The 72,089-nt window shown below is 36.5% G+C and overlaps 4 protein-coding genes across 4 annotated transcripts in view; 1 reads left to right on the top strand and 3 right to left on the bottom strand.

Moving 5' to 3' along the window:
• The window catches only part of LOC113227346 (structural maintenance of chromosomes protein 4), a 38,145-nt gene extending 37,948 nt beyond the window's left edge, over window positions 1–197 (bottom strand). Inside the window, exon 1 of the mRNA XM_026460238.1 lies at window positions 1–197. This exon is cut by the window's left edge and continues 253 nt beyond it. Within this exon, the coding sequence (XP_026316023.1) occupies window positions 1–44 (44 nt within the window). The 5' untranslated portion in view covers window positions 45–197.
• Window positions 198–926: 729 nt separating this feature from the next.
• LOC113227475 (pre-mRNA-splicing factor 38) lies at window positions 927–2,837 on the top strand. Its single transcript, XM_026460412.1, has 2 exons — window positions 927–1,591; window positions 2,639–2,837. The coding sequence occupies exons 1-2, from the start codon at window positions 927–929 to the stop codon at window positions 2,835–2,837; spliced, it is 864 nt and encodes a 287-aa protein (XP_026316197.1).
• Window positions 2,838–7,091: 4,254 nt separating this feature from the next.
• LOC113227404 (protein SAND) lies at window positions 7,092–19,274 on the bottom strand. Its single transcript, XM_026460310.1, has 8 exons — window positions 18,927–19,274; window positions 17,245–17,402; window positions 15,348–15,548; window positions 14,573–14,733; window positions 13,058–13,316; window positions 11,248–11,556; window positions 9,088–9,253; window positions 7,092–8,045 (listed from the first exon to the last, which is right to left on the bottom strand). Exons 1-8 carry the CDS (start codon window positions 19,194–19,196, stop codon window positions 7,905–7,907), a joined length of 1,665 nt encoding a protein of 554 aa, XP_026316095.1. The 5' UTR covers window positions 19,197–19,274; the 3' UTR covers window positions 7,092–7,904.
• An 18,295-nt stretch (window positions 19,275–37,569) lies between these two features.
• Window positions 37,570–61,233, bottom strand: LOC113227455 (chitinase-3-like protein 1). The gene is made up of 8 exons (XM_026460384.1): window positions 61,114–61,233; window positions 47,096–47,278; window positions 45,341–45,441; window positions 43,259–43,524; window positions 42,968–43,128; window positions 42,126–42,280; window positions 39,758–40,115; window positions 37,570–37,876 (listed from the first exon to the last, which is right to left on the bottom strand). Exons 1-8 carry the CDS (start codon window positions 61,169–61,171, stop codon window positions 37,674–37,676), a joined length of 1,485 nt encoding a protein of 494 aa, XP_026316169.1. The 5' UTR covers window positions 61,172–61,233; the 3' UTR covers window positions 37,570–37,673.
• Between the last annotated feature and the right edge of the window lie 10,856 nt (window positions 61,234–72,089).

The raw sequence follows: 72,089 nt of genomic DNA, 5'->3' as shown, positions 1-72,089 counted from the left end.
ATTTCTTCGTCTTGTTCATTCCTTTTTTTTCTAGTTTTCTGCATTTTGTAGTAAACTTACACGTGAACGGATGATATGATAATCGAAGTTGGAATGGATTTTCAAGCAATTACAATATTATTGACTTGTAAATATCATTATTTTTTGAACAATGACCGTTTACAATACAAGCGCGCGTTTGTTGTTGACATTCAGTTTGGCATTTAATTGAAGTTACGATTCAAAGTCACCATTCACGTTAGTTTGCGGTTATCAAGCCAATTTTTATGTTAATGTTATGTGGATTTTTTTTTTGTAATGGATAAAAGAAAATATGAGATCATTATGAGATAAAATAATATAGATAATCTAAAAAAATAAGTTACCTATTACATTGCACTTTTGGGTAATTTTTCGAGAATTTTTTCCGGAAAAATTCTCAAAATTTTGAAAAATTGAATAATATCAGTGTTGGGGCGTGGAAAAATTTCCATTTTGAAAAAAGCACATATTTTTCAAGTAAACAAATATGTCTCCTATAATTTTCTATGTTCGACATTGACATCTGACAAAAGAACGATGGAGCCATTAAAAAGGCTTGTTTTGCTGTTGTAAAAACACTTTAAATCTGGGTTTTCTGTATGTGGTTTCTTAAAATAGAAACCACATACAGAAAACCCAGATTTAATTTATTTTACAGTTCACGCTAAATAAAACTTCAAAAGATATTTGTACACGTAGATGATAATATGAGCCTCCGAAATTATATTTTTAAACCGGAAAAATTTCCAATACATTGCTTGCTTCTCTTTCTTTTTAAAGTAGTTTTTTTACCGCTCGTATTATGTATGTACCGCTCCGCTCGTTTTATACATTTTCTTTAGCATAGACAAAATTAAAAAAAAAAGAATTTCTTTATCATAAAAAAAAGTAAAGTCAAACAAAAAATGGCGAACCGAACAGTGAAGGACGCGAAATCTATTCGCGGCACAAATCCGCAATATCTTATAGAAAAGATCATCAGATCACGTATTTACGACTCTAAATATTGGAAGGAAGAATGTTTCGCTTTAACCGCAGAGTTACTAGTCGACAAAGCTATGGAGTTACGTTATGTCGGAGGCGTACATGGTGGCTTCATATACCCTACACCCTTCCTGTGTTTAGTGTTAAAAATGCTACAAATACAACCTGAAAAAGACATTGTGGTCGAGTTTATAAAGAACGAAGAGTTCAAATATGTTCGGGCACTGGGTGCGTTCTACATGAGACTCACAGGGACGTCGGTAGATTGTTACAAATATTTGGAGCCTCTATATAATGATAATCGAAAATTGCGGCGGCAAAATAGACAGGGACAGTTCGAAATTGTGCACATGGATGAATTTATAGACGAACTGTTGAGGGAAGAGCGTTTATGCGACGTCATTCTGCCAAGAATACAGAAAAGGCATATTCTGGAGGAGAATAATGAACTGGAGCCAAAAGTTTCTGCACTAGACGATGATTTAGATGATGAAATGCCCTCTGATGATGAGAATCCCGATGTGGAAGCCAAAGAAAACAGAAAGGACAAAGATAATAAGAGGGATAAAGAACGAAGAAAGGATAGGTAAGTTTTAAATTAAGTTCTTAGAGCTATTTATGTATTCGGATATAATTATATGGTACAGTTTATAATCTAATATGAGTGGAAATTCAACACGCTTAATGGGCACCATTGCTACTAGCAAGTTTACATCTCAAAATGTAGAAGTGCAATTAATATGCTATAACATTTATGAAATTTTGACCAACTTCTGCTATCCCAATTTTTTTCTTCCAGTACAGTGCCTTTGCCCAATAGTGGGATACATCAGGCTGAATGTAAATGTAATACTGTGAAATGATCCTTACATGAAACCGAGATAAAAAAAATCCACTTTGTTCATTTTTATGGACAACTCACTCTTGACCAATAAATTTACTTTGCCAAAATTGTAGTTACAAATATTACTTACTAGTTCTTAAGACAAGTTTCCTGTATCTCCTACATATTTCCTCATACTGTCCCAGTTAAAAAAAACACTGTATATTTAATACAAGGTTTATGAGCTGCAACAGATCAAGAAGTGCAGTGCTAGTTAGTTTTTCCTATCTTAATTTTGGAATTGTTTTGATTTTGTACTATTCCTTTATATATTTTTCAACATGTTCATATTTACTGGAGTTGAAGCCTCAGTAGTTTAAATCACAGGGTATCCCAGTTCAGGCTCCAGTCACCACAAATTTTATTTGTACAAATCATTAGGTCCATTTTGCTGCATTACAATATTGTGGAGGAAATAAAGAATGTTTATTATTATTCTTCTTCTTTCTAGCCATTCTCAACAATATTGGTGTAGGCCTCCTTTAGTTTCTGCCACTTTTCTCTGTTCTGTGCCATCCCTTTCCAATTCCATCCCGCCACTTTCTTTATATCATCCTTCTAACACATCTGTAGTCTCCCTCTGCGGCAAATTATTTTGAATATCTATTTGAGACTTGCCTCTCCCAAGGGCTTCAACAACAAATGTATGGTTTGACTCAACTGTAGGTGCTTTATGGTTTAGGTGATAGTTAACACATGGTGCCAAACCATATGTTAACTATCAAATTAATATAAATGACAATTTTGCAGATCCAGAGAACGCGAACGTCGCGACAAAGATCGCAAACGCGAGCGTTCCAGAAGCAGAGATAGAGAGCGTAGAAGAGAAAGGGAAAAAGAACGAGAAAGGGAGAAAGACAGAGAGCGCCGAGACCGCGAGAGAGAACGAGAAAGGGAACGGAGGGAAAGAGAGAGACATGAAGCTGATAGGAGGAGAGGACGATATTAGAATAATAACTATAATAAGTTCAATATAAAATGGATTTCCTATTGTGGTTTTATTATTATTTATTATAGGAATTGCAGGTCCATAATATGATTCTGTGGCCATTATGTAATCTGGTTTAATCAAGTCAATATCAAACTTTAATGCTATATGAATGCATTAGGTGCTACAGTAAGCATTGACTAAGCTTCTGATATACTTCTTTCACTTCCTCACCCTATGCAATTAATTTAGTCTTTTTTGCATGAATAGTTGAAGATTTAAGGGGTTTGCTAAAAAATTCCACTTTTTCTGCCAGCAACTTCAAACAAAAACGAGGTCTTGTCATTTTAATTAAAATTTTTATAGACTTGTCCAACAAAATCATAATGGAAGTGCATATAAACTTTTTGTCTATCTTTCTATAGTCACGAAAATTAAATTTCTTTCCATTTATATTTTTGGATCATGATGACCTGCACGTAATTTCATGATAAAAGTAAAAAGGCTTTAGCATACAAAAAGATGAATAGATGGACAAAAAAACGCGTCAAATCAATTAAGGGTTTACTAGTTTACAGAAAATAATCCCAGTACAAAGTACTAAAAAAACCGACCTCAAAAATACGTGGCATTACACATTATTACCAAGTTTTATTGAAATCGGTTACCGGAAAGTGCGCAAACCTGGATTCATCCCCTAGTTCGCCACTATAAGGAACTTGACACAGGAGACAATAAAAATCGGTTCTCACTACTCAAAGTATATTGAGAGAGAAAAACGCCTTGAATTAAAGAATAGCAAAATCAACCATTAAAATAATTGCTCCTCATAATAGAATTTAGGCGCTATTTATAAAAATGAATCTTCATGCGTGAACAGCCACCCTTAGAGGTGGATGATTTACTTCAAAATTAAATGGAACCACTATGGAGGTACCCTCTTTCCAACAAAAAAGAATCATGAAAATCGGTTCACAAATACCGGAGTTCATTATCGCATAACATGCATAAAAAAAAATACAGTCGAATTGAGAACCTCCTCCTTTTTTTGAAGTCGGTTAATAAAGAACAAAAACTGTAGACATTTTATTTACTCATACATCAAAAAATTTTATTTAAAATAAAATATATTCATTTATTGCTATTAAACACGATATTATTTTTATTTTATAAATGTTTATTTACAAATGGAACATTCATGTTGTATGTACACTAATGTTATTTTAATTTATTTACAACAATAAAATAACAGGAAATATTTTACTAAAAATATATTTTTTATAGATTAATATTTGTAGCTTAATAGTTCAAATGTTTTATTGACGTAATATCAAACAATAATTTACTTAACGAATTGATTTCTATACTAACTGGACTGGTGCCTCTTCTGTAATCATACATTCGCCCGTTTCCATAATACCCAAATGACAAAATCAAGAAGCTCGAAAAATAGTACCGGAAATGATAATAATGATAACGTATTATGTATATAACAATATAGATTTTAAAACTCGTCGTTATTCATTCACAAATCCGTTATTATTGGTTATAATTTGTTTTACCACGTTATGAATCAAAAGTCATACCGTAGTAAAAAGCTATTCAATTATTTACAAATCTATTTAATTAATATTCGAATTTCAATAACATAAAATAGGTTATAGTAGATGCGTGGATGATCATAATACATTTTGTTGGGACATCATCATAGTCTATGTTGACTCAATGCAGATAAGGGACATCATTAATCAAGATTTTTTTATTGGAAATGAAACTATTATTTCGAATCTAAAGATTCTAAAGTCGCGTAACTTGTTTTTCAAACAAACAAACGTTTCGGGCTTTTAACTGGTCCCTTGGTCACGGCTGATGAACTGAAAAAAGATTTTTTTTTTTTTAATTTATTTCATGACTATTCAAGTGCTTCAGTCGAAATATTAGCAGTGCCGGCTTTAGGTATCTGTGGCTGTGGTGCAAGGTGTGAGGCGCACACGGGCGCAAGCTATTAGGCTCAATTTATATAGCGGCGACACGGAGTGGAATCCGATTTTTGTAACGATATTGCATGAGTGTACATAGCGTAATGAACTTTATGGTCAATTCTGTAACGTATAAATTGGATACGAGCCAAAAATCACGTCGCGCGTATTCGGCGGAATTCTAGCGCATGCTCGAGAATGCTCGCGCATTCGTGAGAATTCCGCAGCTGCCGTCGCTGACGGCTGGCGAAGTCGCGGGAACTGGCGCGAAGGTATGATCAGTGTGACGTAAAACGTCGACGAAATACTACAGCCTCAAGACGCGGTCGCTGGACTGCTCCAGTATTCCGGCAACTTCTCGAGCAGTGAGGCGAAATTGACGCTTCCATTCCATTCCGTTTCGCCGCAATGTAAATTGAGCCGTAGGGGGCACCGAGCGCCGCTCACGACGCATCCAAAAAGCCCGTGTCGCAAGCGAAGTAAACGAGCTATTGCTTCACAATATCTTTTATAATTGCACCATTTGCACCCGAATTTCCGGTCACTGGGGAAAATATAACAATATGCATTTCATTTTGATCGCGTGTCTACTAGACGCCAGGGTATTAATTGCTACTCGAGCGCTACATGGATTAGCGCCGGCGCTGAATAATAGAAAGTAACACAAAAAAGTCATAGCATAGTAGCAACATTTCCAATGTGTGGCAATCGCGATAACCTAAGAACTAGATATTTTTCATATTCATAATACATACTTAGCTCTCTTTATGATGATTTCTTTTAGTAGCTTTTCAAAATTGACACATATACAAGTACTGAAGAAAGCTTTGTATTCTTTGTCCTTAACGTTAAGATGACAACAAATTTAATAAAATGTACATTGAAGTTGTATAAAACGTGAAGAGAAGTGCTGCATAAAAAAAAAACTTTTAAGTAAAAAATGCATACAATTTGTACAAAACAACTACTGCTTTGTGTAATACAACAATAAGATGTCAAATGTGTCAAATCAATAAAATTTTCTAATTTCATTTAACCACACTACACAATTACATTATTATTAAATCGTATTTGGTATTTTGTTCAAAATATTGTTTTTCTATTAGTTCATTAATTTATTAAAAATATGATTTACTTATATATATACATTTTTTTATCTGACCGAGTGATCCAAATTACAGATGGTGGTTGTACTCGGATGGCTAACAATTTTAACAAAAAAATAATTTCAATCCACCATTTGGACCATTCGGCTATACAATTTTGGTAACATTTTACGAAAACGCTGACAATTTAAATATCTACTTTTTCCCAAATATTAGTAGAACTACATATTATATACAATGTGTTGATTTGCATTCTCGCCATATTTACAGACGTCATTCAATATCCGAAACTTAACCCAAATCAGTACATAAATAAATCGAAAAAAAATTCGTAAATTCAATTTTTTTATTTAATTGCGGTAAACACATTTGATCCAAAGGTCCGTTGACTTGCACGGCACTTGCAAAAATTTTTAACAATGACCTTAAATGCGCAAAAAGAAACGCATTTTACATCTATTTGGTGGTGGGGTGCAGGTAGCGACGGCGGGGGAGTGTCGTATCGAGCGCGCGATTGGTAGATCAGTCGACCTTGCTTCCCGTACTCCGTCTACGTCACGCTGACATCCCACATACATTCCATTCTAGTCTATCACGAAATGCCACGTAGTTTGGTATGTAAACAAGAGTCAGTAGTGCAAAAAAGAACCGCTACCATGTTCACAAGAACTAGCATGGTAATCCATCAAGTACAAACGCGTGTCATGATGTGAAACGTTTAGTTTACACGGATTATACGAGTGTCGAAGTTTCTGCTTTCAAAGTTGTGGAGTCTAATGTTGAAATGAATCTCTGCATAGCTGGTGGTGGCTCCGCCAGCCACCTGCTATGGAGCTAGGTACTTCTAGCAATACTTTCATTCATGTAACCTAAAGTTGGTAAGTACCAAATCTAAGTTACAAAACTTTTTTTTTCAGTCAATTTTTCTAATTAATGTAAATAAATAGTAAATTATAACAATACTAGTACATAATAATAAAAAAATAGGTAAATAAGCGATCGAGAAAGATTACGTATCGCTCGGTGAAACGGGTGGCGGTGTCACTGCCCTTGTGTGGTGCATGCGACTTGAGACAATATTGAACAGAGTATTTTTTTTATATTTTTAGATGATTTAGCATTATTTCTATTAATAATTTCCTAAATATGGCGAGAATGCAAATCAACACACTGTATAATTAACTCCTTTTGCCGAGATGTTCGAAAGCTATTGCTATCTCCACTATAATTCGATATTATTATTTAACATGTCAGTCTTTACACGTTGAAATTTCAATTTAATAAACTTTATATATGTTTTTGTATAAAAATAATCTCTATTTTATGAGTTCATTGTGTGTATAACTTTTCAAAGACGCACACCGCGCATAGGCTGCAGCACGCGCACATTTTCGCCCAATCAGACGTTACTCACGTGATTTAGTTCTCCTAAAATATTAACCAATGGCGCGGACTACAAATCACGGGACCTCTGCTATTGGTTGAGATCGCAAACTCATCCCACACCGTTCCACAACTAGCTATTGGAAGGAGGAGCACGTGGCGGAATAGCTATTACAAAGTTTAAAGCGTGAAAGAGACAAAACAAGTGTCAGCATAAAATACTGTTAATAATTGGTGTTTCGAACGCCATATTAAGGAACTTTTAAGAACTAACTACTACCAATGTAAAATAAAAGAAGTACGGAAACTCCGTATGAAGTAAAAAACGCACACATTAGCATAATAATGAAAGGCGCGTTGGGATGACCAGTGTTATGCAACGCAAGTGTATGGGAAGATTATGCAAATATGTGCGCCCGTACACGGCGCGCTGCTACGTTTGTATAGTTACCATACTTGTTTTATTATACGATACTCTACCGGCAACACGACGTGTTGAAGAACCTGTTATGCTTTATTAACCGAACAGTTATTTAATAAAACAATCTTTACAAACACTCCACTTCTTCCACTGAGTGTCTCACAGTGTTCCTCATAATGCCAAAAGCCGAAAACCTCTGCTAGAACGTAGGAGCGTTCATGATGAATATTCTCTGTTCTTCCTTCTTAATCCACCGAAGAAGGCGGTCGACTGCTTTTATCGCTTGATCTTTCTCCATCAGAGGATCAAATGTTACGTATAGTTCGAAACCGTTTGTTACCTGTAAATTTTTATAATGTCGTCAGTGACATAGCGGACATTGGTTAACCACCAATGCTTTTTGGGTTTTCTGTTCGAGAATCCAGGTACGATGCCAATAGAATCTATATAAGCTACGAACTTTTGTAAATTGAAAATTCCTACTCTAATACTAGCTACTTAGTAGTACCACTGAGCAATAACTCAAGAGGAATGCTAATCGCAATACAAGACAGTGTAGTCGGGTATTTAGTACCTATTAATACACCAGATGTCGCGACGAGTACCATGTTGCTATCTTTGTAACTAATTTGTTTAATTAATAGATTCAGGCGGTACTTCGGCGAAAATCCATGTAAATAAAAATGGAAGTAAATTAATTTGCTACTCCGCGAACCCAGTGAAGGTTAAATCGTGCAAAATAGCTGCGCTTGTGTTGAATATTTTATCATGCAGTTAATTATTCCACCCTCCCTCCGCATAAATGTTGACTGCCCGACGCTGCCGCGGGAATATTTTCGGTGGTAGTTTGTGACTGTACTTACGCTTGTGTTATTTATTTTCTTAATTTTATTTATATTTTAACAACATTTTAACGAAGTAAAAACGGATTCGTATATTTCATATTAAAGAGGATTTAATTGATATCCACGGTCATTTACATAATATAAACGACATCCAAACTATTGATCAGCGCCATCTAGAAATCGGAATTTTGACTTTTTTTAGAGTTACGATCTGTTGGTACTATGGAAATTAGCTGTCTTCTTGAGTTATTGGTCCGTGGTAGTACACATAAGTCTTTAATACATAATTCTAAATGACAAATCCTATATTTCCAAACCTGTTCTGTGTTTCAAGTACAGAAATGGTTTTTGAAACATGAATGAATTGGTTGAAATTTCATTCTGGACTTCAGATTAGCTTTCAAGCTAGAGTTAGATAGTTGGTGTAGTGGCATCTCCCATTGATTCGGCTTGCATAACCGAAGTTGAAAGGTCTGTGAGAAGAAGGTTTTGTCCCAGGCTGGGGCATAAATATATGAACTAAACACAAAGACTCACCCAAGCCAAAACCGTATCATGAGCGTTTGATCTAAAAATTAGTTTAGCTGGTGTCGACGTACAATGAATTTGATTGCAAAATTTTCTGTAGTGCTTAATGTAGTCTGTGTCCGACATTTTCTCTATTCTCTCTTCCCTTATGTCGCCGCCTTCTTTATGTCTTATTCTGTAAATAAAAATGTATCATAACTATTAATATAATTTCACGGATTTTTCAACGTGTACCTTCATTGTGAAGTCGGGTTCGTAGCAAAAAAAATAAAAAAATACCGCATTATCTTTTTTGCTTCCTACCAAAAAAGGTATGCGGTAAAAAATCGATACAGTTATGGTAATAGTTATTATTCTTACGTTCAATGTGCAAGGGCTTTCTAAAGGGTAGTATAAACTGAGCTCTTGAACCAGTACCAGAGCAAAGGAAATCATTTCAGGAACCTCAGAACACCCAAATTAGAACCAATTCAAAGTTCATTATCCAACTCATAAAGAACTTCCTCACTAAGCGACCACAGGATAAACCGAAGGGCTACTGAAAATAGTATCAAACGCTGACGGGCGGCCGCCATTACGAAAAACATCTTTGCCTAGAAGAGACGTGGTTTTGTTTTATTTGGATTTACAATGAAAAGATTTTATAACAGAATTTATAATAGTCACTGGAGTCTCATTTCTATGTCTACTAATGAAAACCTCACAAAACAACGAATGAAATTTCTTATCAATCGCAAACTCTTAGTAAAAATAGATCAACATTATTATTATTAACGTCTGTCTTCTTGTAGTGAAAATAAAGGAAAGTAGAGATTAATTATATATTATAATATGAAAATATCGTAGAAAACTTTACTTCAAACGCACATTTTGAATTCGCTATGATACTCACATCATAGCGAATTCAAAATGTGCGAAAAAACCAGAGAAATGTTAACACACCCAGAACAGCTAACCGAGTAAGCAACAGTCCGTTGACATTGATATAGTCTTTTTTTGGCTCAGAAATGCGACCACAGTTTCAAGCAATCTTCTAATATCTATCAGTAGAAACAGTAATTTAAACGGCAACATTGTCGAAAGCTAGTAAGAATAAGCTGCAGAGTCAATAAAGAATATGAATGAAGAGTTCGTTTCCTAAATTGTTCATACTGAAAAATCAATCCAGATCACGTTAATAGCGCCTAGTATGTTAACTGATGGGCAGTGGTCGGAATGGACTGTTCCAAATGACACAAGGTTTGACACAAATGTTTACTTTGGTGAAAGGTTATCTACTGTATTTTTTTACATGGCGCCACTAGAATTATTTTAAAATCCAATTTCAGGTTGCTAGGTGGGTAGTTTTATCCTACGATGCAGTAAAAGATTATCAGTAAAAAATCTCACAATGTGAGAGCTTTATCAAAAATATATGTTTAAGTTAAATAAATAACACATTTTTTTATGATATCATTGTCAGTGGCACGCCTACCCATAACAGTTGTAGTTCCCCCAAGAGCTTTAAACCGCAAAGCTCTAAAAGGGCACTGCCACTGTATCCGTCACTCTGAGGCATAAAGTGTGCCTATAGTTTCAGCAGAACTCTTCAAATCCGTAGTAATGGTCTCATTACTGCTTGTCGGCAGAAATAGGTATGGTGGCAGTACCATTCACAAGGAGTTCTACTGCTGATAAATGTGCTAAATATAATTTGCTATTTCAGGAAATTCGGAGTTCGCGACAACGAATGATTTCGATATTCGACTTGTTGGTAATTACTGATCCTGTCATTCGAATGACAAATTAGTAACCTACTGAACGATCATGCATTACTAATCCATAGATTCTATAGAGCAAAACGATACTCGTGATCACCTAGCCCACTCTGACGTAAGGTAAATACCGTAAATGTGACGGGGGCAGGGATATTTTTATATAGAGTAGTAAATGATCTGGTAGAGTAGTAGTACTTCCGACATAATAATTCGACTCATTCACCCGACTGAATGGCAGGGCCATTCGGCAATCATTCGAGTCAGATTCAAGTCGAATGATTGCGCGTGACTTTCGAATTATTAGTAACATTCAAAATCGCGCATCGCTAATTTGGTGATTTAACCATGTAGACATTTATCTGATTTGGAACAGACCCTTCCGATTACTGCTGATCAGCCACCGAGTTCGTACCTATAATCCTGTAATCTATCCAAGCTAATAGGATCTGAAGTAAACAACTGCGCAGTCGATTTACACTTGTACATAAAGTGACGTATCTCAGATATCCCGATGTGTTTCAAAGGATTCGTCGTAGGCAATTCTTCTTTTCTGTTTAATGCGTCATTGATAGCGACTAGGCAATTTGATCTCCTTAGTTTCTCAGCAATGGTGTGTTTGGCTTGCGAAAGAGGAAAGAAGGCGTCTCTTTGTACTGTTAGAAGTAGTAAACAGGCTTGGCAGTCTTCAGATATGTATGAGACGTGACCATGTAGGAATCCTCTGGAAAAAAAAACAGTAATGTCAAACGGATAAAAAGAATCGAGGGTGAATAAGAACTCAGGGGGTGTATAAAGACACAGGGCAAGTCAATTAGCTTAATAATAGAATGGGTTAACGTTAATACTGCCTCCGTGACCGAACAGTTACCATACTGGTCTGCCACGCAGAGGCTCGATTCCCGATGAGAAATCCTTGTATGTTCTACATTTTCTCTCGTGAGTTTGGGTGTAATTTGTAGTTGTCTACGCGTGTGCCCATGGCACTCTCACTAAGAGGCGTGACTCCCAGATAGAGTAGAATAATCCGAAGGAATTGACATTACGAGGAAGACATTGAAATCAGAGTTTTACAGGCCTTATTATAAACAATATTTTTCTTAAATGTATGTCTAATTGCTTTGGTCGACAAGCAAATATTGTCATCATTTGAATTTCATTTGAAACATAATCTGCGAAAGCGAATGCGCTCTGAACGTTTGCGCTCGCTTTCATACATACCAACGTATCCTTTGCGTACAAAGATGATACGTATACAATATACATACACGGGGTATACAATATACATACGGGATACAATAACTTATATGGAATGCGCAGGCCGGACTACATGCTACCAGAAATTCTGAACGATCTACCAGGCACAGTGCTAAGTGACATTGAGAATGTTGTCAAGAAATGCAAAACTGTTTTAAAGAGACATTATCTTGGTTTGTAGTATAATATCTATAGCACTTGTTTAAATGTAGACATATAGACTAAAATTTATATTATACCTATCTAATTAATTGCAATGTACAGTCGGCAGCACATCAGGCCGCCACAAACTGTCAGATTTCCTCAATTGATTTTCAACTTAAAGTCCAGGGAATAGAGTATAAAATTTTGGTAGACTAAAATTAATTAATGTTATAGTGAATTGTAAGTTAATTTAAGTGTCAAGCTTGTTAGCACAACCAGGTGGCTAAACCACTAAGTTTTTACCTAGCGATAAAAAAAGAGTCGTTTTTTGTAAAATTGTTCTTGAAATTGAATAAATAAAGAAATAAAAAAATTAACTGCCAAAAATTCGTGTCTATTCACCTAACATTATTTTGTGGAAGTTCCAGTGTTTGTCATGCGACCTCAAAATCTTTAAGTTATTTTGTTATAGTGGTATTTCTTTAGTGATAGAATGAACCACGATTTAGAGTGAATACTTGACTTATATATAGCGATCATAAAATTTCATTATAGACGTGAGTCACCTGGGTCACATTTGAATTTGTAGCGGTGGCGCTGGTATAAAATTTTGACGTCGTAAATTCGAGATCGTGTTGTGAGTTAGTAAAAATAAATTTCGAAATTCCGTTATAGAAGGGAATCACGAGTTCATTTTTTCGCGTCATGCCTTCAAATGCAATAAATTCATAAATTACACACACCGCACACAACAACGCAACATCTGACCACTTTCTGTCTGAGGAATCCATTAAGAACCTATTTAAAAACAAAAACAAACTTACGTAGCATCAAACTTGGGCAAACAAATCGGCGTCCAACTTTCAGCTGTTTTGAAAGATTCCGAACTTCGCACCAAGTTGAACAACAAATGTATATCAGAAGGATGTAATGTATACTTCTTCATTCGCACTAGTGTTATCAATTGATTGCCAGCTATGAGTATGGCGAATACGAGATCTCTTATTTTGTGACATGTTGATATTATAGCACTTGTTATGTTTTCCCTTGCTTTCTCAGGTAACGGTAGACACCTTACAGCGCCTGGAAAATGTGCAAATAAATCATATAAGTGTCAGCCCGTGAATGTTACATTTCAGGCAATTTCGGACACCGTAAAAATTTCCGAACGCTGTGCTGCGTAAGCTGAAATTTTAACCGCAACTGTTATGGATAGGTGTGTCGCCTACCACCAGGCGCACGACTTGTTCGTCCCGTCACTTGGTATGATAAAAAAGCCACCTGGCAACCCCAATTATAATTTCAGTGTCTATTTTAAAGTAAACTACAAAAACAAAGAGCTAACAATGACCAGTTAAAGATATAGGAAATGAAACTATTAATATACGCGATTTAAATCCGGGAAAATAGTTTCATTTCTTATGTGTAACAATCGCGAAAATCTAAGAACTCTATATGTACACCAGTACGGACTGGACGTTGCAAATAAAATCCGGCGGTTCGAAGACCTCAAGAACAAACGTGTGCGCGCCCTAACTGCATTAACTTTTCTCAAAAAGTGCCGCGACAATAATATACTTCCAACATGCGTTAAAATAACTCCGCGAAGAGACATCTACTAGGTAGTGATCGCAGTAAGAAATTATTGTGCAAATTAATACACAATAACCGTTATTCAGTTCAAACGTTTGACAATCAGATTACGGAATTGTCGAAGGAATTGGAGCTAAAGGTAAAGGTTTTCTGAGTGTTCGATCTTTGTATTAATAATTATAACAAACTAGTGGAGTAATTTGACAAAAAATAATTGAATATCATTTCAATAAAAATTTTAAATTGGAGGTAAAGTTAAGGAGATTTGAAGAAAAAGGTTTGTTTGAAAAAATAAACATACGCGATTTAAATCCGGAAAAATAGTTTCATTTCCTATGTGTTACAATCGCGAAAACCTAAGAACTCAGTTAAAAATATTCAAAAAAATTTTAAAAAGCTTTGTTTCCTAAACCGCAATCTGAACAGGGAACTTCTCATTCTTAAGAATCAGGTTGCAAACGTAGTCCGTGTAGAAGTCGAACGAAGCAACAGCAGAAATGTAAATCGGGGTTCACAAATGCTATAGTTAAACAGCCAACTAAGAATACTACTAACGTTTGTTTTAACTGCGATGCTCTAACACAGCCAATGCAGAAGTTGCTGGCGCCCAAATTCCAGCACGTGGAAAACCTCAAAGCGGCCACAGATAGCGCAATCAAGACAGCAACAAATTATTCAAAATATCTATAATTTAAAAAAATCTTTGACATGACGAGAATAAAAAAAGAGCAAAATAAATCGCTTACCTAATAAAAACGCTGGGTCCTTCTCCATAAATATGAGAAGATGGTCTATCAACCTTTCAGCTCCACTAAGTAACCTCCGCAGGTCGTAATTGCGTCGTTGTTCGAATATCCGGTTCAATTGCGTCAAAGTCAAAACAGATACAATCTGATTGAATGCGTACCTGAAATATACAATATTCAATAGAATCATTTAACTCAAATTCTTTTAATATTAAAAGATATATTTATTCTTTTATTGAGAACAGTGCCCCTGTGACTACTTGTACCATTATCCTAAATTATAATACAGTGGCCAATTTAACTATTACTACTGCTCGCAAATCGCAAATACTCATAAATGTAATAATTCAAGGTTTAGAAGTGCTCGAATAAGCAATCTGTGGTGTGCGGTTCAATGATAGCTGCAAACCATTGTTCAAAAACTAAACATACTGGCTTTGCATGTATATTAGGGACATCTGTGTATTTGTGAACAATGTGAAAAATTGTGATAAAATCCTTTATATTTTAATACATGTGGTGAAATGATATACCAATTTATATTAATTTGAAATGCAATTAATTTTTGAGGCCAAAATATTTAATTCAATTACAGCATTTGCACACCTGCTTGCAGGTTGAATACAATGTACCTACTTTTATTTATGATCTGTGTAATTACTGTATTCTGGCAAATAAACGTTTTCTGTTCTATTCTAATAACAAAGCCATGCATTTAGCGGCCCAAAAAAACTGCGTTTAACATTATACTACGATCATATTCATAAATACTCACGTTAACTGCAAAACCAGCTGTGTTTCACTTTCATTAGACTTAGATACAGCAACCAGTATAAGTGGACCTTTGACCAAGAACACTGCTTTGCAGTCTTTAGTTGTAATAGACCGGAGTATATCTTGATTCTGGTCCTCTACTACACTGACAAGAGCTTGAATCACACCACACACCCCTGCTAGTTTATCTTCATTGCCGTATCTAGAATGTTGTAAAGTAAGTATGTCGTAAAACACAATAACTTAAGTTGCTTATTATTACAAATAATTTTAACTGACATCTTTTATTGCTAAAAATAACTAACAGTATTCACGCACTGTAGCAACAACTGCATAATGAAATTGTAAATTATGAAAAGTTATAATTATTGTCATGTTGTAGGTTCTGGCCACCAGTTATTTGAATTATCTTTTACAATAGAACAGTATATTATTTTGCCTATCTACTGTGACTAACAAAGTCATATCGCAAAAAAGTCAATTCAAACTAGTCACACTAATGAGTCACACTCAGCCACATGTCCATAGATGACTACACTTGAGCCACATATCTAACAAAAAAATCCTACTTATTCTGCTGCTTCATTTTTTTATAATATGTGTTTTAAAAAAGTGACGTGACGAACAAGTCGTGCGCCTGATGGTATAGCTACACGCTAGTGCATAACAGTTGCAGTGCCACTCATAGCTTTAAATCGCAACATTGTAAGGGGCACTGCCACTGCGCCCGTCACCTTGAAACATCAGTTGACAAGTCCCATGTGCCTGCAATTTCACCAGCAGCTTTACCCTTCAAAACCAGAACACAGTAATGTTGAGATTACTGCTTGGCGGCAGAAATAGGTAAGGTGGCAGTATTTCCCTGGACAAACTCTTTCACAAAGAGCTCTACTGCTACTAAATTTATTTTATGTACAGGGTTACTAAAGCCTCTAACTTAAGAATTACTATGTAATATGTTTGTACGAATCATGGACCAACACCCTAAGAAGACTGCTAATTTCCATATTACAGATTGTAACTCTGAATAATTAGTTTATTATAAATAAAAAACCTACCTCCAAAGTTCTTGGAATTAAATCTATTAGCAAAGTTTTATTTAAATCGGTTACCAGAAAGTGGGCGAAATCAAATTCATCCCCTAGTTTGTCACCCATAGAGATGGATTATTTTCCGAGGTACCCAATGCCGACCGGAGTAATCGCGTAACATACACACACACACACACACGAAAAAAATATAGTCTAATTGCGAACCTCCTCCTTCTTTGAAGTCGGTTAGAAAGGTCCAAATTCCGTCTCAAATATTATGTAGATGGCGCTGCTGAGCAGCCTCGAAGTAGTTTATATTATGTAAATGTACGGCCATGGATATCATTTAAATCCTCTTTAATTCAGTTTTTTTCTTTGTAATATTGTTCAAAATATCATGAGCTAAAATTATTTTCTGAACTTGGCATTGCGTGTTACAAACTAAATTATAAATTAACGCTTCTTAATATGGATAGATGGCGCTAATCCTAAACAAAATAACAGAATAGCTGGCACTATCAATAAAAATCTATGCAACAAGCGCCATCTTGTTGATTTGTTTTGTTATTACTAGAAATTAGAGTAGCTTTGATAAATTACAGCTTATCAATGTAAAGCAAATTAGTTACAAAAATAGCTATTTGGTACTCGTCGCGACATCTGGTGCACTAGTAGGTGCTAAAACTATTAGCAGCCCTATAGAGTTATTAGTCCATGGTATGAACCAAAGGGTTATTTACTAAATTGATACAACTGTGAACAAAATCTTGCATATTGGTGGTTGAAACGTAAAGAGGGCTAAGAGATACTTGATTTGATTAGTTGATATAGTATCTGGAGAACGGTACCTATCATGTCATGTTTTACCTTGAATAAATAGGTTTTCCTGCAGAACTCAATATGAACACGTGCTTCTCCTTGTTGACAAGCTCCGGTGACTGCAAATAGTCATCTTTCTCGTCATCTGAATCATCTCCATTCTGCTCACACAGATTTGAGCTGCTTGCTGAACCAGACATTGTCTCCTGAAATTTATTGGTTGAATTTGGATGAAAATAAATATTTAATGGTCAATTCAAACTTTTCCACTTATAAGTAAACACATTTTGTATTGTAATAAGTAGGTATAAAATGTTCTTGAGAATACAATTGGTGTAACATGACCAAAATCTTGAGTAAACAAGGTATTTTGCACCAATTGGTTGACAATTTGAAAGCTTCACTGTAGAAATGTGTATTATCAAAACATCCACTAACTCTGCACCAGATGGATTTATTTTAAAAAATGTATGACGATAAGAAAGGAAACAAATTAATCTGCATTTTTACATTGTACTTTTGATTGTACTTATTTGAAATTAAAAAATTTAGATGTGTGTTTTCTATTTGTAATTTATATTCATGTTTTCTTAGAATCTTCAAGTTATATTGAAATAGATTATTTATCTCTTTCACATGAAAATTGAGGAGGATATTTATAATACATAATATATTTTTTAAAGCCCTGCACTAGGGAAACCCGGTGCCCCATGCCACACACATAGACAACCACAAATTACACCCAAACTCACGAGAGAAATAAATTTAGGCCATACAAATATTCCTCCCGGCCTGGGAATCAAACCCAAGACGTATGCGTGGCAGTCCAGCATAGTAATTGTTCAGCCAAAGAGACAGTTAATATAAAAACAGAATATTATAATAGCCTGATAAAAAAAATTGTGTAAAAACCATTGCACTTTTATTCTAGCAGACATGTCCAATTTATCACTTACAAAATGTGTAATATGAAAAAAATATTCCAATAGTATACTCCACATAGAACAAGCCCATAGTCATATCCTACCCCAATGGACAGTTATGCAAGTACATAACAGCATGAATCTACTACAAAGTGAATGTGCAGAATAATTTTGACATAATACACTTGAAACACAATGAAAAAAATTGCAGTGCCAAACTACTTTAAATATTCAATTAATATGGTAATGAGATAAACAGAGATATGTGCACTCCTTCATTTTTCAATTGAAGGGTGCATTATTTATTGATATAGTATCACATTTAAAAGCTCTTCAAATGTGAGATATGATGTGTAATGGATTCTCAATAAAGGCTAGATCAAATGAGGAGCGCCAGAACAAAAACTAAAAAGAACACATTTTGACTTGTTCTTTTTTTAATGCTAAACAGTATTTTTTGTGTGTTTCTTTGAATAATTTATCCAACCTGAACAGCAACTGGTAATTTCTTTTCCAAAATACCTTTCAAATGCACAGATCTGAACACAAAGCAACAAATCCATTTAATGAGACTAGACGAAATTGGAATCGAAGTTTATCAGATTTATATGTTATTGTGCTGAAGCTTTGAAATGTATTTTAAGATTGTACAAAAGGTTAGTATGTAGTGCTAAGATTACGGGGGCGATAGTATTTATAATAAACAAATACGTAAATAGAGATTATATAACAAAATTGGTCTACTTCTGAGAGTGAACAACTGGTCAACAAAAATGGTGCACCCATTGTACACAGATTAAAACTTACGTCTTTACTCTGCAAATCATCACTGGACTTCGCAGTTTTCAAATCCTTAGAACTATCTCCGATTTCACTCTGTATCTCGCTTATAGTACTCGGAGTGGCCTTAAGATTGTTTCTGTCTAGGAGACTCGAGCTCATCTCATTAGCGAACTCCTCAAAGGAGTCTGAAGGGTTCAAAACACTCTCTTGACACGCTCCAGGTTCTAGGTCATCTCCTTCAGCGTCCTTCGCCTTACTTTTGTTTGGAACATTGTCTTTCGATGTTGAAGCCATCGTAATGGATTTCGATTCCACAAGTTACAGATTTTAAAAGGATTTCTTTCCCAAATCTGCATTAAGTATTTTGTAGTGGGAGTCAAGTGTCAATCATGTCAAATTCACTCCCTGTCACTGTCTCATTTCACCACTAAAAAAAAAAGCTGTCAAAGCCAAACGTCAGATAATTTTTGTAAATATTTTTCTTATTAAGAGTTTTGGCTTGGATATAAGATATTGAGCCATGTCTTCTTTTAATTATCGGGATCCTTAGTAATATTCTTAATCGTGGTTCTAATATATTATGTTTTCACCATAGATTTAGTATATAGGTACCCAATCTATGGTTTTCACTTTCTCCTTTATAACTTAGTTCACTTATTTCGGTTTTTTAAATAGTCTTAAGCGGCGGGAGTCAATACCTATGTTTTCACTTTCACTTAAATCACAATATCTTCTAACACTTTGAACAAAAACTTTGAATTCGTAATTATTGGAATTTGTACGATAAAGTCTTTTGTAATTTGGTTTAAAGTAGATAGCGCGATGAAAAAAGTAAGAACTATACCCCTATAGTTCTAACTTTCTTCATCACTGTTTCTTTCTTCATATTTTGTTCATAATATACTCAAAATAAAAATAATCTTTGTAAAGGCTGTACTTGTAACTTTAAAAGCCCGCCATTTTCTTTTTTATTGTAACAGGCAGATTATAATATAGTGTTGTGTTTTATTGTTGATGTGTTCATGGCTTAGAGGATGGAAAAAAAAGAAGTTCATGGTGGGTCATAGAACAATTTCCATTTTTTCAAAGCACAGTAATTTACAGAAAAATGAATATTTTTCCGAATATTTTTCCTTTATTTTTGTACATTTGACGTTGACATAAAAATCGTGCTTTTTTAAACGCTTTTTCACTTAAACGCTTTTTATGAGATTCGCTCTGGGCCTTTTGGAGGGAAAAGTGTCGTTTTTATTTTGACTTTCAATTATTTTGTGAAATCTAGTTTAAAGTGTAATAGGATAGTGCTATTGTGCCTTAATCGAAGATTAAAACGCGAAATTATACGAATCTCGAATTAAAATACCCGTATCGGCCCGATCTAAGGAATCCCGAGTCAATCCAAGCACGCCGTCTCAAATTGCCTATCCTCTTTGTGGCGGCCATATTTACAGAAACATAATTAAACGAAGACATGGCTCAAAGGACTTGTATCCAAGCCAAAATTATTAATAAAAAAAACTCTTTTTAGTTTGAAACTAATAAAATCGTTTCTAAAACGTTTAAGCGCATAGACTTTTATATTAACTAACCTAACCTCCGGTTAAAAACACCGACCTCAAAAGTCATTCATCCCCTAGTTTGTCACCCTTAGAGGTGGAATATTTTCTTGAAATTTACACAAACTTGAAATTTAAACCACAACTGAGGTAACATCTTTCCAACAAAAAAAAGAATCATCAAAATTGGTTCACACACGGCGGAGTTATCATGTCACAAAAAAAACATACAGAACGAATTGAGAACCTCCTCCTTTTTTTAAAGTCGGTTAAATAAAAGCTTGCAACGTCGTGCTGATAGTGAACGCAAGAGTAGACCACTAAAGGTTTTAAGATAAGTAAGTTTTTTTTTGTAAAAAACGAGTTATATTTTTATTTAAGACAACATTTTTATACTAACATTTTGTTCGTTGGCGTTTAAAAGCGTTCAAAAACATATGTTGTTTAAATTTTGTAATTGTTAACCGTTGAAATGGAAAAACTGCTTATTTTTTTCACGTTGAAACGTATGTTTAAAAAGCGTGTTTGTAAAAGCGATTTTCACTTAATTTTAGTTTTACGCTTAAAAAGTCGTTTAGAAATACGTTTAAGCGCTTAGACTTTATGTTTAAAAAAGCTTGCAACGTTATGTTGAATTAATTTGTTTATGAAACATAGACGGCGCTACTTCAAACTTACGTAACGTACCAGACGTTGAAGGAAATGAAATTGTTGAGTATCTATAGAACTGACCAGTCACGTACGCTTATGAAAAGCGTGCTTATCGTTTAAACGTCCACCTCTAACAACAGGGTGTGGTAGTGTAGTTGTTAGAGGTTTTTTCGCTGTTGTGAATGTGAAATCATTTTAAATCTTGTTTTTCTTCTATGTCGCTTTTAGATAAACAAGTTTACAAAAAATTCACGCTACAGAAAATTTCAAAAGATAAAATTATATTCTAAACGTAGAATATGTGCTTTGGAAATTATACACATTTTTCCAATATATTTCAAAATTTTCAATTTATACGGGAATTTTTCCGATAAAATGTCTACTATTTGAACAATTTCGGAACATTACCCAACTTCAACAAGAAGATGGGCTTCAATGGGCTTCATGATATTTCAATTTTAAATACGTTCCCAAATTTAATTGCGTCTTTTATTGTGAAAACCTGCTACTATTGCGTAGGTAGGTATAGGTATGTTCTCGAAACCTGAACCAAATTATTTAAAATCCTCAATAAATAGTTTATTGTTTATATCGTAAAGTAGGTACCTAAATTAAACACATAACGATATTGTCTATTTGAGGTCTTATATTTACATTTATTTTTAATATACCCGAAACCGCGATTCTTACTTTATTCAGGGGAGGATTCCTATAATTACGTTTAAGGATTTCTTTTATTATAAAAAAGCGGTAGGTACCAACAATGTTTGTTCATAGTGGTCAAAAATGAATCCTTTGAATACCTAGAGGGTTTTTTGTAGTTAAAGTTATTACACAAATAAATTCTTAGTTTAAGTTTATTACGTCTTGAATTTATTATATAAGTATAAGCATCTAGATAAAAAAATTGACAATTTTCAATATTCGTACCAACCACAAAAGTAGGTTTTTTATAAACACGTAACTCTCATGAAAGAATTAAATACCTACCAATTGAACATAAGACCTTTATAAAAAGTTGTAATTTTATGTAATTAGGTACGCGGTTTTAGTTTATGAAAGCGTACTAAAAACATTCTCTAAGTACGTACTTCATAAATAAAAATCAAACGAAGGGTTTAAGTAAACCTATCCGTTTATTGCTGAAGATTTTAGGACTTTATCTGCTTTGAGATACTTATTTCGTTTTTGATTGCTATTTCGAAATTCGTTTTTCCACGTACTTACTTAAATATACGCTTATCTTCTACGAGCATTTCAACAAACATTTTCAGAGTAATTTCACTAAGCTGTAAACATAATTTTACTCATTGGATTCACAAGATTTATTTGTGTTACGGTTTTATTCAGAATCATATTTGAAAATATATATATTTAGAATAGTTGTGATATTCTTTGAGGCCAACGAACAGTCTGAAGACGACGTAATGAAGCACAAATTAGAAAGATATAGAAACGTTGGATAGTTTGAAAAAACAAATATACTATAATAAATATAATATTTAGATTCGGAAAATATAAGTAGTTTTATTTCCTAAGATATGGTACTTTTTTTATGACTAACAATTAAGTATTTACATCAAGTTGTCAGGCGATCTTCGCTTGCCCGCTGAGGGCGGCAAGTCATCCAGTGTAAATAGTGAGTCGTCTGACAACGGTAGTTTGCACCCGAAGACGACCGAAGCGACTACATGCGTCGACGCCTTCGGAAAGGTGTAGACGACTGCGTTGCCGTCTCCTTCGGCAGGCGAAGTAGTCTGCCGGAAGTCGGCAGACGGCCCGGTGTAAATGCGCCAGAAGTGACGAGACGAACGAGTCGTGCGCCTGGTGGTAAGCGACTCGCCTGTGCATAACAGTTGCAGTGCCACTCAAAGCTTAAATCACAAAAATATGAGGGACACTGCCACTGCGCCCGTCACCCTGAGACAGAAGTTGATAAGTCTCATGTGCCTGTAATTTCACCAGCACCCTTACCCTTCAAAAACGGACCACAGTAATGCTCACATTAATGGTTGGCGGCAGAACTAGGTAAGGTGGCAGTACTTCCCAGTACGAACTTTTTCACAAGAAACGGAACATGTCACTTGCTGTGAGTGACACTTTGAATTTTATATTCACTTATGTAAATAATTTTTTATTACCATAAACCTCTCCTGTTTATAATTTAATTACATTGTATAACAATGACAATTTAAATTGACTTAAAACTTAACAGGTATCTAACAGTTGAACCATCCCTCCCGCTATAATCGCAATAGTCGGATTAGAGTTCAATTTGTTGGATACACTATTCTTATTAATATAAAGATCTATAACTGTAATTACAGTTATTAAAGCGATATCTCTAGTCCGCTGCTGGTAGCTGTAAGCTGAGTGAAGAAATAGATTTCTCACAGATGGCGCTATGGCAAAAAAGTCGTTAAAAACCAAAACAATGATCGGCAACAAGTACGTATAAAAGCTTCAAATCGTAAAGATGTGAGGGGCACTGTCACTACGCCCATCCCTCTGAGACACACCCCGGACACTCCAAACAACAGTCGAAAGTTATTTACCTACTATTACTACATACAGCAAGGCGCTATCTGCACACGCGCAAATGTGTGCTTGAAGTGGCAGGGTTACCTATCACTTTCTCGTACGTGGTCAGAGCGGCACCATAGCGAAAATTCTAACGCGAATCTGTTATCTATAATTCATTAACATAAACCTAATAATTACACGTGTTCATTAGGTATTTACATCAATATAATATTATATTTTTCATTAATTCACTAATCTAGAATAATCCTGAAGGTTAATTTAAATAAATTCAATTTAAAAGCTCCTAAAATGTTATATTATGGACAGATACTTTTAAATAAAGTAACCAAGGTATTTAAAATTGCGTGTCCAACTTTATCATTACTAGTTAACAATTATATTCACTACATATTTATCGTACCTACTTCAAAATAAATTGAAAATTCGAGAACCCTTGTCTACTATATTACATCTCATTAAATTGATCTAATAAATCTACATTATATATTACTCTGTATTAAATAAATGAAGAGAGCAATACCTGAATGAGTCTCAGACATAAGTTTTTTTTACTTACCTCATTTTGTCTTATGGAGAACGAATGAAACTCCTCTCTTTATCCCGTTTAGAAAACGATAAATAGCCGTACACAGCACAAGTCACGATCATTATAAATAGAACGTACAATGATGTTATATATTAATGTACAAGTTTCGTAATGAATAAATGAAAACTATATTCAAATACCAAAGTCTTAGCGGGAAAACGGCTTGCCTTAGCGACAGCCTTGTTGCCGTTTAGTCAATGTGACCGTCAATGTGCGAGGCGTGGTGCGGTTACTTTTTTGTTCTCTGCCTGAGGGATAAGTTGACAAGTCCCATGTGCCTGTAATTAAAAAACCAACACCCTTACCCTTCAAAACCGGAACGCAGTAATGTTAATATTACTGCTTGGCGGCAGAAATAGGCATTGGTGGCAGTACTTCCCTAGACGAACTCTTTCACAAGGAGATCTACTGCTACTAACGCGTTCCGTGGCTTAGTTGGCATGGCGTCCAGCACGCTGACATTCAATAAACTTAATAATACTATTCTTCCATGATGTTGTCATCAGTAGTGATTAGACCCTCTTTGGTCATCAGCATCAGAGCCATTCCCTGATATATGTGGTTGTGAAAGCAAATTTCCATAAAAGGCTTGACTGTGCACTAGAATTTATACGTTATCACAAGTATCTATAAGGTATTTGTTCAAATATAGTGAGATTGATAAAAGAGCTTTGTGTGCTAAGGTTAACGACAATCTATATCTATATCGCTTTCCTTAGTTTTTCTTTTTTCTTTGGTTCGATTGTGATTACATACATATTGGTGACATTTTTTAAACGCCGAGGTCGATCTTTTCCACAGTTTCATCTTCATTCGTTGTATAAATTTTTGTTTTCATTCTACTAACTTCCTTACGTTACGTTACTCCCTGGAAGAGTTCGTCCAGGGAAGTAGGTACTGTCACTTTGTGTATTTCTGCCGCCAAGCAATAATGTGAACATTATAATAATATTATAATAATTATTATAATAACGCACACACTCAACATAGCCCCGCACTAGGGAAACCCTGCGTAGCGGGTGCCATGGACACACACATAGACAACCACAAATTACACCCAAACTCAATAGAGAAATAAATGTAGGTCATACAAATATTTCTCCCGGCCCGGGATTCGAACCTGGGACCTCTGCGTGGCAGTCCGGCCTGGTAACCGTTCGGCCACGGAGGCAGTTTACATTACTTTAATTATTTATTTATTTTTTATTATTTATTAATAATTTACATTACTGTGTATGTATGTGTGTTCAGTTTTCAAGGTAAGGGTAGTGGTGTAATTAGTGGCACATATGTTTCAGGATGTCAGACGCAGTGGTAGTGCCCCTCATATGTTTGTGATTTAAAGGTCTGAGTGGCACTGCAACTGTTGTGGGCAGGCGTGTCGTTGGTATCATAAAAAAATAGAGTCAAATCCTTATATCGATATATCAGGCCTAGCTTAGGTATACCTAAGATTAGGCCGGATATAGGAGACTAAGCTACATTTAGATTGCTAATGACCTAGGTAATGAAATAGCGAGTAAGAAATTACTATCGAGGGCATTGACTTACAATTATATGGACGTCGTCGGGTCCGCGCTAAAAAGTGTCCGAACTTATAGGGCGTTTAAAATCGTATACAGAGCGTCATTCACGCTTTAGTCTTCGTTTGTTCGATTGACAGCGAAGCAAGCAAAATTAGACAGTACTGCGAGGACATTACAATTTAAATTAAACGTTTTAGCTTTTTCATATTCCTTTACATGTCACTACGTTTAAATAGGTTGACTTGGGACATTTTTATCGTGGTTTTTGTATTAGACCCGTCGTCCATTTATTTCTAAGTCAGTGATCGAGGGTCTATTATTAGAATAGCGGCTATAATAACTCGAGTGATAAATACATACATCACCTTTGCAAGGAAATAAATACAATGTTTATATCTTGTATGAATAATATGGTTCACAACACAACAATATTATGGATTTTGCAAATGGGGTTTATCGGCCGATCGATGACCATGATGTTGAAAAGCAATCGGCAATGGCAGCCGTATTACTGTTAAGAAGTCGAAAGCAGTCATAGACACTAACAAGAATGGTTTTTCTGCATGTAATAAAAGAATGTAATACGAGAATTGTTATGGATTTTTGGTATAAGTTAGTCAATAAAGAAAAGTAAATTCGGCAAAGTTTCGCGAACTGCGGTGGACGTGAGTTACCTCGATCTATAACCATAAAGAAAAATTTGACGTACCTAAATCCATTCACGCCTTTCTTACACGGGAGGTGAGAATGGTAGAAATTCAGTATTTGGGTTTAGGTTAGTTTTCTCTACCTGATTTCGGTGGCAATTTTTATTATTTATGTAGTCGACTGTATTATCGTGAAATATTAAATATATTTCAGAACATCTTACTTGAATATTATATTATACTTCATGATAATATTCTGGAACATTTAAATAACAAAATTAGGTAGAGAAATCTAACCTGAAAATTACTCATTTAGAGTTTAGGATCTTATAAAAGTGTGGTGGTGAAACTACATTAAGCAACTTATATTTAGGTGGATTAAGTAATAGATTTTAAGATTTTCTTTATAAAATATTTGTAGGTGAGAGGTAAAGAACCTAGGCTGATCACACATGTCACCGTGAACGTTGTCTGCCGCCGCGGGGCCGCAAGGTTTGCAGCGTTATACCGCAACACCAGGGGCGTGACTTCAGCTCATGTGACGTAATCAATTAAAATCGACATTAGTAGACAATTGCGGCAGCGCTCGGGTTCAAGTAACGCCACCGCCGCGGTGCGTGTATGCAAAAGTGTAAACAAATGCAAGGGCAACTACAATTGCGGTGCCACAGCGAGTGGCGGCGGGCGGTGGAGCTGTTGTTACGGCGCCGTGTGTAATCAGCCTAAGTGCCAAAGGGTAATTTAGAGCGTTATTTGAAGCTCTTAATTAGGCATTTTAACTTATTATAGATATTAAGGTGAAATACTTATGTTAAATAAAAAACACAACATGATAGAACTTATGTCACATTTCTTTTACCATTGCGTGATTTTTAGCATTCTGAAGCAACGTTTGTAAAAACATCTAAATTCCAAAATACGGACTTAGGCTTTAGTATAGTTTATCTTCAGATATGCTTACTGTTAGTGTTTTACCAACCTAGTTGGTACAAAACACAGAAATTACCTAGATGTTAACATCATTTTAATTGTGTATGCACCCCTCCTTTTACCAAATGGTTAGAATAAGGAATTTCTATTAATAAAATCATCGGCCAGGGTAATTTATTGTCATCCTGGCATGGCCCGCTATTGGCAGAAAAGAATGGCACCCGTGCCTGTGATTGATTTATTTTGTTTGTAATAGTAGAGGCACATAATTTTAGTTATTTTTTAAGGGAATATATATGGTCAAAGCCTTTTACGGACTACGGCCTGTTCTCTTTAATTTACTTTTTTTTTTCTTAAGGTCTGCTTTCTTCTTTCTTTCCTACCTAAAATATTTAGGTTTGTAGTAGGTAGGTATTAAAAATGCATGAAACGACATATTCATAGTGAATCACATTGAATGGTATTATACGTATATATAATTTGCGAAGTATTCATTGGACCGATTTACTTACCGCTACGTCTTTGGAGAAGAATATAGAAAATCAGTTGGACCCATGTTGAACCCATAGATACGTTGGACCACAATGTTATTCGTATCTCTATGTGTATAGTATGGATACATTTTTTACAAAAATATTTCAACTAACGCAAGCAATAGCAAATTTTTGCAAAATTTATAGACACATTTATAAGTATCTACACTTGCAGAACACGTTTGGTGCTATGTGCTAAGACCAATTAAATTATTAAAAACTGGCGTTTTAGTTTTTATCTGTTAAAACAGAATAGATAAACCGTTTCAGTTTTTTATACCATTAATCGGTCTAAAGTAAAATTTTCATGAACTGTAGTGGCCATAACGCCTGTGTTCTGAAAATAGCAAATAAAACTTTTCGTACGTCGCTTACGCATTAAATGTACTTGAGCCACTTGCCGATAAGTATATTATTGATGTAATAAAGATGATAATATTTATCATAAAAACAGAAACCGACAAAGGCAATCCAAACGTCTAATCATGCATAAATTGCACGACCGATACTTTCCATTCTCGTTCGTAGTACAGACAAGGAACAAAATGAAATTTCATTTCTTCGAAGCAGATTGGTCGCGTTCTACAGAGACTCTCGACGTAGTTCAGTGATGTGGAAACAGCTGATAACTGGGCACGGGCACTTGTGTCCACGAGTGCCATGACTTATTGACTTCACTGAAAGCCACTTCTGCCAGACAGGTGGATCTTATTAACTTTAAATGTGATTATAAAGATGTATGCTTATCTGATAAGATAATTAACGTTTTGTATTATACAGAGGATCTCATGTCGGTACTCAAGATGTTTTGCGTTAGTAATGTTGCTGGTATCCGCAAGTCTAGTTTTCGATTTCCGTTAGGAACAGTTACAAGATTTATAAATATGAATATTGTAAATAATAAAAGTGAACAAATACTATATAAAAATAATTGTGAAACAATTTCCAGCAATCCGTCTGTTTAATTGTAAGTTTTGCTCTTAAGCCAGAACTTGACGGTCTTTTTACATTCTATTTTATTCATGGCGAAATAATGCAAAGTATAATTTATTTAAAGTAAGGGAATGTACCAAGGTAGCAAAAGAATCTATGCGAGTGTGCTGTGCGGAGTTGTGTACGAGACGAAAAGGTAGGTACGAGTCGTCTGTGGTTGGTCAAAGTAACGGAATCAAATGGAGTAACTGAGTGCTTTATCAAAATTATTTGTTGGATGAACAGTTACTGAACAGACAGGACATCGCACTCGTTTTGAAGTTTGCGGGTTGAATCGAAAGGACGGAAGTTAATAACTTTAAGAACAGCTCTCTGCGCTCTGTTTAGGTTTATCAGGGAGGTCTTATATGCACCGCCCCAGGATATAATGCAGTAAAGTAGCAATCATTGCTATTATACTAAGTGTGCGAAGTGAAATGATTTCAAATCTAAGTAAATTGACTCAACCGTTTACAACCAGACAATCAAACATTCCTTGCTGGATAAGAAAGTAACACCCGACTCTGGCGTCATTCATTTCCTTTTATCTGTTACCTCAAGTTTTCTAATTCACCTCTCACCCTAGTGAACAAAATGAGCTATTTGTAACAATTCCTTCGGCATCGGTATAAAGTGAATTTTTCACCCAAGATATCTCCTTGGGACGCGTGTAATTTATTCCCTAAAAGAAGAATTGCTCTCATGAATATGAATCACGTTGTTTAAAAGCATCAACGTTTTTTTTTATTAAGAATTCTCCTTTTATGAGAGATGAGGACTAATAATATTCGTAATTCTTTTGAGGATAGATATTGTTTTTTTGTGGATATTCCCTTGGTGAAAAGAAAGAAGATTAACTGATTTGCATTACGGGTTCGAGCGTTATTATTTTTGACGCCTATCTAAAAATAAGTGAAGAAAAACTACATGATCAATCCTGCGTGTGAAAGATCAAAATCACAATCCTTGGAAAACGTGTACGGACTGTGGCAAAGCATAATAAAAAATGTATGTGTGCACGCCCATCGCGCGCCGTGTACGGACGCACACATTACCAAATAATCACTAAAAAAAATATAGATGTATGTATATAGTAGAAGGGTAAGGGACCCAAATATATTGGCCCACAATAATAAACCCAGATTGTCTTACTACAAAAATCAATGCAATGATCATAAGTATGTCCGAATTTATAATGCTTTGCCAAAAGACATTGAAACGTCACCAAACGTATGTGTCTATATGTACAGGCATTTAGGCAGTCAAAATGTAATATTTTAATCAAGTCCTTAATATCAAAAATTACTTATAGCTTTTTTTATTACATTTTTATAGTGAAACGAAATTAAGTGAAATTTTATTTGCTTAAGACATGGTGAACGAAAAATGGAACATAGTATTTTTTTCTTTTTTTTTTGTAATACCAAGTGAAGGGAAGAACAAGTCGTGCGCCTGGTGGTAAGCGACACGTTTGTATATGACAATTGCAGTGCCACTCAGAGCTTTAAATCGCAAAAATCTGAGGGACACCGCCTCTGCACTCGTCACCCTGAAACATAAGTCGACAAGTACCATGTGCCTGTAATTTCACCAGCAACTTTACCTTTCAAAACCGGAATGCAGTAATGCTCACGTTACTACTAAGCGGCAGAATTAGATGGCAGTTTCATTAGGAGCTCTAGGTATTGCTACAAAATCCACCACTCACAGGCCTCAGAGAAGCGTAACATGACGCGATGTCAGGCCAAATCAGGCTAATGGGTTTCCACCTCCAAATATTAAACCATTATTTCCGAGAAATATTACAAATCAATACCAGCGCCTCCACGTTTATATCCAAAATTACATCACCATTTACAATACTCTTTAAAAAACTGACATTTATCCGATTCCATCTTCACATAGGCCCATAGGATGATAAAAAAACGCATCACGTAAAGCAAATTTGTCTCGCAGTAAGTTTTTAGGCGATGTTTCCGTATAAAAAGTGCCTGCAATAAAACAGGCATTTGTAAGTTCGCGACTCAGAGTGGAGTTTGTGAATTTCGTGCTCCACCTTCAGGGTACAAGGTGGATTACTAACTGCCCATGGCTCATAACTCACTCGATTTTCGAAGACAAATCGTTCTAGTGAGAATTTTAAATTCTGCGATATTTTTGATCGCAAATGGCGCGTCGGTGATTACGTAAACTTGACAGAAGTTGTATATGAGCTAAAATTCTGGAAACGACTGCATCGATCTTCACCAAATTTGGATTCAGCCTAAACTTGTATTCACAAAAAAGTCAACTGTGTTATTTTCTCGGCACAATCTTTTATACCACTGTCTTTTCTATTTCCTTTTGTCTTCCACTGTCGATTTCCGTTGCCAGGGGATCAGCCGTTCTATTGCAATTTATTTGACACATGTATATAATTAGGCATTTCGAAGTTTGATGTTCATTCAAATATTTCAAATGATGTGGTAGGTCAATTGTTGGCGCTGCACTGTACTATTTAAGTTTTTTAATTTGTGATTTCAGTGTCAAACGAGAGTGGATATTTAAAAGTCATATAAGGCCAATTTGCCGGATGAGTTAAAAGGGATGGATGGCCCTTATTTCGTCTCTATTTCTGGTTATATACTCGATGCTGTGAACTCACTAAGTGTCGGAAGACCACGGTTTTTTTGATTAAATATTGTTGCATATAAATATGGTTTGCATAAAAATAAACAATTTTGGTCGAAAATTACGAGTTTCAGAGCACGCATTATCTTCAAAAAAATTGAACGTGTAATATGTCACTTTTATTTGAAAAACACTAACAGCCATAATTACTATATTAATAACATCATATACAACAACAACAGTAAAATTACCAAAAATAAACTTTTAAATTTTTGTTGTACTATCTGACACTTTTTAGATCTGTATATAGTAAGTAAGGCAGTAACAGTGATCTTATTATACCATAGTAGTGTTACAATAAGAGAGAGAAGTTCAAACGTGCAAGCATTCTCCCCGACAATCTCCATCTTGGCTCCGCGCTTTCTTTTGCTACCGCACAGAGCTATGACCGTTTAGAGGGATCTATTCAAATACTTTTATTTTTCTTCGAAATTAAAATCTGAAATATTACTAAAAGTTATGGCAAAAGTTGTTTGTGATGTTCGTATTATAGTCAGGAGAGGGTGTTAGTATTTTACAAATTACCCTCTATATTAGCTTCTCGATCGGATCTCCAGCATTTTATTAGTTTTGGTTTGTTAACATCGAAAATGAGATTCAACAAAAAAATCCTTTGTTCCGGATCGCTCCCGCAGAATAATTATTCTCGTGATATTATTATCGAAATTCAGTTTCGTCTTTAAGTAAAAACGTAGTAGCGCTTTTGCTGCGAAGTCCTGTCAAGTGACGTGTCAGTGAGTGACTTTTGAAGAGTTTACAGCGGCTGTCTTCCCGACTCGTGATTAAGTGCTGCTTCAAAACAGATACTGCCGTATATTATTATCTGACGTTATATTCGTATACTTAACTGTATTTAACACAAAAAGTTGTATGCCCTCGATATTAACACTTTCATCTTAATATACAAAAATATCTGCTGCTTATAGTTGTATAACTTGTATATATAGCTGGGCATTACTGTTATTGGAAAGGTAAATGTGTGGTATAGTATACATTTTTATTTTTATCGCATCGATGGCATAGACTATAATGCTTGGCATCGTGGTCTAAGGTTTTGCCAATCGGCGTAACGTACCACATAAGCTGCCAGACAACACATGTACTATCCTTACGGTTTCTAGACAGGCGAGGGAAGCACTCCCAACGTCAACGCCAGTCTATCTCGACAAGTAATTAAACTCAAAAGGTAAGAGCTTCCCGCTCTAACTGCCACCCTAACGGGTCATGGTCCATACAATAAACACCTTTTCAATTTAGGTATCACAGACAGCGCTTTACGCAGAGCGTGCATGAAGGGGGAGAAAATGGCTGCGCACACTCTACTACAGTGCTCCGGCGTGGCCAACTACAGGGCGGAGTACCTTGGAGTGCCGAGGTCGCTCACCGAAGTCTTCAGGAAACTGAGGAGGTTGTTAAGATTTCTGGAGAAGTTTTGGTTGCACGAGTAGGACCCTGCACCCACTACACGCAAAATGGGCGCCTTGACGTTGAGTTGAGGACACCAGCCTGTTACACCAACCAAGGTGCTAGATATACAGTAATGGAATGGTACGTGGTGCGTGAAGGCTCCTTCCTAGCACCTCTACATATTTATTGACATCATATTAAAGTTGCTATGGTGTGATTGCCAGAGCAAACCTGTCTATGACCGTCTGATATTTCTGTTACCGCAAATGTAAAATTATTTTTACAAATACAGCATCATCATTAATATAAAGGCAAGGCAAATGAAATCAAGAAGAAGTTGTATGAAATCATTTTTCAAGTTCGGTCGCGTATAAGGAGTACGGTTGTTACTTCTGAGACGGCTCTGCCCGATACCAGTTTGGATCGGTGGAGCGAAAATCAAGGAGACTAATTCGAATTGAAGCTTCTAAGTCTCGATCATCGCAGTGACTTGCTTGTCGGTTTTCTATCGGATAAATTCTACAGGATATATCACGTAGTGTTCGACGTAATTGCATGAAATAATTCCGCCATTCTCTTTCCGTCATCGGGTGACTATATGTAGACTGGGGTTCCAGCCTTATGTTGTCGATATATCTATCTAAGATTCGCACGAAGCGTTACGTTTCTTCCTCAGTTTTAGTAGCAGTAGAGCTCCTCGAGAAATAGTTCGTCCAGGGAAGTACTGCCACCATACCTATGTCTGCCGTCAAGCAGTAATGTGAGCATTACTGCGTTAATTTAAATGTAGTTTATTTTTATGTTTAATTATTTTATTTTTAATTAGTTTGTTTTTTATTTAATTGTATTGTATTTGTTTTCTTTTTTGGTGTACAATAAAGAATGTTTGTATTGTATTGTATTCTAGTTTAATGTAAATTATTACGTGCTGGTAAAATTACAGGCACCTGGGACTTGTCAACTTATGTCTCAGGGTGACGAGCGCAGTGGCAGTGTCCCTTAGATCTTTGCGATTTAAACCCCTGAGTGGCACTGCAATTGTTATGGAGGCGCGTTGCTTACCACCAGGTGCAGGACTTATTGGTCCCGTCACTTGGTGTAAATAACTGTTCTATTCGAAAGAACACAACATGAGTGTCTTTAAATCATCGACTTACCACCCAATCGCACTTAACGTTTTACTTCATATTTCCTGTGCATCAGTATGGTAAGACAATGGCGACTATGTTTCCCGAAAATTAGAGCCTTATTCAATACTAGATAAAAGCTTAACGTCACCGCCAGTTACATTGTCGTTTAAACTCAGGTGTTAAAGTGAGAAACCGTTTATCTGTTTAAAATAAAATAACAGTTTAATAAAAATAACAAATGATTCACATCAATTCTCTTAAGTGTTCAAATAAGTGCCAAGTTGTACTAAATAATCAGACCTTGCGTTTCAATTTTGAACGGTTATATTTGCACGTATTTCCTGAAGCAAGGCTCACATCAAAAGGTGTTATCCGGGCTAACGGTTCATGGGGCAAGGGTTTAAAGAGTGTTCTGTCTACGTTTCACGGAGCGTGTAGAAACTGAAGATACGATGCCGATGGAGAATTATGGAGATGGTTTTGTAGTAACAATCATAATAACGTCTCATCATTGTCAACTGTATAAGACGACACACAGTCATATGATTTTACTTATGGAAAGTGGTTATCCCTTCGTTATAGTTAGCAGATTAATTTATAAATACCGTATCTATTTATTCGAGGGTCAAAGGTAAACATCCTAAAAGTTTACCATGACAATAGATCCTGATCTATCAGGCCTGCCAGATGGCAGCTCTACCTTTTGCGGCAATATTTAACGTGTGAATGACAAGTCTATGCTTAACTTCTTGCCTTTTGGTACATTTAATAAAATCTACATTTGTAGTAAGTAAGGAAATAAATTCAATATTTTTTTTATAATATCAAGTGACGGGACGAACAAGTCGTGTGTCTGGTGGTAAGCGACACGCCTGTCCATAACAGTTGCAATGTCACTCAAAGCTTTAAAACGCAAACATCACTCTGAGACATAAGTTGACAAGTCCCACGTGCCTGTAATTTCGTCATCGTTCGTCGATACGGAGTGTCGTTCAAATAAGTGCTTGGCGGCAGAAATAGGTACGGTGGCAGTACTTCCCTTTACGAATTATTTCACAAGAGCTCTACTACTACTAAATTTTCTCCATTAGTCATTTGTATAGGATAATTTGTAAAAGTTGAACTTACCTCAGCGTCCGACACCCTGAGATATAAGTTGACAAGTCCCATGTGCTTGTAATTTCACCAGCACCCTTTCAAACCGGAACGTAGTTATGCTCACATTACTACTAGGCGGCACAAATAGATAAGGTCGCAGTACCTCCCTTATTAATTTTAAATCATCTCAGTTGTGTGTTGTGTTGTCAATGGCAGGATTCCATACGCTCGGTATTCGGTTAAGAGTAGTGGCTTTTCAGTGGCTAGCCATCGACTGTCATTGCATTTTTTTGTTTTTTTTTATTCTAGTGTAAGTGTGCATTTGACCTCCACGATTTTTTTGATCTCACCTGATGGAAAGTGACGATGAGGTCGACGATGGAGCATGCATACCTAGATAATGCCTATTCACTCTCGCCTTGAAAAGGTCCAAGTTATAACGTTCAGGGAACAAGCCTACAGGCAGAGAATTCCACTCCATAGCCGTTCGCCATATAAACGTGAAAACGTAACGCTTCTTGCGAATCTTTGGAATATCCACAATATAGGGGTGGAAGCCAAGCCTACGCCTAGTTTCCCGATGCTGGAAAGGGGAAGTCGGAATTAAATCGTGTAATTCCATCGCACACTCTCCGTGATATATCCTGCAAAATACCGATGAGCAGGCAACTTTACGGCGGTGTTCAAGGCTCTGCAGCTTCGCCTCTACTAATTCCGAGTCACCTATAAGCCTCTTGCCACGCTTGCCAATTGAATCCAAGGTGGCCAGTTGGTATGTAGCAGAGCCATCCCAAAGGTGGCGACAGTACTCCATACACGACCGGACTTGTGCACAGCGGAAGCAAGTGTCCCGGTGTGAAGTAACGTCTCACCCTGGAAAGGATGCCAAGCTTCCTGGCTGCATTTTTGGCCAAGGATTCAATGTATCTGCCGAAGTTCAGATTGAACGACAGGTCCATTCCAAGTAGCTGGAAACCGTCGGCTATCGGTATGGATATATCATGAAAAGTCGGAGTGAGCCCAAAGGGACTCCGTTTAGTGGAGAATAGACACGACTGGGCTTTGGTAGCGTTAAATTTGACAAAATTGGCATCGCCCCAATCGGAGACTGCCTTGAGCGTTAAATCTAAACGGCAAACCATGGACTCTCGACAAGACTGGATTTCCTCTCCACCGACCCTTGCATTAGTCAAGTATCTATCTACAACTGTGGTGTCATCAGCATACGCAAAGGTACCTGGAATTAACATATCATTGATATGCAGCAGAAAGCGAGTTGCAGACAGTACGGAACCCTGAGGAACTCCGGCAATCTATCGCCATATGTTCGGAAAAGTAGCCTTCTAAGACCACTTGAATGGAACGTTCACTCAAGAAATCCGAGATCCAACTGCAAAGGTCAGTGGAAAGCCCATAACATGGAAGCTTGCTTAAAAGGCTTGCGTGCCAAACCCTGTCAAAAGCTTTAGAAATGTCCAAAGACACTGCAAGTGCTTCGCCTTGCTTTTCTATAGCCTCGCTCCATATGTGACATTGGTATTTTGCTATTCAGTGGCGAGTTGATGACACATTGATGGTGTTGTGTACTAATATCATATCTATTTAATTGAAACTAAATTGCTTATTAAATGAGATACGCAAATAAATTTCCATTATACGTTTAGTAAGGCAACATCAATTAATGTGTGATTGAATGAATAAATGCCATCAGTGCCTTTGCACATTCTATTGAGACTCAACCGCCATTGCAACTAGATTTTACTGCCTTCGTGGCTGAACGATCACCATGCTGGGCTGCCGCGCAGAGGTCCTGCGGTCGATTCCTAGGCCGGGAGAAATATGTGTATGGCCTACATTTTATTTCTCTTGTGAGTTTGTGTGTAATTTGTGTGTCCATGGCACCCGCGACACAGGGTTTCCCTAGTAGTACTAGTAGCAGGGCTATTGAGTGTGTTGCGTTTTTAATAGTGCGTGTATTGAGCATGCTCAATGTGTGTGTTTATACCGATATAATACAAATATTGTCTCTTCTTTCTTTGTTTTCCTCTTAAGCCACGAAGTACGTCTTATTGCAGGTGGTCGCTTTCCCTGTATATTTCCTTGCATAATTAGTCGAAGTAAGTCATATTTATCAATACGCGTAATTTGCCAAAGTACTGAAGTTTGTGTTTTCTGACAGTACTCAAGACCTCTAATTTCTTATTCACCATCTGCAATACGCTTTCATTGGAGACTTTAACTTTATTTAAAATTCTTTTGTACACCCACATTGCAAAGGCTTCTAAGCGGTTGCTCAAATTTTCCGTACGTACCTAAGCAAAAAAAAGAATACACGGATATATCTATTGCTATTTATACAGGTGGAACTGAAATAAAAATTCAGAGCCATAATTAATTTGTTTCTTTTTATTATACTGCAACAACAATGGGTATAATTTACAGCTAAATGCCAAATTTTCAAAATACAATTTTTTTAAATGCTCGATTTTGTTAAAAAGTTTGTAGTAACCAGGCGACGTCTTCAACAATCTACCAAATCCGGAAAATTGCAATACTTGTGTGTATTATCCCAATGTAGACCATCAGGGCACTTGAATAACGTTGGAATTAGTTCCCCGTTAACTCCCGTTACGCATAAGTAAAAGATTGAACAGTCTACTGGGCTCGAAGTGAAACCTTCCGACTTGCAGATTGAATCTTCTGGAATTTCAGTGACGGGTGGTTCTGAAATTTTAAAATGTAAATTTTGTTTGTTATCGAGTTCTTAGCTTTTCGTGATTGTAACACATAGGAAATGAAACAATTTTTCGGGCTTCAAATCGCGTATATTTGTTTTTTCAAATAAACCAACGTTTTGGGCCCTTTACAGGTCCCATGGTCACGGTTGTTAACCAACAAGGTAATCAAGTCAATTTATTTGAAAAAACAAATATACGCGATTTAAATCCGGAAAAATAGTTTCATTTCCTTTTGTTTATTATGTTCTTAAACACACGCATAAAGCTAAAGAGTCATATTTCTTCGACGTTATATATAGGGCTATGAGCGCCACGGCTATGAGACACGGAAGGACAACATTACCTACGTTGCTCTGAACTCAAAGTAAGTACCTAACTAAAGCACTTGTGTTTTGGAAATCGGAAGCAACGACGGTGTCACAAACACCCAGACCGGAGACAATATAGAAAAGTTAGTTTCTCCATCGACCCGGCCGGGGATTTAAGCCGAGGCGTCAAAGATGACACTATGAAAACCACATGAAAACCGTCGTATAAACCACTCGATTACAGACGTCGTCTAAATATTGTACCTACATAGCGATTTCTTAGGTTTTCGCTATTGTTACACATAGGAATATAAATAGGAATGATACTATTTTTAACCGACTTAATTTCCGCTCTCAATTCGACAGTGTTTTTTTTGTATGTTACGCCGTTACTCTGGCGTTTGTGAACAGATTTGGATGATTCTTTTTGTTTGACAGAAGGTACCCCAGTATACAGTACCATTGAAATTTGAAGAAAATATTCACCTGTAAAGGTGTCAAACTAGGGAATGAAATCGGTTTCGCGCACTTTCCGGTAATCGATTTCAATAAAACTTGGCAAATAGATTATAATTCCTCGAACTTTTGAGGGCTTTTTTTAATAAAAAATTTAATTATTTCGGATAAAATCACGTGTATTTATTTCAAACAAATTAACATTTCGAGAACACTAGTGATTATGATAGCCGTAAAGGGCCAGAAACGTAGGTTTGTTTGAGAAAACAAATATTCGCGATTTAGATCCGACAAAATAGTTCCATTTACTATTGTAGATAGGATATCTTACTTCATGGAGACATTATGTTATTTTTAGAAGTAATACTGCATTTAAAGACTTTTTTAAAGTTCCTTGCTTCATCTGGTAATCGCACTTATGAAAATGTTAAAAAAACACCCCATATTTTTACGAAAGGGTCAAAGTCACAACGTCCCAGCTGTGAGACGCCGTGTACAATAAAAGAAAAAATACAGTAGACCACAGAAATATTTTTGTAAAATTGAGAAAAAAAACTATTAAGTTTTCGCAAGGGAGCCACCACACACTGTAACGCGGAATCGGCTTGAGTCAGTCAGAAAAAGATGTTGCGCGTTTTGCTTCCTCTCGCATCGTCCACGCGAAACGCATAATGACTTTTTCATATTTATTACACGCTTAGGCTTAATACGATTTCGTGTCGATAAGTACCACACTTGTCTACACGAAATCGTATTAAGACTTCTTAAATCAAATTTGTAATAAAATACCAATTGGAATAATATTTAAAATGACTTAATAGAATAGGAATTTGTACTGCAGTTATTGAATATTTTTTGTAATAATAATAATAACGTACACGCCCATAGTCCCGCAATAGGGAAACCATAGAAAAAAAAACCGGGTAAATATTACATAACTACATAGTACACCCAAACTCACGAGAGAAATAAATGTAGGTCATACAAATATTTATCCCGGCCCGAACCCAGAATCGAACCCGGGACCTCTGCGTGACAGTCCAGCATGATAACCGTTCGGCCATGGAGGCAGTTTATAATGCTTTAATGACTACAAAAATTACCTGTCGTAGTTGTAGGTGCAGCTGATTCAGTAGAGCTGGATGCGGAAGTAGTAGCTTCAGTAGTAACATTACTAGGAACAGGTGTAGATGTACTTTCAGAAACATTTTTGTTTCTTAAGACCCTATTAATAGTTCTTAGCATAGGGAAGTCTTCACCACACTGACCATGAAAATCATCAGTTTCAATACTCCACAACATAATTCCACCTAAGTTCAGTGACAGGGCATATTCCACCTTCTTGGTTATGGAACTGGGGTTGTCAAAAGACACCCAGTTGTGACCTTGAACGGCGTATGGTACTTTGGCTTCTTCGTCGTAACGAACTTCCCAGGATTGAGTGCGGAGAAAGTGGCAGAACTAAAATAGAAAATTGTTACTGTACAATAAAGATCGCGGAATTTTTTCTTCCTCTTTTTCTGTATTGTGCCCTTTTTAAGATATAGCAGATTTAAAAATATTCCTCTTAGTAATTTAAGGGCTTTTGTAGACTGCTATATGCAAGGTTTGCAGAGGTTGATGAGTTATTATTATTGACTAACAGCCATTTCCGTTTCATGATTAATAAATTAGCAACATCACACAGGTATGAATGATAGAGACGACTCTCTACAAAGCCGAAGGTATCAGATTGAATTTTTCTAAGGGAGTCACCACACATATCGACAGTGAATCGCATTAAGCCGGTCAGAAAAACGTTATGTCCGTGTAATAAGAGCGAAAAAGACTTTGTGCGTTTCACATCGGCGATCCTTGCATGCGTGGATATAAAGCTTTTTCTGATCGGCTCAAGCCGATTTCGTATTAATTATTGGTGTAGTGACTCTCTAAAGCCTGATGTGTAACATACGGCCTGGTATAGAAATTATTAGTAAATTAATTTGTAACATAGCCAGGTTTGTTACCTTTTATGAGAAGTTTATTGCCATGAAGGAACGAAAATGTGTGATGTTAAAATTTGAAGATACGTGTTACATACTCGTACTGCGACAAAATTACGAACTTTGAATAAAAAAACAATAGGCAGTTATATATCGTCGAAAAAGGCTATTGTCATATTAAAAAATCAAGTATGCATGGTTCTTAGGAAGTAAATGTAAAGTTTTTCAAAAGATTTCCAACGTATAGCAAACAAAATAACTAAATTTAGCGTTGTACAAAGAAAGAAACTAAAGTATGTAGATTACTGTAAACAGTTCCAAGTTAAAGTTGAAACTCAACGATCCGGAAATACAAAGTCGCACTCGTAACAAAGTAAAAGACTTTATCTCTAAGAAACTAGTAAGAAACCCTCTCAAAAATGTCAAGACACACAAAAGAAATATCCCGCTTCTATAACGTACTGGGAATTTAAACTAACACAGAATTTAATTTAGAAATCCACCGCTGTGAAGGCAAAGTTCCTACTTTCAGCTAACTTTGGTGTCAGTGGCTACGATGGTTAACTCAAACATAACTTGCTATAACTTTTCGCCTCACTCCATTAAGATTAGTCCGGCTTTTGAGCTGAATGTTTTATGTGGTTATATTCTATTCGTTTAAAATAATTATGTGTTCAGTTCTGTTTAAATTTTCGCTATGGATATGAAACTATTTTTTCGGACCTAAAGTCATATAGGTACAGCCGATGCTCTATGATTCTTGACCTCTAGATAAGTATTAAATAAACTTAACCTTAAAATGTGAGCCGTATAATTCAGAAGCAGTAGAGATCCTTGTGAAAGAGTTCGTCCAGGGTAGTACTACGACCTTACCTATTTCTGCCGCCAAGCAGTAATGTCAGCATTACTGTGTTACGGTTTTGAAGAGTAAACGTGCTAGTGAAATTACACGCTCATGAGACTTATCAACTTATGTCTCAGGGTGACGGGCGCAGTAGCACTGCCCCTCAGATCTTTGCGACTTAAAGCTCTGAGTGGCACTGCAATTGTTATGGACAGGCGTGTAGCTTACCATCAGGCGCACGACTTGTTGGTTCCGTCCTTGATATTATTATAAAAAAAATCTTTTTGATATGATTTCCTTGTAGCATGCATGAATGGTGTTTTAAGAAGCTTGCTAAGCTAATTTGATTTTTGACGTAAATACTGAATATAAAGAATAATGGCGAACTTTCATATACATTTTTGTTGACATAATTTGTAGGCGTCTGTTTATGAAAATTATGTGATTTAGTGATAGTTTAAATTTCTGAACGTAATAAAAATATAATAAAATAGGTTTTTTGGTTTACTATTCTGAGATGTCTGGATTAAAGTTATTCTAGTTTGAAGTTTTGAATGTTATGTTTTACACATGTTTTGCATAATTGAATAAAATACATTCGATGTATTATTACATGAAAATAAGATGTTGTTTGATGATTTTTACCTCATTGTAGCCAATGTGTCCTCTCTGCTGAGTGTAGGGTCCACTAATACCAGCTCCTGAACTTGGTGCTCTAACTCCATTCACATTGGCATTGACCAAATCAAACGTCCTACCGTACGCTGGTACTCCCAAGACCAACTTTTCTGGTGGAGCTCCTGAAATAAATTTTGTAGGACTACTTTAGACTTCGAAAGGGAAAATATCCAACATTAGCCAGTGCGTGGAAAACAAAACAGACGCAACTTAGATTATGACTGAAAAATCTTAAAGACTGGTTTGGATAGCGCAGTAGTCCACAATTTAAAGCAAACAACCTACAGTCCTAGTGGCCGCCAATCTTCCAGGACAAACTACAAATTTTCTTGAAAACACTGGTCATTGTAATTCCATTAAGCCCTACTAAGATTGTATTTATTATCATAATATTTGTTATTCTGCTGAAATCTAGTTGCAATGGCTGTTGAGTCTCAATAGAGTGTCCGTGGAATGGCAGTGATGGTATTCATTCATACCTTACTAAAAGTACCATGGAAATTACAATGCATATTTTAATTTTTATCTCTTTTAATCTGTAATTTAGTTTTCATATTAAATATAATATAACATTTGTTCAGTTACGCCATAGGCGTGCCATCGGCTCATTATTGAAGAGCAGAACATCATATAACAGCAAAAGCAGTTGATTAGTAAGCTCGATGGCCAGCCAAAGCCCCGTCTTTTAACTATTAGGAGAATACTAAAGTACAAAATCCTGCCATTGTCACAAACGACACTCAACTGAGATGATTAGAAATTACCAGACTTGGGGCCCTGGTGATATGTAATTATAGCATAAATAATACCTTGGGAAAGCCAATATTCCACAGCAACATCAACTGTAAGCACATTATTTTTAGGTACATTTTCGAAGCTCTCTCCCTTGTGAAGAGCCGCATTATGACCAGTCTCAGTGTTCCACGATCCGTACATGTCGTATGTCATTAGGTGAATTAGATCTAGATATCTGAAAAGATGAATGCCGTGTTAATATCTTTGACAAAAAAATTGAAGCTTATAAAATTAAATAGCAAATGCAGTAGATTTTGGGAAATAACTCCTGCCAGTCATTCTTAAGGATCTATTAAGGAGCTTACTTAGAAATAGCAGGAATATCATAAGATAAAGAAGCCGAAGTTTTATCAGCTGATAATGCTGCGGTGATCAGGAGTCCATGTGGATTAAATGCTTCTCTTAGTTCCTTTAGTAGCATAGTGAAATTGTCTATATCAGCCTCTCCATTGACAGTATCTCTACGGTTGGGATATTCCCAGTCGACATCGAATCCGTCAAATCCATGTTTGAGGACCATTTGCAGAGCGCTCGTGACAAAGTTCTTACGAAGAGCTGGATTTGCTGCCATCTGTGAAGGTAAGTTATGCCACAGAATTACACAACTTATTTTTGTACTGTAATATTGAATATCACGATGTTTTACTATTATGATATTCAATTACTTTTGTGCCTCTTGCCTCCGTGGCGTGGTCGAGCGATTTCTTTGCTGAATTGTCACCGGGCCGGTAGAAATATTTGCATGGCCTATATTTATTTCTCTCGTGACTTTGTTGAAAATTTGCATTAAACGCAGTTGTTCTTTGTATTAATAATAATAAAAAAACTTATTTTTGTGTTTTTTATACATTTTAAGAAAATTCACGATTTAATCACTTGAATATAATATCAATAGATACATACAATAACAAAATGTATATAATAACCATGATCTGCCGACCCTTGAAGCTTCCGGCCAGTCCATTAATAAGAATAAACTTTTATAGAAAGATTGAAAACTGGGACCCCCATGGACCCAGGATTTTAACTTCGATGGGAGCAAACATTTAGATGGAGCCGAGGTTTCGCTATTTTTGGCTTTTTAATATTTCCATCAGCTCAGTCCGCCCTCTTGATATTGACTTTACGAGTAGGTAAATCTTTCCGAAACAAGAGGATTTGCCATAATTGCTATTTGCAACGCTTGGCAAGCAAATTGCAAATTATATTGTAATAAGAGCGACTGTACAATGAGACTGAATTTAAAAAAATGTTTCTTATTTAAAAAATTGTTCCAATAAGAAATCGTAATAACATTTTAGATAATTATTAATACAAAGATCGAAAAATTCCTTCAATCCGGCCGGATTCGAATCGACGGTCTCCTAGCAACCCGTGCCAGACGGTATGCCAACTAAGCCACGCAACGAACCAGCGGACCTTACGAATTCTGCCGCGAATGTTCTTGTTGTCGGATCTTTGTATTTGGTTTTCAACAACTTTTTATCCGTAGCGCCATCTATGAGAAATCCATGAAAGTATTTCATCACCCAGTTGGGTATCTTTACAGCTACCAACACTGGCTAGAGTATTAATAATTATAACAAACTAGTGGAGTAATTTCACAAAAAAATAATTGAAAATCATAGTGGTGAAACATTCTGAGATTCAATAAAAATTTAACATCTTAGATGTTTAGAAGATAATTAACTACTAATAATAAAAAAATAAAAAAATAAAAAAAAAGTGGAGCTCCTTGTGAAAGAGTTCGTCCAGGGAAGTACTGCCCTGAACTGTTACTGAAGTAGCCTTACCTATTTCTGCCGCCAATCAGTGTCAATGAAATTACAGGCACATGGAACTTGTCAACTTCTGTGTCAGCGTGATGGGCGCGGTGGCAGTGTGCCCCTAAGATTTTTGCGATTGAAGGCTCTGAGTGGCATTGCAACTGTTATGGATAGGCGTGTCGCTTCCCACCAGACGAACGACTTGTTCGTCCCGTCACTTGGTATTATAAAAAAAGCAATCATATTTATACAACAGGGTCTTCATGTAATATATTCATGGGAAAATGAGAACGTGATTTTAAATGGTGGTAACCGAGAGTTCAAAGAACATTTATGTATTGCATAATCCTCCTTCGATGAATTATCGCCTTGTAGACTACGATTGAAGATTTTACAGAATAAAGAAAATAAAAGTTGCAATTGTGCTAATGATTCTTACACACTCAATCTTTGCGTTATCGATAAACAAATGCGCACCAAATGCGTTTTTGAAAATTTTGCAAGATGGCGAGGGTTGACACCAAAATTTACAAAGCCTTCCAAGTAATAAATGATATTAAAAGGTGATCAGAACATTTTGTGGAATGTGTTACAATATTATGAAAATGAAAAGGGCCTTACAATAGAATACTTCGCTGAACCTTCGTTCCATCCTCCAACGGCCAAAATGGTTTTTAAATTAGGATTTATCTTCTTTAGTGCATTGAATTTACCGAAATTATCTGCAATAAATTAACACATTACGAAAATTACTTAATTTTACATACTTATGTATCCAAAAACATCTTGCATAACTTTTTGTGACCAGAATGTTCTATTATAAAAACGACAAAGTACATTATTATGGCCTCTGTGGTAGAGTGGCTTGCACACCAGTTTTCACGGTGTCGCTGACTCTGAGGTCTCGGGTTCGATATCTATAACTAACGTTTCAATATATATGGTTTCAGGTTTGGATATTTGTGGTACCGTCGTTATACCATAACACAAGTGCTTAAACTTTGGGACCAGAGCAACATATCGATGCCTTACTTTCTCAAACTCGTATAAGAGTGATTATTCAGGAGATGGCAAATCTTTCTATTTACATTAAATTTCTTATCAAGAGCGTTAATTTGGATGCATTACTTTAAGAACAGGTAAAAACCAGTGTGTGAATATGAAGTAAATATGATGTATAATCAGCTTGCAAAATTTTGATATACAATTCATTTTTTGTATTTCAGTAACTTTATGCTTTAAGACAAGAGTTTGATATTTGATTTTTTAATAATTTAAATTTAAATTTCAACATAAGCTTTAATTCCAACTTCCCTAATGATCTTTCAAAATTTTGAAATACGCGCGGGTCACGTGAGTTGCCCTTTAAGTCGGTAAAAAATATGATTTGGTAATATTTTGTTTGTATATGCCCACAATTTAAAAACAATATAAAAGATCTTGCATTAATTTTTAGCCTTTTTCACTGTTCCACTATTCGTACAAAATTTGTTTGTAATGTAATGTAATGTAAAATGTAGCCTTTGTTTACATTTTCGGACTTTGATTACATCTCAAAGTTTAGTAGGCTCGAATCGCCGACATTGGTTATTCCGCGAGGGAAAATCGACGCTAACCAATCTAACAGGGCGCGACGGAACTAATTTGTGTTGCTGCATGATATGTGATTTTGTTTTTTTTTTTGTTACTGATGAAGGTAGGTTGAAATAAAAACTATGAAATTTTGTGCGAATTGCAAAAAAGTGTAAAATAAAAATTATAGAAAGCTATAATACCTTTTACTCTTGCTTTTACGGTGTTGACACACTGCAATCATATTTTTTTCGCTTTCTATTTCTTAAGTTTTCGCGGTTGCTACACATTGGAAATGAAACTATTTTTTTGTAACTAAATGGCATAAAAAACCAACATTTCGTGCTCTTTAAAGGACCAACTGTCAACCGTGACCATGGGACTTGTAAGAGCGATGCTACATTATGCGTTGCGTCGACGTTGCGACCCCTGGGCGGTGACGCTGCGTTGTACCGCATACAAATTAGAACTACATGCCACAAGGTGCGTAGAAACGGAGCGGTCAGGAGATAAAGCGGGGAGGGGTGCTGCGGTGTGTTAGTGGCGTTACGTTACGACACTGCATTGCTCGTGTGGCACTCGGTTCGTTGAAATCTTAGAGTTACTCGTATGGCGACACCGGTCGCGTCCGTGTGGCATCGTGATTTGTTTGAAAACAAATATAGATGATTTTAAATCCGAAAAAAAGTTTCATTTTCAAAATTAGTGCCTTCCTGAATTACATTAAACCTTATAATTTACAATTACGTTTTGAATACATGATTAAATAATGGCGTCGAAATTAATTGCAATGATGTGACTTACCTCTTCCCCAATTTTCAGGTAAATCCAACCAGGAATCAAGGGAAACAACAGTTCCCTGATTGTTAATCCCGACGAAGGTGTACACGAGGTGGGTGCAAAGATCGGTATTTATATGTTCGACGTTAAACTGACCCAGACCTAATCTGTAGGTTGCCCAGGAACCGTAGTAGCATACAACATGTTCTGAAATTAGGGGAAAGCTCTGAATTAATTGTAATTTTAATTACTAATATTTCATTAATACTAAATTGGTCCACGAAGGGAGCACCTTGGGCAACAATCGGCGAGAACCTTACGCCGATTGGCAAATCTTTCACCAAAATGCCGACGAATAAGAAGAATTCTGAATTGAAATCGTCAATCGATTCTCTCAAATTTTTGTAATGCCTTCGATTTTGTGATATAAAGTGGCGGAATGAACAAGTCGTGCACTTGGCAGTGAGCGACAAGCCTATCCATGACAGTTGCAGTACTACTAAGGTACCACTCAAAGCTATAAATCGCAAAGATTTGAGGTGCGCCATTCAGCCCGTCACCCTAAGATATAAGATGACAAGTTCCATATACCTGTAATTTCATTTAGTTCTGTCATGCGGGCCTCGCGTTATTAAATACAAGGCTCGGTCCACATGAATTTGATTGTAGAAATAAAGAAAGAATACAGGAAGGGAAAAGAGAAGATAAAGTAAAGACGTAAAGGCTGTAACAAAACATAATGATATAAAAATAGTTACAATCGTATAAAAACACTCCCTAATTAAATTAAATATAAGTTATGATAAAAGGGAACTTACCCCAAAAGGGCCTGTAATATCTAGAAGTATGCTTTATAAGCAGTTCGTTTACTTGATTTTCAATGGTACTACTAATATAATAATTTACAAGCAGTTAGTATACATGATTTAACTGGTCAGAATTTTATGTGAAGAAGTGAAATTTGGTAGAGTGGATGAAAGAGGTCGCATCGTCACAGTTCTTAATACAACGGTTTTTTTAACTTATTTTAAGACATGGGATTATTTTCTATTAATCCGAAACTTATAGCACTGTAAAAAAAGACTCATTACTGCATATGTTGTTATCATATGGATATATCACGGATGGAATTTCACCATTCCCCTCCTACCATCGGGGGACTTGACGTAGGCTGGGGTTCCACCTTTAAGTTGTCAATATACTCAAGATTCGCATGAAGTGTTACGTTATGTATGTATATGGGGGAATTTGTGTGGATTCTTAGCCTCCAGATTGGTATTGTGGTTTTGTGAACGCTATAAGTAGGGTCTTTTCAAGTCGAGAGTGAATAGGCATTATATGTATGGGTGTGCATGCTCCATCGTTGACCTCATCGTCACTTTCATGAATTAAGTCTTTGTTTTTTCTCATTTTCTTAACTTTCATTTTTACCAGCTAAGCAAGATGTCACGACCTTTTCAAGATTAAGTCGTTTTAATTGTAAAAGAAAGTTTTCTAAGTAATAAAGTCGCGTTTGTAAAAATTTAATGATGATTTTCGGGACGAAAACGTCTCAATTTAGCAATTGAGTCACTTTTTCGCCTACGGCGGTGGTGGTCTTGTCTTTGCAGATACAGATTCAATAAATGCGGCTTTGACACACCGACGCGGAAGTGAAATTTTAATTTCTCTGGTATGAATACTGGAAATTCCCTAATTTCAGAACAGCGGGGCTACTAAGTGCTCTTACCGCAATTCAGATTAAGCGTGCAACTTGAATTGTCTGTCAAATTCATAGCTGCGACCTCACAAAAACAAGGTAGGTTCAGTTATCAATTCAAAACTGTTGTATTTTCTCATAGTCAAATATTATCATGATGTGCAATTTACCGTAATAAGCCTTTCAAAAAAGGTACTCAGTGAGTTTCAACGGACTTTATAGGTAAGTGGCGGGTTTTTGTAACAGTTTTTACCCGACTGCGGGAGGGTTATGTTTTTCATGTGTATGTATGTCCATTTCTTTTTCACGCTGTACAGCCTAAACGATTTGATGGATTTTGACATAATTATGAGGTGTCGTTAGATTCGTCTTGATTGTGGGAGTGTCGTAGGCTATAAATAATCAGAACAGTGAGGGGAATATGTTTGCTTTTTCTTTCTAGCTAAATATTTTTGCAGTCGGATTTTTGTTTTTTTAAATAATTTTTAGACTTGTTACAAGATTACATTTTTAGTTTAAGTTTTATTACATTTAAGTGTTAATAAAATTGGAAATAAATTAATTTGCTACTCCGAGGACTCAGTGAAGGTTAAATCAATTAATTTTGCCACTCACATAAAGTCAATAAAATAAATAACACAAGCGCAACTATAGTCACAGACACCAAGGGGCTGTACGCGACATAAGACACGTTCGGCCGAGCATTATGCAATCAACAGCCCCTGTGGATGCCTCGTGGAGACGCGAAACACGTGTTGGGTATATTTTTGGTGATGGTGACTGTGATTGTAGTCGCGCTTGTGTTATTTATTTTATTAATTGTATGCGAAGAGAGGGTGGGAAAATTAACTGCATAAAAAAACATTGAACACAAGCGCGGCTATTTTGCACGATTTTTTTTTTTTTTTTTTTTTAAATAAATAACGCACACACTCAACATAGCCCCGCACTAGGGAAACCCTGTGTCGCGGGTGCCATGGACACACACATAGACAACCACAAATTACACCCAAACTCACGAGAGAAATAAATGTAGGCCATACAAACATTTCTCCCGGCCCGGGAATCGAACCTGGGACCTCTGCGTGGCAGTCCGGCATGGTAACCGTTCGGCCACGGAGGCAGTTTGATTGAACATTTAATGTGTTCGCGGAGTAGCAAATTAATTTACTTTCATCTTTATCAACGTGGACTTCCGCCAACTAACGCCTTAAATCTATCAATTATTTAAGTCTTAGACTTAGTCTTTCATTTTAATAGTTTAATGTAGATCGTACAGTAAGTTTTAAAAATTATACTATTTAAATTTCAGTTAAGCGTAATATTGAATAAACATTTATGAATATGAGGTGCGTTCGTGTTCTGTAATCAAATGGCAAACAAGCATAAATTATTGTGGTGAGCCACAATAATTTATGCTTGTTTGCTGCCTACATAAATATATATGTATATATAAAAAATAATGATTATAGCAAGATATGACTTGTGTAGTAATTCTTATCGGGGTGACAGAGGGAAACCAGGTTTTCAATATGGTAGACATGTGTAAGTAATGTGAGTAATATTACAAAGGTGATATCACGCGACAGGGTACTGTTATATCACGCATCACTTCGGAAAAATATGCATTACTCATAACATTACCCATTACATAGACCATATCGGGGTGCTCTGGGAGTTTCCCAAAATGAACTAAATATAGTAAATGTCTATATTAATAGCGCCACCCAGCAAATTTTCGACGTACTACTTGATCGGACATTGCTAACCGTGCCGTAGGGTTACGTAGCGCTGCTGCCAGGTGTCGCTACTAACACCCATTACGCGAAACAGTACTCGGCGTGATGCAATACTGTGATGCTATGATGCAATGTAATGCTAACATCACGCGTGATGTTCTCATTACGCGTGATGTTAGCATTACGCGTGATGTTAGCATTACGCGTGATGTTAGCATTACACATTACCCGCGTGATGCATCGCTCGGAAACAGTACTCGCGTAATGTATTACCTGAAACAGTACGCGTGATGGTGGTATTACGGAGTGATGTTTATAGTCTAAGTAATGCGAGTGACGTTGTAACGGTAACATCACGGAATGATGTTTGTTTATGAGACATCTCGTGTAATAGTAATATTATGCGTAATGCAATGTTAATGCATCTAATTTGGAATATTGTAGTAGAACGATGTTTGTATTAGCACCCAAATTATTTAATAACTTACTATGGTGGTTGGTGTGGGTTGGTGGATGGTGTAATCGAAATAAACCGTAAACAATTTAAACTGACATCAATGCTTTATTAAATATAATATTACAATATTTTGATTTTTTTACTTGGTAATCTAGAAGGAGATCGATACGCTTTTATACAATCTTGGGCCAAGATGTAAAAGTTGAAGGTGATAATAATAAATAGCTTATGTATTGTTATATCATCACTTGTCTTGTCATTGTCACCAGGCATGCTAACCAAAAAAATTACGTGTTTTCTTGTTACAATAAAGTATGAATGTAAATTGTAAATCTTTCCGGGGTTCTCAGTTAATCTCACTCAGTGTTGGGTCATGGAAAAATTTCCATTAAAAAAATCATATGTATTTTTCAGAAAAATAAATGATTTCCGGAAATGTTTGCAATATTTTTCCTCTAATTTTCCCACATTTGACGTTGACTTTGATTTCTGCCAACGCCAAGTATCAAAACAAAACTCAAAAGTTGAAGCGCAGACTAAGGAGAAGACAGTACGTATGTTGAAGTTACTGAACGAAAACGATGGAGCCAACAAGAGTTGGTGATGGTGTGGTTGGTGGAGGATTTGTCACTGTGTGAGATCATCTTAAATCTCATTTTTCTTATAGGTGGCTTTTAGATATACAACCCTTTTTTTAAAACCGTACCTCAACTTATTAAATTTTGGCCCCGACTAGCGACTGCCCCGTCTCCATAACCTCTCGGAAAATTATCCGAGATATACATAACAGTATCTCAGTCTCACACGCACTCGCCATCATTCAAGTTAAATTAACAATTATTATGATGCGTATAGGAATTATTTCGTAATGTATCGTTCTTTTATTATACATACGAGGTGAACTTGGGTATATATCGATATTAATAGCGCCACCTAGCAAATTTTCGACTTACTACTTGATGGGACATTGCTATCCGTGCCGTAGTGTTACGTAGCGCTGCTGCCAGGTGTCGCTACTAACACCCATTACGCGAAACAGTACGCGGCGTGATGCAATGCTGTGATGCAATGATGCAATGTAATGCTAACATCACGCGTAATGTTAGCATCACGCGTAATGTTAGCATCACGCGTAATGTTAGCATCACGCGTAATGTTAGCATCACGGAGTGATGTTAGCATTACACATTACCCGCGTGATGCATCGCTCGGAAACAGTACGCGCGTGATGCATTACCCGAAACATTACCCGCGTGATATTACCTGAAACAGTACACGTGATGCTTATATTACGCGTGATGCTTAGAACAGAACATCACGGAGTGATGTTTGTTTAATACTATTATGCGAAATGCAATGTAAATGCATCTAATTTGGAATATTGCAGTAGAACGATGTTTGTATTAATACCCCAATTATTTCATAATTTACTAAATGGTGTAAAAGGACGGAACCGTAGACAATTTAAAATGAAATTGCATAATTTGTTAATCAGTGCTTGTGCTTGGTTAAATATATTTCGATCTTTCTTGGTAATCTAGAAGGAGATGGATACGCTTTCATACAATCAATCCAAGATGTAAAAACATGAAGGTAGTATCAGTTAATTGCGTAGGTATTGATGTACCATCACTGAAAATTCTGCGAATTGAACTGAAAGCAGAGCTATAAGAGATTTAGTAAAAGTGAGGTTATGTAACAACTTATAATTAACGTCTGATTTTTGGAGTGCATTTGTTATTTTACAACTTACTAGATGGTGTAAACGAATTAAACAGTAGACATTTAAAATGCAATTGCATAACTTGTTAATCATTGCTTGATTACGTGGCAATTTATAATGTAAAATTTAACCAGGGTGAGTGTGGGTTGCCAGACGGTTCGTAATATTTCGTAATTTTTGTTTGATTCTCTCTAGTAATATGTAAGTAGATCTTGTTTATAATGCAAGTTTATGTTCTAGAAATGCGTTTTATAGGTTGTTTTAAAACGCATCGCTTTTTTAACCGACTTCAAAAAAAGGAGGAGGTTGTCAATTAGTCGGTGTTTTTTTTTTTTTTTTTGGTTGTGTGTGTTACACTGTGTGATGTTGTGGGTAATAGTAATATCACAGAGTAATATTACTTTTACGGAAAGGTGATGTGATATCACATTACTTTTCGAGGTACTGTTTTGCGCACGTCTACAATATGGTGCTTTTATTTGACAACATACACAGATGTACAACGTCGATGGTGAAGTGGGAAAGGACTCCCCCTAATCGACACTTAGTCGAGGACCCGTACACACGTTCCAATTAGGAACGGCTCAGGGTGCAACAACTACGTGTTACGTTCTAAAGCGGAGTTCCAAATAGGAAGCAGCGCTAGAAGCGTAGCACAGTGCAGTAGGTTCAACGGTAACGATCTAAAGCGGAGTTCCAAATAAGGAAGCAGAGCTAGATGCGTCGTAAGTTGGATTACATTATACACACATCGCCGCCCGTAGTCATTCCGCGAGGGAAAATCTTAACACCGCGATGCAGAATTTGCGATTTCGACGCCAATGCCATCTAGCGGTGCGTGACGGAACTAATATGAGTTGTTGCCTGTTATGTGATTTTGTTACACTTGTAATTTTGTTTTATTACAAATGATAAAATATGACTAAAATTTGCCGATATTATTAGGTACCATAATTTGTTGAATTAATTCTACAAATTAGAAAAGGGAAATTTTCTCTTTTCTAACACAATCGTTTTATATTTCCGGATAGCTGTCTTTGTTTTTGCATGTGATTGATTATATAGTTCCACCTCACTCTTTGGATTTAGTCTTTTTTTTATGATATCAAGTGACGGGACAAACGAGATGGGCGCTTGGTGGTATATCTATGGTGGTAAGCGACACGCCTATTTATGACAGTTGCAGAACCACTCAGAGTTTTAACCGCAAAGATTCGAGGGGCACAGCCATTGGGCTCGTCACCCTGAGACATGAGTTGACAAGCTCCATTATCGGCCTGTAATTTCACCCTTTAAAACCGGAACGCAGTAACGCTTACATTAGTGTTTCGCGGCAGAAAAAGCCTGTCATTAGCATTCCAGAGACAATAATTAATTTTTAAAAGTAAAACTCATCATCTTGACACGCAATTCCCGTTCAACTTTTTGTTGGTCGTGATACGAATTCAAACAATTCAGAACTGCATGGAATCTGGCTGGTACCATAGAAGCTCATAATTATGTCCCCAGGTAGTTGATATAGTGGCACAATGTTATTTATCATATTATTGCGTACATTTAATGAAAGAATGTATGAATGTTAGTCAAAGTTTAAGACGAACATGAATTGTTTGTGTCACAAAATAGAAAACAAAATACTGAAATACGTTTCAAATACGTAGCTAACTTTTGATGTGAAAATTGTAAGTTACGCCATTAGTGATATAAGCAAAATATGAGGTAGTGTGCGTTATTGCGTACGTTAAAAACTTAAAAAGATAAAGTTCTAATACCTCACAACAGGAAAAAGTAAACGAATCCATGTTATAAATTAAAAAATATATATTTTTTGAGTTATCAGTGGTTACATAAAGGAATCCACGTCATAATATGCATGTTGTCAATTTCACGAGTTTTAATCTGTCTAATAAAGATTACAATGGATAATAAATTACTTGATTTATTATATTTCAGTAAACAGTTAATTTGATCTGTTCCAGCTGTTATGCAATTAATAAAATTCTAGAAATGTCTATATTTAGGCAATAAAATTAGATATCTTTTGAAAAATAAACAAGCCGCTTCATGTGTAATAGAGGTCCTTGTGAAAGAGTTTAGGGATTTAATTAAACTGGGACGTTTTATGTAATGTCCTAATTGAAGTTTAGGCGTTTCTTTGCAAGTCTATGCGCGTCGAATGGCACGTCGTGAAATTAGCGTGACTAAAATTCGGCAAGTGATTTTTAATTTACTTCCTTTTTTAGCAACACGGTGTTAATTTGTCACATAATATTGTTATAATTGTTGGCAGTCGTTTGGCAAATAATGTTTTTTTTTCCGACTTCAAAAAAGGAGGACGTTCTCAATTTCACTGTATGTTGTTTTTGTATGTATGTTACGCGACAACTCCGATTTGTCCGATTTGTATGATTCTTTTTTGTTGGAAAGAGGATACCTCAGTGGTGTTCCCATTTAATTTTGAAAGAAATATTCCACCTCTCAAGCCACCCGGCTTACCGGAGGATATCTAGTTTATCCTCTACTAGCTCTCCGGGCTAGTGCCGGAGATGCCAGTCGCAGTGTCCTGCGACAATGTCCGGACATAGCTTCCAACTTAAAGGGCAACTCACGTACCCCGCGCGTCTCCTCGCTTCAGGCCCTCAGCTAGACCGCTACTAGGTACGACGCGCTAGCTGCTCACGAGACAGACGCCCCGGCCACTCTCAATCGGGGCAGACAAACATGTCCGTCTCTGCAGCTAACCAAACCCCAGCGAGTCCACACTCAAGTCCGGGTCCACCAGAGATGCCCAATGCAAAGGTGTATCACTGGCGGAGGGCTTGGCCCGGACGCACGCTGTACCCTGGTCTTGCCGTCGAGCCCGTAGTCCTCAGGAAAGCCATATCTTTCGGGTCGGTAAATAGCACCGCCAGAGTTCAGTACAATAGAGAGTACAGTTCTAGTAGCAGTAGAGCTCATTGTGAAAAGTTCGTGCAGGGAAGTACTGCTACCAATTTCTGCCGCCAAGCAGTAATGTGAACATTATTGCGTTCCGGTTTCGAAGGGTAAGGGTGCTGGTGAAATTACAGGCACATGGGACTTGTCAACTTATGTCTCAGGGTGTTGGGCGCAGAGGCAGTGCCCCTCAGTCTTTGTGTTTTAAATCTTTGAGTGACACTGCAACTGTTAGGAAAAGGCGTGTCGCTTACCACCTGGTATACGATTTGTTCGTATCGTCACTTCGTATAAAAAAAATGCATTTCATGCTATGCTGCGGCTTCGCTAGCGGTGTAGTGCGTCTGGCGTGTTTGCCGTGAATAGAGTAAATGATTTTTCGCCATAATAAGAAAGAGACATTGGTCCTTTCTTACGAGAATGAGCAAATCGGCCAATATAAATTGTAAGGACAGTATGCGATACGTGCAACTTTAAAATACAAATAGAAAAAATATAATTATACCATTATTTGTAATGTAAATTTAATTCTTCATTATTTACTTCATTAATAATAATAATTTTCGGTTAATAAAATTAATTTTCATTTCTCTTGCTCTTAAACTTCGTATTTATGCTGGATGTACGCTGCATAAAATAGGATTTTATGCTTTAGTGCATAAAATAAAAAACCATCACATTAAATATGTCTAACTGTTGTAATTTTACATTCAATTTTAATTAAATAATCGTTTATTTGTAACATTGCTGTTTAATTTCCTCGCAATCGAAGTGAAAAGCAGAGTGTATAACTCGTTCACAAAACCCATTTTACCCTCGACTTAAGTATCCACTGTCGCCTGCGGCTCGGGATATACTCATCTCGGGTAAAATGACGCGTTATGCACTTGTTGTACAATCTACTATTAATTGTTAAAATATTCGCTTAATTGTTATCTAAACAGAATTGAAAAATCCATTGTTGTGTTGTGAACCATAATTATTCATACCAGAAATAAACATTGTATTTATTTCCTCGCAAATGTGATGAAAAACGTTGTATGTATTACGGACGGTAAATAAATACAAAATTCGACTTATTATAGCCCAAAGCCGAAATTGACTGTCCCTAATACACAATGCACTTTTGATATTTATCATTTCAATGACGACTTCCGTGAACGAGCGGCTTGCGCATCTGTTTTCATGGTGTCGCCATCTCTGAGGTTCCGGGTTCGATCCCCGGCCGGGTCAATGTAGAAAACTAACTTTTCTGTATTGACTCGGGTCTGGGTGTTTGTGGTGCCGTCGTTGTTTCCATAATACAATTTCCATATATTATATGGAAATTGTATTATATGGAAATTGTATAATATATAATTTCCATAGTTCAATGTCCATAATACAATTGCTTTAGTTAGTTACTTTGGGATCGGAGCTACGTATGTGATATTGTCTAATAATACAATATTTATTTTAAATGTTATAACAGATCAAGATAACCAGAAAGAGCAGAACAAGTCACTACCATGGATTTTTGTCATGCAAGTATGCAGGAGCCGTATAAGCCATTAGTCGATATAAAGTTTTGTGATTTCGTAGCATTACAACTCCTTGTGAAAGAGTACGTCCAGTGTAGTACTGTCACCTTAACAATTTCTGCCGCCAAGCATTAATGTCAGAATTACTGTGTTACGGTTTTGAAGGGGGGTGCTGGTGAAATCACAGGCACATGGAACTTGTCAACTTGTGTCTCAGGCTGACGGGCGCGACGTCAGTGCCCCTCAGACCTTTGCGATTTATATCTATGAGTGGCACTGCAACTGTTATGTAAATGCGTGTAGCTTGCCATAAAGCGCACGACTTGTTCGTCCCTTCACTTGATATTATAAAAAAAATAGGTTTTTCATTCATTATAGTTTTACATTTCGTATATGTCAAACTTTGAATATTAAATCTTATTACAGAAGCGTATGCATTATTGAATAGTCTCGTTACGTACCAGGTAAGTGCTTTGAAGGTGGTCGCTGTTTATACAACAATGGATCAATGAGTGGTTTAATATATGATAGCAATTATGAATAATCAATACTAACGCTAGCAATCCTTATCAGGAAACTAATATCAATGATGTTACGACTTATGTGCTCCTTAGAGCTCCTTATGATAGAATTTTTTTAAATTCCATATCTGTACTGTATCAGAGACGCAATGATATTGGCCTAATATTTTCCTTGACAGTATGTTTAGTGTTGGTGAATAACATGCGAAAGTATTGGGAGTATGTGTAAGAGAAGTGTACTGAGAATAGTACAATACTTAGTACTACTCATTACTACATTTTTTTTCTTTTCTTTGCCTCTTTCTTTTTTGTTTGTCTTCTTGTTTGGGAATATCTGTGAGAGGACAGTTTACAAGAAGAGAGTTCGTCCGGAGAAATGCCCTTACCTACCTATGTGTGTGCGTTCAGGTTTCGAAGGGTAAGGGTGTTGGTGAAATTATTGATAGGTACATGGACTTATCAACTTATATCTCAGGGTACCGAGCGCAGTGGCAGTGCCTGTCAGATATTTGTGATTTAATGCTCTGAATGGCATTGCAATTGCTATGGACAGGCGAGTGTCGCTTACCACGTTATGCAAGTTCATAGATCATCTGAATTGGATTTGTTTTCGTTTTCATTAAATAAATTTAAAACTGTATTATATAACTGCTCAAAGTAACAATTTTGTAGCTTTGCAATTTAATTTGACCACATTTACATTATTTGCTTTGAATAATCATATCCATTGGTTTGTACAAAGAGTAAACGCTTGTGATACTATGTTATATGTGCATGCTATATTTGCCTATTATTGGGTTTACACTCGAGTAATTTGTGCAGTGTTATTCGTTCTTGTACATTGTACAGCAGGCTTAAAATTTGCATGAACGTATACCTGAAAATCGTCAACGTCAGTTTAACTAATAGTGCGATTCACGTAAGTTCAAGCTATCAAAATATCGTTGAAGTTACGTAGTCGTTCAGTTCGAGTAGAATCGAAACGTAACGACTAATGAACGACATCCTGGATTGTGAAATCTGACATTTAGTCGTCGGAAGTCTATTGAAAGAACTGTCAAAATTTTAGCAGAATACATATGACGTGTCGTTTAGAGTTGATTTAAATTCGAATAATATACCAGAAAATACGCTTTAACGACATTTGGATCGAATGACTTCAAATTGGACTCGTTGACGTTCACCGTCACACGTGAATAGGAAAAAGCAGTTCAACGACTAAATCGCTACGACATCGCAACGGTTTGATTACATGAATCACCCCACTGGTATCTTTAAGCACTTGTTGTCAGAGTTATGAGTGAATGAAATAAGATTTTGTGTTCTTTGTGAAAGCTGTACTATATAAACTAAAGCTAGTTTTAATGTGGAATGAGTATTTTGATATCAGGGGGTCTACTCTCGATCTCCGTCCGAAACAATTACTGTCAAATAAGCAATACTTGACCAAATGAAAAGACACGTGTTGCGAATGAAGCTGCATACTGGATACTTGTCTTTTAATTTTGTCGAATATTACTTATTTGACAGTAATTGTTTCGGACGGATGTCGGGCGGAGATCGAGTGTAGCCCCCCAGATCGAGGGAAAAAGGTATCTGGTATCGCACGACTCAGTGTCAGTCTCCTCTTTTCCCTTGATTTGCAGAGTGCAATTATGGTAAGAAAATAGTTGTTATCGCACTAAGGATGAGAACCGGACACGTTCCATTAAACAGTTTTGCTTTCTTAATGAAAAAAAAGAACAACGTGAGCGGTACGAGCAATAGAGGGCGGCGTTGATGAGAAACCTCTGATCAACCGAACATCCGTAGGTGCTATAAATTGTATAGGTACTAAGCAATCCCCACACGAAACAGATAAAAAGACTGTTACTATTTGTTGAACAGGCTCTCCAGCAGCGCTGTTCAGACATGTAAGCTATAGTTTAGAATACGATGGAATATACATATACATTGTACAAAAGCTCCTAAATAAATAGGCCTCGCGTCTATGCATAGGCGGCTTCCGTTATCTTCTTCTTTTTCTTTACAAAACGTATTAATACTCTAGTGTTACACTATCGTATAGATTTGAAACATCCGTTTATAACTGGGTCTGACGCTTGGCAATTACTTCAAGTGGATACGGGTGCTTATGACAAGTAATTATTATGCTCCTCTGCAGCTGTTGTTGCTTTAAATATAATGAGATATATTTTTGAGACTACAACTTGAGACGTCGCTGAATACAGTTTTTGCCGCTGCTCAGATGGAGCAACTTTGATGATTGAGTTTCGACAACTGGCAACCCGCAGCTTGCTGTTTATTGACGTTTTTCATATAATTTCAAGAAACCACGTAGACGTAACTCCAGTTGAGAGTTTCGGCAATCGACTTCAGTTTTGGAATGCCGAAGTGCGTTATTAAATAAATTTTTAATGCCGCAACTAGAAACTTGCAAATTTGTACCGGTTGTCTCCGGAAGAGAGAAGAGGTGCTTAATACGAAATTATTTTTCGTGTGCATTTATGAACCGACTTCGATCTCTCTCGACTCAGCAAATTTAAATAAAATATTTTCTTTAAATTAAATAGTGGAATATTTTTTTAAATTTGCTGAAACGGCCATCAGTTCTATGAGCTATGTGCCCTGCCCACTGCCACTTCAACTTGCTAATCCTTTGAGCTATGTCGGTGACGTTCGTTCTTCTACTGATCTCTTCATTTCTGATTCGATCACATTGATAAATACCGAGCATTGCTTGCTCCATAGTTCGTGAGTGACTTTGAACTTTTTTATGATGCCCATAGTAAGCGATCACGTCTCAGAGTCGTAGGTTATCGCTGGCAACACGCACGGTTAGAAGGCTTTTGTCTTCTTGTTCTTCTTACTAAACCAATATAGCGGACTGGCAACTTTAAAACATTGGTAAATTCTACGTATTTCTTCGTACGTGGCTTAGACTTAACTTAAAACTTGAAATGTAAATTCCAGCTTAGTGTTGACTGAACATGAGCAGTATAAAAAAAATCTTAGTTATTGAGGGCGGCCTTTCTCTCTAGTGAGAGTGTAAAGGTATTTTTTGTATTATGATACCAAGTACGCAAGAACTGCTACGGACACGCTTGTCCGTAGCAGTTCCAGAGCCTTAAATCGCAGATCTGACGGGCACTTCCACTGCGTCCGTCATCGCCCTGAGACATAAGTTGACAAGTCCCAGATGCCTGTAATTTCACCAGCACTCTTACCTTTCAAAACTGGAATAAACAGTAATGCTCACATTACTGCTTAGTGGTAGAAATAGTAAGGTGACAGTACTGCACTGGACGAATTCTTCCACAAAGAGCTTTTACTGCTACTAAAGGTTTTTCTTTCGTATATTAAACATCTTTCTGTTCTCGAATTCCATTCTTTATCTACAGTGCAAACTATAAGCTAATATAATATTTCTGTTAAAAAAACATACTCACTTTCACCAGACACGGCGGAAATCGCGAACAAAACCAAAGCAAAAACACTTAACCCCATTTTCCTGTTAATTGAATTAATTGAATAATTCAGTACCACCTCGTCGCAACACTCACTGGTATTGCAATAAACGTTTGTCATCGTTTACTTCTTTATAATATACAGAGGTAATCTTATCTTTAATAGAGATCGTTTATTGTTACTAAAAGAGGGTAATAAAACAAAGGGCCTACCGCAAAATACGCATTCGCTACCTCTACTACGAGCTTATTCATCGTCGTTGGTAAAATACCATAGTATAAAAAGACAAGTATGGTAACTCCACACTAACGTAGCGTCGTGACTCGTATGTGTGCAAAATACGCATAGCTTTCTCACAGACGACGGTACGGCAAAAAAGTCGTTAAAAAAACCAAAACAAAGATCTACAACAAATACATACATGGAAAAATTCGTGTGGTCATGTCGTTCCGTGGCTTTGTTGGCATAGCATCTGGCACGGTTTGCTGGGAGACGTCGGTTCAAATCCAACCGGATCGAAGTGAAGTTTTTCTAAGTGTTCGATCTTTGTTTAATAATTTTAAAAAACTAGTGGAGTAATTTCACAAAAAATAATTGAATATCATGGTGGCCAAACATCCTGACGTTCAATGAAAACTTAATTATAATAAAATATTCATTTCTAGTTGCCGGTTGCTAGTATTCAACACAGGATACACGTTTGCGGGGCGCCTTATTATACTATAATACAGGCAAACTTACGACTAAAATGCGATCGTCATAATATAATTATGATATGGGGTCCTTCAACGCGGCGTGAAGAGGCATCTTGTAGGTACGATATGGGGTCCTTTAAACGAGGCGTGAAGAAGCATCTTATAGGCATGCATGTGATTGTACAACACTGCACTAGGTTCACATTGCACACGTTTGTATTCCATTTTCCATTTTACATCAGGTAGTACGAAGTTATCTGCCAGTTACGTATAAAAAAAGAAATAAAAAAGTATTCTGTACTTTTGTGTTTTCAATGCGTTGCATAAGTTAACTCTATTTTGGTTATGATGTTCGTAAGCTACATTAGGTCATCGTGGTGGATTATAACAAGAATAACAAGGAAAATACATATTTCATGAATATTTTTTTCAAAATATGAATCAACGTGTTGCTTTGTAGTTTTACGACATTAAAAACTGATTAATCATTAGATTACAAATAATTATTATATGTCCTGAATATTGATACTAAAATTTATATCAATGACACTCAGTTTACTAATTCACTGGCGAATATAAACGATACCCCTTTGGACAGTTATACCATTGAATTATACCATTAATGATATAAATGGAACTAACTTGTCCCATGTATACCTGTAATGGTGGTACTAGTTGATCCCAGTTATACCATTGGATAATAAACAATGGTATAAATAATATACCTGTCCCACTTATACCATTAAGAGTATAAATGGGGCAGAATGGTCCCATTTACTGGTTCGAGTCCAGTTGGATCGAATCAATTTCTCTTTGTGTTTGTTCGATATCGATTTCTCTTTGTATTGTATCAATAATAATAACAAACGAATGGAGTGTTTTTCCAAAAATTTTTTTTAACGCACACTATCAAGTCACGCACTAGGGAAACCCTGAGTTGCCATGGAGACACACATAGACAACCACAAATTAAGGCAACCAGAAATAAATGTAGGCCATACAAATATTTCTCCCGGCCCGGGAATTAAACCTGGGACCTCTGATTCTAATATCGATATCCGATTTTAAGATCATGGGAGTGAAAACAGCATTATGGTCAATAAATTTAAGAAAGGTCTTAGTAGTAGCCTAATGGTTTGACATACCGCTTCTCAAGCAGAGGGCGTGAATTCGAATCCAGATTTCTCGGAATTTGTGTCCAAAATTTGAAACTTACAATAAACTTTTGTATGTACCACGGGCCCCAAATGTTACAAACCTCGAGTCATTAGAGCCCTTAGCCTTCGGCTTCAGCTTCTAACGAACTTTCGTTAATGATTTCTTATTTACCGCTCTTAATACACAATGTACTATTGTGTAGTATTCCTATTACCGTCCCGAGAGATAGGGTTTTCCGGAGAGATTACGGGCGCGACGGCAAGACCAGGGTACAGCGCGCGTCCGGGTCAAGCCCTCCGCATACGTCTTCACGGGCGTCTCTGGCGGACCACTAGCCTTACAGAGAATCGGGTGAAGTAAGGTTATTAGATGGTCCCTGTGCGAGCGAGCTCATAGCGAGGTTATAGTTCCCTTCCCGCACAACCAAGAGGTTGATAGGGAGGGGCACTATAAACAAAACTATTTAGAAAAATATGGGACTGACCCTGGTATAAATGAAAATTAAAAAAAAAAACAGCCAATTAATCAATAGAGAAATGTTGTTCTCTACCTGCGGGGTGATTCACATAATCAAACCGTTACGATATTGTAGCGATTTAGTCGTTGAACTGCTTTTTCGTTTTCACGTGTGCCAGTGAACGTCAACGAGTCCAATTTTAAAGTCGTTCGATGCAAATGTCGTTAAAGCGTATTTTCTGGTATATGAATCGAATTTAAATCGACTCTAAACGACACGTCATATGTATTCTGCTAAAGTTTCGACAGTTCTCTCAATAGACTTCCGACGACTAAATGTCAAATTTCACAATCCAAGATGTCGTTCATTAGTCGTTACATTTCGATTCTACTCATATCAACTTTCGTTCAAGTGATACGTGAATACCCATTTTGGACAGGACTTCGATCGAACGACTACGTAACTTCAACGATATTTTGATAGCTTGAACTTACGTGAATCGCACTACTCAATGATTAAATTGTGTTCTTTAACACCTGCATGAAGGTAATACTGAGCACTCACTGAAACAGTAACTTTATCATAATTAGACAAGAATGGTAACTCCATACAAACGTAGCAGCTCGGTTTGTATGTGTGCACGCCTGCCGCGTGGCATCTGTGCAAACGCACACATTCGCAAAAATTTCGAAATGCACTCGCGTTGCATAGCGCTAGTCTTCTCACGCGCTTGTCATTATTATGCGAATGTGTGCGGCGGGCATGCATACATTTAAGCCGTGCTGCTGAGTATGAATAGAGTTACCATACTTGTCTTATTAACTTCTACTATGATATTACTCTCTGTATTCAGCTTCTGAATCTTTCTGCGCTTGCGGTTATTGGCAAATCTTTTTTAATTCATATTCAAAATTATGATTTGATCATCCATCATTCTTGACACATTTGAAAAGTGAAATTCACACCGAAGTTATCCAAATCATAAACCCTTATCAGCACTAAGTTTTGACACTTATATTAAATCCAGTGCTAATTAATAATAGATTCCTTCCAGATATTTTGCCTGTGTTGACTGGAGAACACGCATAGATTAATATGTGAGTTGTGTAATTTTAGGGTGAATACTATATCGTGTATATATCACTGATGACGGGGTTCTTGTCAGTTCTAGTTCTAGTTCAACGATGCCACCCGACAGGAGCATAGCTATGTTCGAAAGCAAAAGGTGGTGGTGAGTCAAGCAATAATAACTAGAGGAGATTTAATATCTTGGATCCCACAGCCTGCATCTTAATCAGTTCTGGGCTTTAAATATGGCATGGGTCTCCTCTCTGGCGAGGGTTTAGGCCATAGTCCACCACGCTGGCCTAATGCGCGTTGGGACTTCACACGTTTTTCGACGTGCAGGTTTCATCACGATGTTTTTCTTCTCCGAAAATCTCATGGTAAATTTCAAATTACATTTCGCACATACATTCTGAGAAACGCAATGGGGCGAGCCCGGATTCAAACGCACGGTCTCTGCTTGTAAGTCAGTAGGTTAAACTATTAGGGTGCCATGGTTAAAATATGTACATTGCTAGGTATTAATTAAAAAATAAATTACATCATGCGATATTTTGACATCATTTGCTCAAAATTTAGAATACAGTCATTATCGCTATCAGGACACTACAGAAGTGTTGACGGCTTCACCGATTTTTTATGAAATCGAGTGACGGGACGAACAAGTCGTGTCTGGTGGTAAGCGACACGCCTGTCCATAACAATTGCAGTGTCACTCAGAATTTTAAATCACAAAGATCTGAGGGGCCACTACGCCCGTCAGCATGATACATAAGTTGACAAGCCCACGTGCCTGTAATTTCACCAGCACCCTTACCCTTCAAAATCGGAACGCAGTAAAGCTCACGTTACTGCTTGACGGCAGAAATATGTAAGGTGGCAGTACTTCCCTGGACGAGCTCCATTATTTGTTTATTCTTGTGATGATAAATTTGCAAAGCAATGTCAAAGACCTTAGCACTATTATTTTGTATAAAAACGATAAGCGACCTAAACCTTTATTCACACTAAAACTTTATAATTCTGAAATATATAGGTTATTATAAAAAATAAATATTTTTAATTTAAATAGAAAACTACCATGAGACACAGACGTATTAAGTAAACTAACGGTTAAGTCACGTATTAAAGTCGAAGTTTTGCTCGAAATATTTAGAACAAGGCCGCGGTCCTTAATCATAAGCTTCCATTATTCGAAACATTCGTGTTTGAAAAACATGTCCAACAAAAATTCAACTTAAATTAGGCTTCATTACTTCACAAAGTATTGCCGATATTGTGGAGTATATACGGGTGAAAATCAATGCAACCCTCTGGGTCGAGCAGTTGGGGTCCCGCCACAATGTGAATTTTAATTCATTTGTGATGAGAGTACCAACTCAACGTCTGTCGACCTTCACGAAGGATGAGTTTTGGCCGAAGGGTGTCATGTACCGATGTTTCCGAGGACGGCTATCGGACACCCACGTTGCGCCACACGTCGCAGACAATACGTGTAAATGTTAATTACTCATTAGTGTTTTTATTGTATTATTATGTATGTTAGTTTACCCAGAAAAAAGGGACATCGGAGTTAGAAAAATATTTGTGTTTTATTACCCGTTACCGTTGTGGCCCATATAACTAAAAAGGTTGATAGGGCCACGGGAAGTTGGTGTTATGTAGGTTAGTTGGTAAGAGTGAGGCAACGGACTCTGGCTCGAGTCCAGTCGGATCACAATTTTCCTTCGTGTTTATTTATTCGATCATATGTCAATAAAAATATTAGTAAAAAAAAAAATCTTTTATTTCGGACCACAGTAATCCATATAAATTAGTAGGTTAGTAACATAACAACTTATAACAATGTTAGTTATTAGGGTTAGTACAATTACATAACTAAAAATTAATAAAATTAAAAATAAAATAAGACGGACCCGGCTGTCCAAGCGGCTCACCGATTCGCACGCAGTACATGCAATTCGGTGAACCTCTGGAAAACTGCTGCATCCATCCTGTTTGCAATTAGCTTTAGGATCTTGTTATTGCTTCACCTCACCCTTTGTACCACCGTTGCAGACATTTTGCGCACGATGGCATAAAAATCCTTAACAGCAGCATCCGCAAACATGCCAGATGCGCTGCAGAAACGTGGAAGCCTCAACAAGTCCCTAAAGGTATTATTATATTGGATTCGCAAGGCACTGTACGATCTCTGTATGAAATTAGACCACAGAGCACACGTGTAGAAACTTTGGCAGTATGCTCTGAAGAGCGTAAGTTTCACTCCAATTGTACATCGCGTGAATCTGTGAGCCAACATATTGCCTCGAACCGACAGTGCCCTGCGCTCCCTCTCCATATCCTCATCATCTTTTCTACTCTCTGCCACAATATAGCCTAGATACTTAAGACTTTAGTAAGTCAAGAATTAGGACTTATAAAACAGTTACTCTAGTTTCAATAAAATACGGTATACATCTCCCATGCCCTGACTATAACAACATACAGTTGGTAAGCAACGTATATGTTGACGTCTACTACTGCTGGAAGTACTGCCACTTAGAAGCAGTAAAGCTCATTGTGAAAGAGTTCGTCCAGGGAAGTACTGCCATCTTACCTATTTCTACCGCCAAGCAGTAATGCCAGCATCACTGATGCATTCTTGAAGGGTAAGGGTGCTGGTAAAATAACAGGCACATAGGACTTGTCAACTTATGAGTTAGGGTGACGGGCGCAATGGCAGTGCTCCTCAAATGTTTGCGATTTAAAGCTCTGAATGGCACTGCAACTGTTATGGACAGGTGAGTAGCTTAGTACCAGGCGCACGCCTTGTTTGTCCCGTTACTTGGTACTATATAAAAAACCCATTTCTGCCGTCAAGCAGCAATATTACTTTTAAACTCACATTACTTTTACGGTTTTGAGGTGTAAGGTTCCTGGTGAAATTATAAGGGACTTGTCGACTTATGTTTCAGGGTGATTCTGAATGACACTGCAAATGCTATGGACAGGTGTGACTTGTTCGCCCTATCAGTATATAGCATAAAAAAACCCCTAGCAGCATGATCACCTTTTTGATTATATGTCGCAGTTACTCAACACGCGCTTGCGAGCTTGTTAAAACAAAAGTAATGACAAAAATACTAATCATAAATCCTTGTATCTTGAACAGCATTCTAGAAATTAACTCATGTCTTATAACAAGTATTATTGTAATAGTTTAATTTTATAACATAACAAAGTAATTTATCAATAAGTACTTGAATTTTATCGGAAAATACTCGAATAAAAGGAAAATGTGATACATTTATACCAAGGAAGTTTTTTCAGAACAAATAATGTACCGACTTCATTAGGAGAAAGAAATATCTCTGTATAAATTTTGTCGAAATCCAATTACAGGTGTTTTATGAGTTTCCAACATGTTTGCACCCTCCACCCTTTATAATACGTTCAAAAAGATCACAATAAAGAATTTTATTGTTGTATAGGGTTTCAAAGGGGTTTGTTATTAAATTTTTAGAATGAATTCAAAAATCAGGAGAAGGTATTAATGGTGTGTATGGTTTAAAGTATATTCAGATATAACACCGGGAAATTTGGAAGAGTTTTTTTTTGTAAGATACCAAGTGGCAGGACTAACAAGTTGAGTGCTTGGTGGTAAACAACATGGGTGTCCAGTGTCCATAACGGTTGCAGTGCAAAAGATCTAAGGGGCACTGCCGATGCGCCCGTAACCTTGAGACATAAGTTGACAAGTCCCAGTGACTCTAATTTCACCAGCACTCTTACTTCCTTCAATACCGGAACGCTCACATTATTGCTTGGCGGCAGAAATAGGTATTGGTGGTAGTGGATCTCAAAGTTGACGACACCATTGTGCAAGCCACTTGACCACAGAGGTTGTCGAAATTCATACGAATTGTTTTTATTTCAATTATCCATTTACGTGCACGTAAATGAATATATACCTACTTATTTTTCATAGCAACCAAATACCTGCCATTCATACCGCAAACAAATCTAATAAGCTCTTGGACACCAAATGAACTCTCCAGCTATTAACACTTAAACAATAAATGGAAAATACTATTTCAATAATTCTAGCGCCTAGTTCCAGCTCCTATGACGAAATAAAAAAAGAAATGTCTATGTGTTCTGAAAGCTCAAAATCTTCATATTATTTTAATACCAACACACATATAATAATACCAGGTTTTGTTTGATCAACGGTCCATGGAGTACACAAAGGACAAAATCCATTTGACCATCACAGGAGGATAGGAGCAAAAAGAAAGCTCAGCTCACACGTATGCGTGTGACTAGTGACATGCTTCTGTACTTGCGTATTAGGCTTGTTCTACAATGGTATTAAAGTAGATGTCACTTCATAAGGGAAGTGACCATTGCGTCAAAAACTTGCGCGAAAGTCTGGAAATATATTGGGAATATTAATTTTATTGAATATCATGTTTTTACTACCATGCCATTCATATATTTTTGTGAAAATACTCCAATACTTTGTTGTTTATTATTAATACGAAGATCAAATAAACACAAATAAAACATCCATTGATCCAGCTGGATTTGAACGTGTTTGCCAGACTGGGGCTAACCGCTCTCCCAACTGAGTTACGAGACGAACCAGCAGACCTAATGAATTTCTCTACGTGCTTGCTGTTGTTCTTTTATTCTGAATTAAAATTATTATTATAGATTTCGAAGATTACCGAGAGTCCATTAAAAATACCTGCAACAATTTTCTATACTGACATCACTCATAATGTCAATGATCCCGATTGTGTATTTTAAACCGATTTCAAAAAAAGCAGTTCTCATTTCGACTGTACGTTTTTTTTGTATGTATGTTACACGATAACTCCGGTATTTGTACACCGATTTTGATGATTCTTTTTTGTTGGTACCTCCATAGTGGTCTCATTTAATTTTGAAGAAAATCATCCACCTCTAAGGGTTGCTGTTCACGCACGAAGATTCATTTTTATAAATAGCGCCTAAATTTTATCATAAAGAGCAATTATTTTAATGGTTGATTTTGCTATTCTCCAATTCAAGGCATTTTTCTCTCATTATACTTTGAGTAGTGAGAACCGATTTTTATTATCTCCTGTGTCAAGTTCCGTATAGTGGCGAACTAGGAGATGAATCCGGGTTTGCGCATTTTCCGGTAACCGATTTCAGTAAAACTTGGCAAATAGATGTAATTTCACGTACTTTTGAGGTCGGTTTTTTTAGTACTCTGTACTGAGATTATTTTTGTATAGTTTTAAAGCCTTCTCATAGAGCCATACAGCCTATTTTTCATATAAGTCCAACTTTTCATTAGGTTTCAATCTTCATAACATCCAAAACGGAAATTATGAAATTGTAAATAGCTTCATAAGTTTCCTCGTTTTCTAGTAGAGATAAATCCATTTGGACAGTGTTCCTCTAACAGAATAGAGCTGAGATCAGATGACAATTGTCAGATGTCGTGTTTACGTCAGGAAGTCCAACCACGCTATCGATTTGTCCATGTTTTCGTACAGTCGGCTTGAGAAGTACCTGAATCAAATCTAATTGCGTCATCAAACATCACTTAACAAATAAGCCTGTATATTGAATGATATATTTAACTGCCTCTGTGGCCGAACGGTTACCATGCCGGACTGCCACGCAGAGGTCCCAGGTTCGATTCCCGGGCCGGGAGAAATGTTTGTATGGCCTACAATTATTTCTCTCGTGAGTTTGGGTGTAATTTGTGGTTGTCTATATGTGTGTCCATGGCACCCGCGACACAGGGTTTACCTAGTGCGGGGCTATGTTGAGTGTGCGCGTTATTTATTTATTTATTTATTTATATACGAGTAAACCAATTCTGTAAACTAATTTATTAATGTAGTTGGTACTTATTACGGGCAGATAGCTGCAAACCATATTTTAAAGATCTCCAATTACTGACTGTGCCTTCTTTTTACATCTACGAAGCTGCCGTATACGTCCAAATGCACCCTTGTTCTCGAGAACTTTAAAGCCAAGACGTTATATTCAACTTCGATTGAAAGCTTGTAAAACTGTCTTCATGTATGAAAATATTTTTGTAATAGAACTAAAAGTTAACGGGAGATATTTCAACGCCAGCCTAGATTGTAGGTGAGGCGTGGGGGGCATAGATATAGAAAAAAAGGGTGGGGGGTGGCCCGTCGCGTTCCGCAATTCGCGTGCTGTGAATTAATATGAATAAAATAAGGACGCATCTCCCGCGTCGACAACCGATGGCGACTGACGGGGCAGCGGGAGGCGCGGCGTGTCGTTAAACCGCTGGGCAAATTGCAGGTTTTGGGAAAAATTTAAATATAATAACTAATAGGGCTTCAATTGAAAACCAAAATTTATCAGGTTCTCCATAGTACTTAAGATAAATATCTCCATATAAAAATTATGTACAAAGTTCATTGACTTACAATTACATGGACGTCGGGTCCGCGCTAAAAAGTGTCCGCACTTGTAAGGCGCTAAAATCGTATACAGAGCGCGACACTCCGCTTTAGTCTTCATTTGTTCTACGGACAGCGCGATACTGCGATGACATAACAATTTAAATTTCGAATAGGTTGACTTGGGACATTTTTTTCGTGGTTTTTGTATTAGACCCGTCGTCCATTTATTTGTAAGTCAATGACAAAGTTACATACTTTATTCTTAAATAATTCGTTTCACATTTTTATTATAGCCGGTTTTCAGTATTTTATATGATCGGGTAAAATACATCCTATCGTATAACACATTAGCAAATTCTTTAGTCAATATTCTTAGTATCGTACATTTTTTTTTTGTAAAATCGTTATTTAATAATAAATCATTGAACCATTTAATCCAGCAAAACAGTTAGTCTCGCCTCTGCTCTAGTAACTCGCCTTAATAAGAATTAACCGAAAGTACGAAGGTCTAAAAACATTATGCTATTTAAAAGACAATCATACAATTTATTGTGGAAAAGACAGTGGAAAATTTTAATATGTACATGTAATTAGTAGGAAGAAAATCGAATATTGATATATTCTGGTTGCGCCTGTACCTACTCACCAATCTCGCATGCAATATCGCAGCGATGCAGCGGCATACGACATGACTTCACTATGGAAATGATTTGCGAATCATGACTTATACGGGCTCCAAAACGATACCGAAGCAAGGAATACGAGAGATATTAAAATTGACTGGAGTATACATGGTGACTTGAAATTTTGCTACTTGAAGTTTTACTGTATCTGTCGGATTTTTAATTAGAGATAACAAACTGGCAGCTGTCACTTCGATAAATAATGTTGCCATGTTTATTGCATGGTAATGTGTTTAGTACAGTTTTCAATGAAATCTCTGTAACAAAATCAGTAAAAAAAAATAAAAACGTTAAAGAATTGTAACTATAGATCTACTAAGCTAAAGCTTCTATTCTGTAATTTTTCCGCAGCTAAGTTCTTTTTAGAATTACTTATTACCTACAAATTATTAAAAAATATATAGGTTCTTTACATCGATTTCCTACTGAGTATAATGCATTAAGATAACATAATTTTTACTTCAACAACATCTATCA

This window comes from Hyposmocoma kahamanoa, unplaced genomic scaffold (genome assembly GCF_003589595.1).
Source record: "Hyposmocoma kahamanoa isolate Upper Pololo Valley unplaced genomic scaffold, ASM358959v1 210, whole genome shotgun sequence".
In the NCBI taxonomy this organism is placed as follows: domain Eukaryota; kingdom Metazoa; phylum Arthropoda; class Insecta; order Lepidoptera; family Cosmopterigidae; genus Hyposmocoma; species Hyposmocoma kahamanoa.
Note: the sequence above shows the minus strand (reverse complement) of the source record. Positions and strands in the feature narration are given on the sequence as shown.

Excerpts from the sequence above, each read along its gene's own strand:
- LOC113227475 (XM_026460412.1), top strand. The coding sequence starts at position 927 with ATGGCGAACCGAACAGTGAAGGACGCGAAATCTATTCGCGGCACAAAT. Across the intron at positions 1,592-2,638 it reads AAAGAACGAAGAAAGGATAG|ATCCAGAGAACGCGAACGTC; the intron begins GTAAGTTTTAAA and ends ACAATTTTGCAG.
- LOC113227404 (XM_026460310.1), bottom strand. The coding sequence starts at position 19,196 with ATGGCTTCAACATCGAAAGACAATGTTCCAAACAAAAGTAAGGCGAAG. Across the intron at positions 15,549-17,244 it reads GGAAAACCTATTTATTCAAG|ATACGGCAATGAAGATAAAC; the intron begins GTAAAACATGAC and ends ACAACATTCTAG. Across the intron at positions 14,734-15,347 it reads CAGCTGGTTTTGCAGTTAAC|GTACGCATTCAATCAGATTG; the intron begins GTGAGTATTTAT and ends TGTATATTTCAG.
- LOC113227455 (XM_026460384.1), bottom strand. The coding sequence starts at position 61,171 with ATGGGGTTAAGTGTTTTTGCTTTGGTTTTGTTCGCGATTTCCGCCGTG. Across the intron at positions 42,281-42,967 it reads GGAATATTGGCTTTCCCAAG|GAGCTCCACCAGAAAAGTTG; the intron begins GTATTATTTATG and ends AATTTATTTCAG. Across the intron at positions 40,116-42,125 it reads GACACATTGGCTACAATGAG|TTCTGCCACTTTCTCCGCAC; the intron begins GTAAAAATCATC and ends TTTCTATTTTAG.